Genomic DNA, 62,604 nt, shown 5'->3' with positions numbered 1-62,604 from the left:
AAAGGTAAAAATCCCCAAGTTCCCTCAACAAATTAGTATAACAGTTCAGGAGTCTATCCAATCTATTATGTGGAAACTGTAAATTCCAAATAACTCAGTTGCTTACAATGTTATAGACTTCAGCCACCATTGCCTCAGGGTTTACCACCTTCTCAAAACATTTCAGATATGAAAGCTTTAGTGCAACATCTCAAATCCACTTGTGGTGCCAAAAAGAAACCTTAGAACTCGTGCCAACACACTGCCTAATATTTCTAGAATTTGCACAGAAAAATATCCTTCCAAAAAATAAGTCATACCCACTCCAACCCATAAACCAAAACGGTCTTCACCATATTTAACACCTAGGACAAGATACCACAACTGATCCATAGACTTAAGACTCCTCCACTATCACTTACAGAGTAATGCATCATTCATGAGAGAAAGTCTTCTTATCCCCAAACCCCCTTCTTTCTTGGGTGTGCAAAGTCTATCCCACCTAAAAAGGTAGTAATTTTTTCCATCTCCAAAAGAACCTCATAAGAAATAACACATCATCTGCTCTAATTTTTCACCGCCCTCCTCAGCATTTTCAGTAGCGACATCTGAGATACGTAAGTTCGCCAAACACGATCTATGTAATGTCGCTCTCCCTTCCCTAGATAAATATTTCGGGTCCAACTTTGTTTGCACCCTTTGAATTACCTTGTCCCAAGTAGAGATAAGTAACCGTGACCGAAAAAGGAAGTCCTAGATAATTGATAGGGGAAACATCTACTTTACAACGTAATAGTTATGCCAACTCCACCACCACCACTATCAAGGAGGTTTTCTCAAAATTCATTTTCAAGCCCAAAGATACCTCGCAACATCTTAAAAATCTTCCAATGCTATTAACTTGATCTGCTTCCGCTCCATAAAAAATAAGAGTGTTGTCCACATATTGTAAATGTGAGATGCAAGGACCATCCCTCGCTACCCGAAAGCCACTAAAATGTCCACCTGTCTCAATATTTTTTATCATCATACTAAAACTCTCTACATAAATAGTGAACAAGAAAGGAGACAGAGGATCTCCTTGACACAAACCTCTGGATGCGTGAAAAAAACCTTTCAAGCTCCCTCCAATTAAAATTGGAAAATGGGCCGAAGAGATACACTCGAAAATCCAGCTCTTCCATTTATTGCCAAAACGCATTCCGTTCATGATCTCTAAAAGAATCCCCCATTCCACCCTATTATAGGCCTTCTCCATATCCAACTTTATATTAACTCCCGATTTTTTACTCTCACTTACTGAGTATATGCACTCTTGTGCAACTAAAACACTATCTGTTATCAACCTATTTTGAATAAACGCTAATTGAGAGCCCCATATGACAAAAGGTAACACCACCTTCAAGAGCTCTGTCATAACTTTTGCTACAATTTTATATAGGCTAGTTAGCAAGAAAATGGGCATAATATCTAAAAGACTTGCCATTACCGATTTCTTTGGTATCAAAGCAATATAAGTGGAATCAATCCCTTTGAAGAATTCCCCATTTATCAAGAACTCCATGATCATAAGTAACAACTCCCTACCTATTAAGGATCAGAAACTTTGAAAAAAAATGAATAGGGAAACCATCTAGACGCGGAGCTTTGTCCCCAAGAAGTGAAAACAATGCTTTTTTTAGCTCATCCATTATAACATATATCTTTAAATGATTGGTCATCTCAAGAGTTAACTTTTTAAAAGATATTCTCTCCATCCTAGGGGTAAAATGAATGTCAGAGGTGAAGGCTTTTTGAAAGTGCTCAATTATTGCTTTGTCAGTGCCTTACCAGTCATCCTCATCTATCACAGAAATAGAAATTCTAAAAATATCATTCTGTCTCTTACTGGCATTAGCAATAATATGGAAGAATTTGGTGTCAAAATCACATTCTTTAAGCCATTTCACTCGAGATTGTTGCTTCCAATAAATTTCCTCAATTCTCTGGTAGTCCCTAAGAGATTTTAATTTGTTATTCCGCTCTACCACAATTTCAGCAGTTAAGATACCTGCCATCTACACAGAATCGTCAATCAATCTTGCTATACCCCCTCCAATTTCTCATTGATCTGATATCTATTCTCCTTCTTCCACATAATGAGCTTGTGCTAAATATTGAGCAATTTTTTATGCATCTAAAAATCCATAGACTCATATGTGATTTTATTTTCCCGAGTGCTCCTAATTAAGTCAACTCCATTCTCTTCCAACCATCCAATCTCCATTCTAAAAGGCTTTGGACCCCCTTCTAAGCTACTCGTATTCAAAAGAATAGGAGTATGGTCAGAAAATAGCTCAGTAACGACTTTCATATAGGTTAAGGGAAAGGAATCTATCCAGTTCGGTGTAGCTAAAAACCGATCAATCTTCATCTGGATCAGATTCTGTAAACTATTGTTAGTCAATGTATAGTTAGTCCCCACAACAGGTAAATCAATCAAGCTTTGACTTTCAATAAATCGATTGAACAATTGCATATAAGAATTAATGGAACTCCCTGAGGAAGAGTCCTATGGCCATTGGATGAGATTAAAATCCCCCCTAATACAGCACGAAATATTACGCCTAGAAAGAAAATCAACCATCTCTTTCACAAAAGTTTCTTTTAAATTAGCAATATTAAGTCTATATACATTATGTAGAGCCCAAGAGAAGTTCCGCAAAGGACCCTTAAAGCAAACAATTAAAACCCTAAACCCCTTAAAATATCAAAACTTTGTAGGACCGTAGGGTCCCATAAAACTCAAAGACCCCTTGATGGACCGACTGCATCAATGGCAACAAAATTAACAGCCCCTTGACCCCAAATTTCCCTTATCCCAAACAGATTGGGCTCTAGAAGTTTGGTTTCCTGCAAAATAACTACATATGGTGTATGTTTCATTACAAAAAAAGAATATCCTTCCTACGTCTAGGCTCCCCCAGACCCCTAACATTCCAGCATAGAATAATCATTCAAAAGGGGCTGAGGAAGAACCTGGACCCTCTTGGAATGGTCCATTGAGCTGTTGATCCAAAATGAAGTCTATATCCGCTGGTGTAAGCTCTGAATCAAAGGATGCAATGTCACTACTGATGTCCACCACCTCGCCTTCCTTGAAGATCATAACTCTTGGTGCAACTTTATTTAGAATGCCCCGTGCCTCCAACCTAGCTAAGGATCGAGTCGACTTCACTTGGGCAACTCCTGAGGACGATCCCTTACCACTTTTGGAGGGAGTAACGTGAACCTTCTCGTTAACTGGCTTCTTATCCAATTTCACCCCCTTAGCCTCTTTCATTGGACTCTTGGCAGCTAGCTTTGCTGCTTGGCACTTTCTCGGCCCTCTTCTTAGCCTTTATGTCCTCTAACACCACCGCTATAGGCATTTCATAGTCAAGTCCCATAACATTCATCATACTACCCATTTTAGCATCTTCCCGAGCCTCCTTGTCCTTCTCAACGAATGACCAACCTTCTTCTCCAACCTTCTCCTCCACAACAGCACTACCCGTTATCACTTCTTCCATGACCAAGCTCTCCAGATGAGCACTAAGCCCAACCTCCGAACTAGTTAGAAATAATGTTTCTTGGTAGTCCTGATGCAAGATATTCAGTGGGGGTTGAAAACCCACCTCCACCATAGCTAGGCCCTTTGAATGCCTCAAAGAAGCTAGTTTTATCGTCTTGTTTCTCCATCTCCTCACTCACCATCTCTACATCCAAAACTTCCTCTTCCGAATCCACCTCAATGATGGCCATAGGATCTATCAACAGGGGATCAAATAAAAGGATGAGCACAAGGCTCAGTCCTCTTCTTTGCCGCTCTTCTACAAGGGACAAACTTCATACTTGCCCTAGAGAGAAAAACGACTAATGGAAGCAAAGACAAATTCTTTCTTAGGGGGCTAAAAACCTTTGCCTTTATCGTTCTCTATTTTCCAACATCAATAAGAAAACCAACGGTAACCATATGCCAAAGAGGGGAAATAGTAACCGAATCCTAAAAGTTTATTGGGAAGGAAACCGCCTTACCATCAACCACCTCCTTCATCATAGAAGATATACCCAAATCCAACCTACTTCCTACATGCTCAACACTTGTCCCTGTCGCAGTTGTTGATAAGACGATCTCAAAAGTGGCACACCCTTATGAGATAGATGAGCCTTTGACTGCGGCGTGGCGTTGTAGGTATTAATATTCACCTCCAGGGCCAACAGAACGTTCCTTCAAAACAACTTCATTTAAAATATACTTTAGATTAGTAGAAGGATTAGGAAACTTGTCCACCAGAATCCAAACCTTTCGAGAAAAATCTTTAGCTGTTTAGATTTACGGTTACGGCGACGTCTCCCCCTCCGAAAGTTATGCTTAGAGTGTCTCGGTAGATTATGCTTGGAAAAATTTGAATTGACTTTTCCGGCAACCTCAACCAGAAAACCAATTGGCCTTTTGTTATTAGCTTCTACCACTCTCTAGTCTCCCTCTTCAATATTCTTGTGAGCTGTCCCTCCATTAACCCTTTAGTGGGTCCCTCCACAATAACATCAACACAAAAATTTTTTGAACGCACTTGTAATCTAATCTTCCTTAGAACTTGACCACTAGAGAACCTCCAAATTTTCAAATGAACAAACCTCCTATCAGGATTTCCATCAGTTCTCGGATCCAATTCCTAGATATGTCCAAAAGATGAAATCAACTTTTGGCATGCAGGCATACACCGCACATGTAACAGCACACCCCAAAGACGTATCCAATAGGATACTTTCTGAACGAAGGAACCATGAGCCTATGGCTTTTATTCCTCCACAGTCATCAATCTACCACGTACTCTATAGAACCTTCTCCCTAGGGCAAGTCTAGCATCCTCCTCCGCATTCAGAACAAAAGCAACCCTACCAGAGCCCAAGATTATATGTTTGGGACGATACTACAAACCCCAACCTCTTCTTGCCCAATCATTCAGACCAAAAATATCATCTGATGATGGGGTAAAAGAGCCCACCGCCACCACTCTGCTTGCCTTACTTGCCCCTACAGCCTCCCACTTCTCTAACACAAATGTTAGGGACAGAGTTCCAGACTTCACTTACCTCCATCGCCCTGCCTCCTTCAAGGCGGAGAGACTTAGTCCATAATTACTCTTTTTTTTTTCTTTTTGCCTTGAGATTCCTTACCCATCATGGTAGAGATTTTCATTTTCTAGAATTTTGAATACAAAAAGGTCCAGGCTTGGGCCCAGCAAGCCCAAGAGCGCGGTCCAGAAAAATTGAGAAAAACCAAAACAAAAATTTTAAAAACCTAATAGCCAGGCCGGAGCTCTATTACCTTGGCCCAGACCGGCCCTAGGGGCCACTGACTCATTGCCGCACCCACTCACATAAACCATGTCATTTTATAATGTAGAGGCAAGGCGTACGAACAATTCCCATGGAACGTCTTTTTATCGCTCATGCAAGTGTTTCAGTGGCACCATCCAAAACCAATCCTCCGAACTTGGTTTCGCGCCATGTCTTGTCAAGTAGGCCTTTGCACTGCAAGACACATTTCGCTTGCCCACACAATCTCTCTCCTCCTCCATTAACAAGCCACAGTTTGCTTTCTCTCTCCATCCACTTGCATTAAACAAAATGATGTGCGGCGCTTATAAATTCCCTCATTTCCCCTCCTCGTCCCTTGCTTCTTGGAGAAACTCTGCAACTACCCCAAGGTTCATAGTACCCCCAAATCATAGACCTCTTAACTATGTATTACTCGTTTTCTTTCTCCCAGTTTAAACATGGTATAAATCGCCTTGTTTCAATTGCTCAGAGCTAAGATGGCTTCTTCTGGTATGAGTTCGGTTGCAACTGAAGTTTCGCCTTCTCCTCCTCTTCCAGAGAAGCGCATACTCGTATTAAATCTCCCCTATGTTTCTCTCTCATCATTTCGGAGCGATTTTTTTCTCTGATTCCCTCTCGTGGTTCATTGTTTCCCCAAGTTGTCGATCTGGTGCTTGTAAAAATCTTTGGTGTCATTTTGCAGTTGGGATGTGGTTCTATTTCCACTGATTTCCTCGCAGCTGTGAAGTCCTACCCCAAACCAGATGATAAAATTCGGACTACGAGCTTAGAGGTATTTGCATTTTTAACGCACCCCTTTCTCAGGAACGTTCTCATTCAGTTTAGCTGCATATTGTTCTTGAAATGCCATTATAATGAAATGCCCCAAAATCTTCTCTTCTTTGTTTTCTGATGATATTGGTGATGATTGGGTGTTTCTGTTGTATGATGAATATGGTATCTCTATGACAACACCTTTTATCTTCATTATATGATGGCAAATGGGTCACTTGAGCTTGGAATACTCTAGCTTTCCGAATAACTAGCTCATCAGTAATGTGCTACATAGACTTCATTTTCCAACCCTCAACTTAGTAACTGATCTGGTCATTGTTGTTAGGTGGTACATAAGCATTTGAATCATACTTCCTCTTCTTCTTCTTCTTCTTTTATTTTTATTTTTTGGGTGTGAAATGACTTCATACTCCTGCGGGAATGAACTGTGCATTTGCTCCCTGGGGCAAAACTCTAGCTAGGACTATTTTTTGGACCTCAAATTTTGGGGATGTAATATTTAGAACCCAATGACCAACCTCAAAGCAAAAAGAATTTAGCTTGTACTCTCTATGCGAGTACAAAGAATGACGTCCCTAGATTGAACAAAAAATGTCGAACGTTTAGAGGGAAAGATCTAGATGTTCAAGAACTCAAAATCCGTTCTTTTCTTCTTGAAAATAAACATCTAGTGATACTTAAATGGATCCCAAATTTTTAGATAAAAAAAAAGCCTCACAACTAGCTATCTATCCCAGGGGAGTTGATGAACAATATGCTCCCGCGGGAGTATGCTATACACGCTCTTTTTTCTTTTTTCTTTTTTTCCTTTCCTTAATTTTATAATTTACAATGAACAAAGTGAGATAATGCTGAATTGCATTTGTATTGAGACCCGTTTTTTAATTTTGGGATCATATTAATCCATCCATGTGAGAACATTTGCTAGATGAGTCTGTTCATTCAGGCTTCCTATTAATTTAGTGGGCAACGGTATATGGTATTATTTGCTAGCTGCACCATCAGTTCCTGCTGGTAGTTAGATATAGATTAACCATACCTGGGTGTGTGAAGGCAAATGTTCCTGTGGCCCACTCACAAAGTAGTATCTATCAATCCATCAGTTTGAATTGATGGTTGGTTTGGCCCTGGAATGCTGTATGCTTTAGCTTGTTGCACCATGGTTTACCATTCCTTTTGAATCGCTGCTCTGAGCTAGTGGTAAATTGCAAATTTCTTAATATCTGTGTTTGGAAAGTCACAAAGGATGAGTTTGAAAAAGTGCCATCGATTTCCAAATCCCTTCGATGAGCTCACTAATTTCACAAATTACAAGTCATTGACATAGTTCCTAAAGTGTTGGAGTAGGAAATGACTCATTCGATGAGATCCTTAAATCATTAATAGGAAGACTTGATGCACATCATTCACTACAGCCTGATCAATTCTTTATATGGAGCCCCAGAAACAAAGAATTTGACACGCATATGTGTATGACATTAGATTGCATATGTCGTTTAAAAACAAGGCTCGGACTCAAGACTTGGCAAGGTCCTGAGCCCAAGCGTCTGTACAGACCTTGCGTGTCCGTACTATCATATACTAAAATGTAGGAATGCAAAGTTTGGTCAGTTCCTACTTAGACTCAGCACCTTGCCAGGCATGTATATATCTATGTGTGTGTGTGTGTGTAATTTTTGAGTTTGTTTCTTTAGCTTCTCTTCCTCCTGAGGTTAACTTTCTGGTGGTTTTTGTAATTTAGCACTCTTAAAAACACGTTGTAGAAGGTCCAGATATATAATGTTTGCCTTGTTCTATCTTGCAATTGGCTATCTATTTTGTGTCTCAGCCAGTTTAGAAAACTGCGACAGTAAATTTATCCTATTCTCAATAATAAAGGTAAGATAAAGAAATGCCATGTCCTGCTATTAGAAATGAATGAGTCAATTAATGGCTATTTGCAGGTCCAAGGGGGCGGAAATGCCGGGAATGCTTTAACTGGAGCAGCACGCCTAGGGCTCAAGCCAAGATTGATATCAAAGGTCTTTGATATTTACTTACTTTTCATTATTTCTTATTTTTCCTGTTCCATAAGATTCATATTATTACTCCTGCCACTTTGTTGTTGAAATTTGGAACCTACTTTTGAAACTTGCATGAGATCTATTTGTTCATATTGGTATCCATGATTGGCTGATAGATTAGGTTATGAGGAGATTTCATAAATGGCTGACTGCTAGTCGAGAAATAAGCAGAAAGCCTACTAAATATTGTTCTCTGTGCATGTATTCCAATTGCCAAATACCAACTTGAGAATGTTCAATGGTAGTAAGATAATTACTAATTTCCTTAACATCCATGTTTTTGTTTTTCTTAGGAATTCATAATCATCATATTAAAGCCTTATCCCAACTATTTGGGGGCGCCTACCTACCTAAAACAGCCCTTTTCCGTTATCCGGGATTGGGACTAGCATGACCTGCAGGGGCCAGCCAAGGCGGAGCTTTTCTTAGAAATTCATCATGTATCTTTACAAATCCTTTTGGTAGGTTACTGCTATTTCTTATGGTGTTCATTTGTAGTGTGCTGGTCTTATTACTCCAAGTATCGTAGGACTAGTAAGTATTGCGATATGGGGGAAAGTTTGGAAAGTCTTTCCTTATTATTTAATGTAATGTGTTACTGTTAAGATACTGGTGTTATTTCACATAACGGTAATAAGCTGGCTTTGGTGAGAAAAATAAAGGAGAGAGGTTATAGAGAGTGAAGTAAGTAATCGAAACTTAATGAGTATAATTTTGTATGTGTGATGAAACATGAGTATGATGCATAAAATGTGAAAGTATTATTCATTAGATTTAAATTTACATCCACTTCCTTGCTTCCCCTTAAATGGATCATGTACATTTATCTTAGCTGGCCTTTTCTGTTGTATGTGCCAAACTGTATCCTATCCTTCACTTTGATATTGACATTATGGTCTTCAGTTGTCACGTAGGAATGCTAATGATTTCTACTATAACCTTTTCCCTATCGAACTTGAAAACAGTCTTGTTTTTTTTTTTGAAATTGTTAACTGTTGGATAGTTGGAAGATACGTACAAGAGGTTGAACAACCCACAATCCAGGTGTTTGTATACAAAAAACTGTTACGGGGTCCAAAAAATGCTATACAAGCTGAGATATGGCAAGTAGATAACAAAAGTGGGGTCTCGAGCTCAAAAAGGTGCTCAAATGTGTCCTGTGTGATCTTCTGTGAGGTGCCTTCTTTAGCACGAGTGGCGGCTGCGGCATTAGCTTCCCTCATGGTATGCTGCCAGACCACGTGCATGGCCTTGCAAAGGTGGAAAATCTCATCAAAGATGTCCATTGGCAGGGGGAAGATTTAGATGCCCAAGATATGATGTTTTTGGAGTCCCCCTCTATTAGCAGAGTTGCATCCCAAGATGGGTTCAAATTGTGTAGTTCCACAAGAAGGGCTAAAGGCTTCGGCCGCTGTGGAATTGGTTAGGCCAATGAAATGGGAGAAGGAGAGTAGGTTTGTGTCGCTGGAATCTCTGTAGATGCCTCCTATTCCAGCGGGGCCTGGGTTGCCAAGGGAGCAACCGTTGAAGTTAAGCTTGACTTGGCCTGTTCTGGTGGTCTCCAAAGAGAGGAGCAAGAGATTCGTGCTGTTCTGAGAGTTAGCAGGTTCTTCCAATTGAGCTGGAAGTTAGAGGGCAGTGCTGGAAAGCCTTGTTATTCTTGGGCCCAAAGATAATGGATTTGACTTTGTTGAAAAATCAAGTTCGTCTCCTCCCCTTGAAAAGTCACAGTTGTTGCATTCCCAGAGAGTGGCAGCAACTGGGGCTTGCCAAAGGGAAATGACATGCTTAGATCATTTCATTTTATAAATCAGCTATCATAATTTAAGGAGGAATGTTAGGCACCTTATCCCCTGAATCTATGACCTATATCTACTTCTCATCAAACTAGGATAAACCCAATCTTAAAAGAACCTTCTTGAACTTCCTTTATCTCTATTAAAATTGTAGGAAGTCAAAAACAAAATATTTTTGGTAAAACATATTATCAAAAATTAACTCCCACAAAATAAAGACATAATCTTTATCTAAAAGATTACCTTAACTAACTTAAAACACATGTGGTGTGGCACATGTCTGGGGCCGGATATAAGGGCCCCACATGTGCCCCTTCATGAAAATACAATTTTGCAAATTCCTTTTTATCAGTGCTGAAATTAATTTTAACAATTCTAAAAATATTTCTAAAATTCACACAAACATTCCTAACACTAAAAATAAAATATTTAGAAGTGGACTAGTACCAATGGGGTAAGATAAGTGATTACCACGACACTTCACCTAACTCAGTAGCCATGATCCTCGCCTATCTTCTCCAACCGACCCAACGAGACCCATGGCCCACAGTCTTATGTAGGAGCTTATGATTGGCTTGTCACAGTTGGTCAATAAAGAGTGGAATTACAGTCCTGGAATGTGGATTACAGGTTCCCCCCCTTAAGAATAAGTCACATGCACATATCATTATAGTGTGGGTGTCTCTCCATGTGCATGTACACATATCCTTTATAGGGTTGCTTCGCGATAATGCGACCATCATATGTATATGCAGTGCGAAAGTTTTTTGGAGATTTAGCCTTTACTCAAACAGGCCTACCTTTGTACATAGGAGACCAGAAAAATTCAGTGACCCGATCCGGAATCGGGTGATCTGGATTGGGTATCAACCAGCCCGCTCCGGATCTGCCCATAAAACGGTGTTGACATCATGATTCAACGATTTACTGTGTAGAATCATTGGATGACATCATAGATCGCATTAGATGATGTCATGGATCGTGTATGACATTGAAAAACTGATTTACAACGTCATATTTTTCTTTTTTTGGTTGATTTTTTTTTTTTCTTTTTTTTTTTAATTTTTTAACACATTTTTTTGTTTTGTGTGCAAAACACTTCCAATTGACATCCTCTGAAATGGCCCTTGCGGGCAAGCACGTGGCTCACCTACAAGTATTGACGATAGCATTCACGGGCCTTAAGCTATTTATACAACTTTCCACTCATTGAAACGAACGATGTGGGACATTGACACTAGTTTTTTAAGCAGCGTCAACACTCGTCCAGCCAATTACTCCTCTATAAATTCATGAGCACCCTCTCCTCATCTTTTGATGGGAAGATTATCGACCTTGCGACCAGCTCCCACCGCTCGCTTTATTTTCTTTATTAGTTAAGGGCCTTAGAACTCGCTTAAACATGCTACAAAGAAATAATCTCGTCTCTCTCTATATCTATATAGTTATCTCTCTCTATATATATGGTTATAATATTGGCCATTTGCTAAGAAATTTCACTTATGTGAATATCATCACATTAAAATTACATTAGTATTATTATGTTGAATGAATGTAACGTAAAAGATTGTTAACTTATTTATCATAATTACGTTAAAATTGTTATTGCTATATTGAACTTTTTATTGTTATAAATACACCAAAACATCACATAATATAATATATTAAAATATTATATTATTTAATAAATTGTTATTACTTTATAGATTATGTTATTTTTATATTTAGTCTAAATTATGATTTTAAATTAATATGACTATAACTTTTACAAATATTAACAAATAACTTATTGTTTTTTTTTTTGATAACTGTTAACATTTGTATTGAAAAGAAATGGGATACAAGGTTATACCAAGAGAATCTAAGAGAGGCTCCTGGTAAAAAAGACATGGTCAAAGGACTAAGAACAAAATGGGGTTATAGGATTATCCCCTAACATCGTATAAGAACCATGTACAAGAGACATACAAGAGCGAGAGAGACAAAGCAAAAAACTGGTGAAGGGGGAAAACCAGTTGAGGAGGCCGAAGATATGGAGATCCCAAACAGTAGGCAACCACACAAGATAGGCGATGCTAAGCATCTTCATAAGCTGAGGCTCCATCTTTAGCTAGCAGATTGGCGAACCCGTTCAATGTCCTCGAGATATGAGTCCATGATACTGTCATATCCTTGCATAGGTAGCTAATCTCATAAAAAATGAATAAAAGATGCCAGGGTGGGGGCGAAGTCCCAGAAGCCCAAGAGATAATATTTTTAGCATCGCCCTTCAACCCCAAGACCGATCAAAACATCGTAGGCCCCTAAGGAGAGCCATAGACTTTGCGAACTGGGAGTCTTGCTGCCCAAAATATTCAGAGTAGGTGAAGAGAATATTATGTTGGTGGTCCCTGAAGATCTCACTGGCCCCAGCGTGGCCTGGGTTGCCTAAGGAGCATCCATCAAAATTCATTTTGATTGAGTCTTGGGGAGGAGGCATCCAAGGGGAGGTAACCTTGTTTTTCTTCGGGTTGTGTCTGAGGATGTGCTTCCAATTGGTGAGGAAAGAGTCTCTGGCAATTCCATTGAAAAGGAGGAATTGGGACGCCCAAAAAGTTACTAAGGAGGTAACCTTGACAAATAGCACTCTGGCAGAAGTGACTATCCCCTTAAAGATACAGGCATTTCTTTCAGTCCACAGGGTCCAAATTGTAGCAGCCACGGTAGCTTTCCAGAGGATCCTGCCAGCCTTGGGCCAGTGATCAGCGAGATTAACCTCCAGAAGGTCCTTGATTGATGAGGGAATCACCCATACACCCCAAACAATTGAAGGATACAGCCCCATAACTCGTGTGCCACATTGCACAACAAAAATAGATGGTTATTTGTTTCCTCTTGGGACAAACACATAATGCACCTATTTGTAAGGAAAAAACCTTTCCTTTGTAGATGGTCCACAGTGAGGGCCTTGCCAGAGTGCTATCCAGTTGAACATTTGCACTTTAGGGGGTGCAATAGACCGCCATACCTGAGAAAGAATCGAGGTGGGATTGAGAGGGAATGTAGGAGGTTAGGTGAGAGTTTTGTAAAAGGTTATATTGAGAAGTCCCCTGAAGAAGTCAGGGACCACACAAACTTGTCCCTTCCCTGGGCAGGAATAAAGGTATTAGAGAGTAAGGATGGGAGAGAGAGGAATTGGGAGGTTTTGAGCTCAGACATGCCCCTTCTAAAGTAGTGGTTCCAACGCCATGTACCTCTATCCATGAAGAACTCGTCCTCTACAGAAGCCTCTCTATTCCTTGCCAAGAGGAACAATTCTGGATAGCAATCTTTTAACTGGGCCTGGCCTATCCAAAGATCAGTCCAGAAGTGAACTCTATTGCCTACTCTCGGGTGCAGTCTGACATGTCTCCTGAATAACTCAAAAGAGGTGGACAGGGATCTCCATACCCTGAGGCATTAGACCAAGCTCTGGCAGCAGAAATCCAATCATGAGCAGGGACGTTATACTTGTGGTGGAGGACCTGTGCCCATAGAGAATCTGGCTGTATAACGAAGCGCCACCACCATTTTCCTAAAAGTGCGAGGTTGTGTCTCCTAAGGTTCCTAATACCCAAGCCCCCCAGATTCTTGGGTAAGAGAACGGAATCCCAGGAGATGAGATGAAATCTGGTTTTCTCTGCTTGGCCAGACCAGAGAAAGTTTCGCATAAGTTGTTCCAGTCTACTTGCCACCGAAGCCGGAATTTGGAATAGCGGCATCATGTAAACTGGGGCATTAGATAAGGTAGCTTTGATGAGGGTAGTCCTGCCTGCTTGGGATAGATACCTACCATTCCAACCAGCCAGCCTTCTATCCACCTTCTCAACAACGTGGGACCAGTGACACTTCTTGGGTTTCCCAAGACCAAGGGGGAGACCTAAGTAAGAGGTAGGGAGATCCTCCACTTTACAATCCCAACGAGGGATGAGGCCTCTGATGTTCTCGGTGGTGATGGCCACACCCATCATTTTCAATTTTTCCATGTTCACCTTAAAGCCAATGGCTAATTGGAAGCATTTGAGGAAAATTCTGAGGTTATCCATCTCAGAGGGGGTGGCGTTGAGAAACACTAAAGTGTCATCTGCATATTGCAGGGGTGACACAGTAGGCCCCCTCCTAGATGTCTGGAAACCCGAGAGCAGGCCTGCTTGGTAAAGCCTATTAAGGGATCTGCAGCAATTACAAAGAGGAAAGGGGAAATAGGGTCCCCCTGCCGGAGGCCTCTCGAGGACTGGAAGTACCATTTGGGGGTGCCATTGATCAGAATAGAGAAACAGGGTTGGGAGTAACACCCCTTCATCTAATTTCTCCAACGGACAGGGAAGCCCATTCGAAGCATAGTATCATCCAAAATCGACCAGTAAACATGGTCATAATCCTTTTCCCAGTCTATTTTAAAGATGACAGCAGGTTTCTTGGCTAGGTGCTTGGAGTGGATATATTCGTGGGCTAGAAGAACCCCATCGAGAATTTGTCTATCCTTAAGGAAGGCCGACAGTGTTGGAGAGATAACCGAGGGCAAGACAAGTTGGAGTCTAGAGGCCAAGACCTTAGAGAGGATTTTATAAGAGGAGTTGAGCAAGCTAATGGGGCAGAAGTCTTTGATTTCCTCAGCGCTTTCTATTTTAGGGACCAGAGTGATAAAAGTGGAGTTGATCGACTTATTAAGGATACCTCGCTGAAAAAACTCAGCAAAAAAATCAAGAAATCGCTATAGAAAGTATCCCAAAAACTCTTAAAAGGGGCCACAGGGAAACCGTCCGGCCTAGGGGCTTTGTCCTTGGCCAGGTCGTCCAGGGCTTTAAGTATCTCCTCTTCGAGAAAAGGGCGTCCTAACCAAGGGGCCTGCTCCAAAGAAAGGGTTAAGAAGTCTAAATCATCCATGGGGGGACAGAAACCAGGAGGAGCAGAGTAACGATTCTTGAAGAAATCCAAGATAGCAGATACAATCTCTCGGCTGGTCAAAGTAACAGTTGTTTACTTTGATGGTCGAGATTGTATTATCTCTCCTTCAACAATTCGCAATCCTATGAAAAAACCAGGTATTAAGGTTCCCTGTTTTCAGCCAGTTAACTCTTGACCTCTGATACTAGTAGATTTCTTCCTTTTTCAGTGTAGAAAGGTACTCCAACTTATAACTGTTTCGGAGGTCAGCTTCAGAAGAGGACAGGGGGTGGGCTTCTTCAAATTTATCAAATACTTGTAGCTTTGAGAGAAGGTCTGACTTGATAAGGGGAAAATTTCTGGACACTACAGATCTCCAAGCCTTAAGGGATGCTTTGAGAAGCTGAATTTTCGCTTGCAGTTTGAAACCAGCTCTCCTATTAACCTGGTTATTGAAAGAGTTCCACCACAAGGGGATTAGGGTGGAAGGGGATAAGGGTGGAAGGGTCTTCTCTTCCATCCAGGACAATTCGAACCTAAAAGGTTTGGGTCCCCTATTACAAGCCAAAGTGGACAGCAGAATAGGACAGTGGTCAGAGACAGGTTTAGGTAAGGTCATAGCATGGGAACCTGGGAATTGTTCTTCCTAGTCTATCGAGAAGAGGAACCTATCTAGTTTAGACAAAGAAGGTTGGGTTGAGTGTCTGTACCAGGTGAATTTATTCCTTAGTAAAGGTACATCAATGAGATTGTTCCTGGTAATGAAGTCTGAAAAATGGGTCATACCCAGGGAAATGGTGGTAGAAGAGTTCCTTTCGTGAGCCCAACGGGTGATGTTGAAATCCCCGCCCAGGCACCAGATGGAATGAGGGATGGCGGCAACAAAGTCCAGTTCTGACCAAAGTCGCAGCCTATCCGACGAGGTGCAGGGGTCGTAAATGGTAGAAAATTTCCACTACAGCCCGTCGGTAACTCTGGATAGGAGTAGGGTGACAGAGAATTGCCCCACATGTGAGGAAGAAAGAGTATGATCAGTCGGGTCCCACAAGACTCAGCCCTGAGGCCTCTTCTGAAGGAAGAGCTACCCATTGACGAGGACGCCTTCCCCAGACCTGGTGCACTTGACACAAGGACTGGTCGGGAAGTTTGGTTTCTAAGATGGCTAAAATGGAGGGATGGTGTTTGAGGGACAAATCTTTGATGGCACTCCTCTTGGATGGGAGGCCAAGGCCTCTAATATTCCATGAAATAATTTTCATGAGATGGAGGTAGAAGAGAGGAGGGAGGCAATTCTGGGTGAGCGCATCACCGCAACATCAGGACCTCCAGAGAAGAGAAAAGATTCAAGAATTCTCTTTTGCCTTTGAAACCCACCTCGGAAGTGGTCTGTGTACCGTGAATCTTGGGGCACCTCCTTGATCTCAAAACTTTTGTAGAGTGGAATCCCATCACCCTAAGCATGTTGTTGACTCTGTCCAATTCTCTGACCTTCTCTTCCTCGTCGACCCCCACGAGAGTCGAGGCTGTCAGGGGTGAAGAGAAAGAGTCCAATGAAGCCCTTGCCGGCTCCTCAAGTCTGTCACCGACGACCATCCTGTTGGAATCACCTGTCAATCCTAGAGGTCTGGGCTCGTCTTGGTGCGCAACGAAAAGTTTCGGCTCATGCCTCACTGGAGACTGAAGGGGAGAGAAGGACGGATAGAGGTCAAGAGGAAGAGGGAGAACATTTAAGGGAGATGGAGGGGGCACACTGGAGTAGGCGGGGGTAAAAGAGAGGGGTAAAGGGGTGGACGAGGGAAAGGGGTAGGTGGTGTCCAGGGGTAAAGGAGGAGGCGAGGGAGAGGACAGAGGGGACAACAAAGTTGGGGAGAAAAAAGAAGGGGAGGGGGGAAAAGAGGGGACAAGAACCGAGGAGGGGGGGAGCAAGCCCAGGGAAAGGGAGTTCGAGACCAGGTGGTGGGTGAACCAAAAGGGGCCCAGACAATGGTGGCAGGTGTGGACCCTATGGACTCTAACGAAATGGGGAATGAACCCATGTGGGACGAGGCAATGAAGGGAGGCAGAGCAGACTCCAGTTCTTAAAGGGGTATAAAGGGTCCATCAGAGGTTAGAGAGAGTTAAGGGGGGTGCCCAGAGCAAAGGGAAGGGTGAAAAAAAGGACAAGGTAGGGATGTGAACAGGCGAAGAGAGGGGTTAGGAAGACAAGGAGGAGGTAGGGAGAAAAGATGAGTGGAGGGGAAGGGGAGGTGCACCCACTTCCAGAGAGAAGCTCGAGGCCAGTTGAGGGAAGCGAGGGTCGCGGCTGAGGAAACCAGATCCTTTCTTTGCTGCTCCCACCTCCCATAGGGGAAGAAAGTCAGAGGGCTGAAGACGAAGCAACGTGAAGGGCGGCGGGAAAGGACAAGCGGTAGAGGGTGATGGGACACTTGGCAAGGGGAACCACAAGGCCAAAGTCGAGGTCGCAGCGCAGGAAGGAAGGGTAAGGTTGTCGGGACCTTCCAGGTTAGGCTGAACGAAACCCAGCTTTCAGGAGGAAGGATGCGAGGGGGACCGAGCTTCCACACAAGAGACATGAACTCGGGCCGAAGACAATGAGAAAGAGAGCGAGGTAGACGAGGAGGTATAGGAAGAGGGGAGGGGAAGGCCGAGACAGCGGGTGGCCGGCTGGGGAAGCACTTGGCAAGAGGGAACTGGAGGAAAGGGCGGCGTAGGAGCCGTAGAGACCATCGGCGAGCCTCCAAGGGATATGGAAGGAGCTGACAAGGGTGCCAAAGAGGTACAGGGGAGAGGGCATGCGTCGAGCGACATGTGGTCAGGATGGTACACAGACGTGCCTACTACAGAGGTACACCCAGCCGACGAGGAGGCTGCCGAAGGAAAGCACGCCACAGCAGATCGAGAGAGTGGGGGTGGGCACGTGTCCATAGAATCAGCCATCGAAGAGAGGCACACGTCTAAGGAAGGGGGCCCTGATGGGAGGTACATGGCACGCGAAGGAGACGCTGCAGGAGGGCACCCGTCGGAAGCAAGGAGATGAGCCACTGAGAAGAGGCACGTGTCAGGAGAAGAGGAAACAACAAGCTGAGGGGTGGCTGGTGGTGGAAGGGGTTTAGAGAAAGAAGGAGTCGGGTCGGGACAAAAGCTCAAATCCTGTTGGACCTCCTTGCCAGTGCAGCGGTCACGGTGGAGGGAGGCTACCAAGGGTTGAATCAGGGTGATTGGAGAGGCCAACAGCGGGTCAAGATTAGAAGGCGGGGACGAGGGGTAAGGGGGAACTTGGTACAGAGGCCCGTCTCCCCTTCCGGCTAGATCAAGGGGTCGACGACGTCTCTTGTGCCGGCAGTCTTTCTTAGCGACCCTAGTCCATAAGGCCTGCTGAGCTAAGGGGGTTTTAGGAGGGGAGGAGTTGTGCAGAAAGAAAGGGGAAGGGGGAGAAGCCAAAGAACAGGAAAGCGGGATAGGGTAGACGAGGTCACAAACCTTCAGTCAGATGGACTTGGGGAGGGTCCAATAGTTCCACCAGAACCGTAATAGCACCTTTGGGTAGGGTTTCAACAAAGATCCAATGAATAGATTCCAGGGAGCCGCATCCAGACGCTAAGCTTCAAAAGGTTTCGGGAAACCAGGCTTGAAGAGGAATATGCTGAAAGGTAATCCAAACCCTTTGTTTCTTAAAAGATCCTTCGAGCTGTGACCAAGGTCTAAGGGAACAGCAAGCACCAAGGAAGCTGAAGGGACAAGGATCCTGAAGGGCTAGATGAGCACAATGCGGAGAGGGAAAAGAAAAGAGGGTGTCTCCGCTAGAAAGCAGGTTGCAAGCAAGTTCAGGCGTTCCTCAGAGTTTCTGGGGAGCCGTTTTGATCCCCCTGATGTCGGAGCAAGCAGGATGGAAGTTGCCAACCAGTGACACAAGGAGCTTGGTTTTGGCCTTCTTAACCTCATCAGTCGGGATAGAAATACAGAAGGGAGAGGAGGGAGAGAAGGGAGAAGGCAAAAGAGGGCACAACGGGGAGAGCGGAGGGGGAGACGGTACATGGGGAGAGGAGGGATACAACTTCAGGGAAGGAGGGGGGGATGAAGAGGCCAGGTTACAGGGGCCTGCTACACGAGCATAAGAGACCCTACAGTGTGAAGGGGGGGGGGGGGGGGGGGCGTCACGGTGTTGGATCCACAAGCCGGGACCTAGGAGTTTTTGAACACTGCTTGCAGGAGACCATATAGTCTCATGGCCTACACTATCCTTGAGCATCTCCGACCTCAACAGGGGATTTTCGGCAATGCCATATAGGTCCCACGTCCCACACCCATGTGGGATTGGGCTTTAGGCCCCCATGTGGGTCTTGGAAGTTTTTGAATTTAAAAAATGCTCTTTTAAGGGTTGTTTTGAATTTTTGAAAATGATTTTAAAAACTGCTAAAAAATATCTAAAAATCATAGAATCATTTCTTATTCTGAAATTAAAATTTCCGAAAGTGGATTGGTACCAATGGTCAGGAAATGACGGTCAAGGCACTCTAATTGACCCAATAATTGCGATCCTCGATTATTTTTTCAAACCAACCCAATGAGACTCATGACCAGCAATCTTGTGTAGGGTTTCATGATTGGCTCGGCAAAGCTGACCAATATAGTGAAATGACATTCTCATAATGTAGATTATAGCCCACCCCCCCCCCCCCCCCAAGAGCAAGTCATATGCACATCACTATAGTGCAATGGGGACTCTCTCTGTGCACATGTACACATATCCCTTTGCAGGGTTGCAGCTGTCATATGTAATTGCCTTACGGAAGTTTATTGAGGATTTTGCCCTCACTCTCATAGGTCTACATTTACGCAGATGAGATCGAGAAGCTCTCTTGGCCTACAAACCATCCCTGGGCATCCCTACGACCTTGACAAAGGATGACCCTCTGGAAACCATTAACTATAGTGCCACATGCTTAAGGGAAAAGGTTTGGGAATGACTAGGGCCATAAAGTGCCTAATCTTAGTTCAATCAACTAACACACACCCCCACTGAAGTGTATCATCCATTATAATTCATTATTTACATGCTCTCATGGGCTTGAAAGGCCACAACACCCCAACAACAATAATAACAAGTGTCTCGTTGTTGTCTACATGATATTCTTGCAGCCAAAAGTCCAGTCTTATACTAGGTAATAGTGCCCATTAGATAGGGTTTTAAGCATAGTTATTGGAAACGCTTGAGATTTTGAATCTTTTAGTAATTGGAATTGCGGAATCACTGCTGGCTAGAAGATTATGATTTTCGAAATCGACATCCGTACAAGGGGAATCATTGGAAACGAGATTCCTACTTTATAGATATTGAGATTCGACCCAAATGGAATTAAGACCCCTACATATATCGAATTGAGATTCCGACCTCTTTGGAATTGAGTTTCTAACGTACCTAGAATCGACCCATATAACGTAGAACCTACAACAATGATATCTTGCACCTTAATAACGTAGAACCTCGTCAAGTAATCAGATCTGAGGTCTCTACGACTTAAAGAAGTGTTATGTAGATATGAGTATTGATTATTGAGCCTCAAACACAACATTAGAAGCAAGGTCAATTAATAGATACTCGTGCACCACTAGGGAACTTGTCTACAAAAGATGCAAATATTATCTCATGTATTTTTAACATGTGATTTTTATTTCATTATTATAGTTTAAAAAAGGATTTTGTCTATGTCATGGTGTTGTCTGTATTGTAGTCCTATTTGAATGTACTCTTTACCAGTTATATTTTTAAAAAAGGCAGATAATCCTAGCATTATTAGAAACATGATTTGAGCCAGTGATAACACTATTAGAAATATAATCCGAATCAAAACTAAATCTCTATTCTAATTATTGTTAAGAAATAGCAAGCCTTCATGATCTTGGACATGATGCTCTTTGAATTGTTATTTTCTTATTTTGCTTACATTCGCATTGTAGAATCATTGCAAATCTAAACATCAAGCATAGACATAGATAGCGAGTGATAAAGATTTTGAACTATGGGAGCACATTTGAACTATGGGAGACAACTGTCTCCATCCCAGTTTCCAAATAACACAAATCAAAATCGATGAATATTTGAATTAGTCCATAAGGTATAGATTTGTGCACCTAGAACATTAGTACTTGATTTTCTGGTATTACGATTCCAAAAAAATCAAATTGATATTCTATAATGGTAGAAGAAAGATTCGATGTTTGATTAATCCGTTATTTCTTGCATCTACAAACCGCTTTATGTGATGGTTAGGAATCTGGATTCGAAAATAATCGAATTGAGTATCATTATATGTGGAATCCTAATTTAACAAATGTAGAATCGAGATTCAACAATTGTGTGATGGAGAATCAATAAATATTGGAAACGTGGTTTTATAAGTGTTGGACTCGAGATTCCTAAAATAATGAATCAACATTCCTGACTTCATGAAAATGGATTTCGTGAAGATTCCTTGTTGGAATTGCAGAATCGGGATTCCGAGTTGGAATGACAACCTTGGGTGAGCGATTTTGGTAACTATAGTTTTAACCTTGTAGATCCATTTGCACCAAATGGGAACCGGTCCTGCAGGAAGTGCAACCATTTCCCAGATGCCATTTTGTTCAAGGGAGATGTATCTCTTCATGCATAACAGATACCCAACAGGCATGATTGACTGTTTCCTTGTAGCTGCATGACTTAGCGACATAGGAGAGACGGGTGACTAAAGTAGAGTGATTGGAAAATACAATAGTAAAACCATATTGGACAGGTGTCGCATAAACTCTATCAGACATGGGAAAAGTAGGATTAGAATTAGGCACCAAGTACGTCGTATTCCTGGTCAATAGGGCTGCCAGGAGCTTGTCACTTGTAGTGTTTGAAGAGACAACTGAGGCTTTGTTCCGCCAAACATGAGATTTATATGAAAGACTAGATTCTGGAGATGTGGCTATCATTGGAAACTGAGGTAAATAGATAAAGGATTCAAGTTTGGTGATTTTTGACTCATCAATACAGGATGTCCCTTCAAAGAAAGAAATATGCCTTGATATAAATATATATATATATATATATATATATATATATATATATATATATATATATATATATATATATGGTTTATGCTTTGATATATATAGTTTATCAGCTTTTGGATCATAGTGATGATAACCTTTTTGAGTAGTGCCATACTCCAGAAGAACACATTAAATAGAGCAAGCTTTGAATTTTTTTTTTTTTTTCTGTGAATTATTCAACAGCAAAAAATAAACACATACAAAGACATGAATTATAGAATAATCTGATGTTGATTTATTGGACATTCAAAAGGAGACTTATCAGCAAGAACTTCAGGAGTAATTCTGTTAATCAGATACAAGCATAGCAACTTCTGCCCACAAGTTTGCTGGGACATCAGACTGCAGAAGTAATGCATGAGTGGTTTCCTTAATGAGTAGGAATCTACACTCTGCAACCCCATTTTGCATGTGTAGTCTCCTCTGGAATTGCCATGGTCCTAGTGCAGGTTGGATCAGGTGATTCTCAAGTCGACCTGGCGAATTTGTTATCACTTCTTTGAATTGAAACTAAACCATAAAGAGGAAGAGCTCCTAGCTTTAGTGTGTTACTGATGCTCGTATGTCTAAATTTTTGGAATTACCTAGCCCTGATAATTTTCTCAATTTATACTTTTGGAAAGGCCTAATGGATTTATACTCGTTTCGTTAATCATGAAATATATTTTTGATCACCATTCTTGGATTCTACTTGTTATTTTTCAATGCTAGATATTCTACTTGTTGAATTCCTTGTTTCTTGTGAAGTTTTGACCATAGAGTTATGGAATTTTACTCATTTTTTATTTATTATCATCAGGTTGCAAATGATGCTCAAGGGCAACGAATTTTGGCTGAACTAGAAGCTGATGGTATTGACACCTCATATATTGTGGTACTCCTCATATTGATGTGCTTTCCTCTTCAGTTGCATTCTGTGTTAATGTAGTGATTTATGTACTTAATAAATTTTTTGATGCCATGAAAAGCAATGTTTAAAATGTTGAACGGGACATAGTTGTCTGCCTTGCGCTAGACTACATTGGCGATCATTTTGGGAAGTCAACTAGTTGAATTTTCCAATTTACTTTTGCTTTCTCCTTAAGAGGTTTAAAAAATATTAAAGAGTTGCACAAAGTTATATTTCTAGCTTATTGGTATATTACATGATACATATGTATTTAATGAATTGCACAACGTTATATGTCTAGCTTATTGGTATATTACATGATATATATGTATGTATATGTCCTTGATTTTGTACATAGTAAGCAGTATAGAGAGCTTATGATACTTGCTGGCATTCTTTTTAGATGCACACGAAGTCATAACATGTTTAAGCGCATACATTGCAATTTTCAATGGCTGTAGAAAGAAAAACAAGTTCCTTTTTTGATGTAGATGTATTTCTTTGTCATGTCCATAGGGATGGTGATGCAAACAAAAAAATAATTTTTAATTTTTATATTTATCTAGGACTTAGAAAATATGTTATTTGGATTTTTAGTTTCTTTAGGGTCTTTTTTAGTTGTAGAGATTTAAGGGGTAGAATTGGAAGTTTAGTTTAGTTATTTATTTGAAAAGATGGGTATGTATAAGGATTAGCATGGTTGGGTTGGTTAGGATATGTTAGACTTGTTTTTAATAGATAAGGTAGAGAGAGAGTCTTTAGTTTTCTATTTTTATTTATTATTCTTTTTAATTTATATTTAAAAAGAAGATGTCCCTCCTTTGTAGATATAGTTATTGGAGAATAAAAAAAGTGTTTTGATCTTGTGAAAAGATCTTGGGATGGACTGCTTTGCAGCCCTAGAAGGCGGGTATAATATCTAAATCTTTTTAACTTTATTTTTTTATTCTGTTTGTTATTTTCTCCCCGCATTAGTTGGTGTCAGAGACTTGATATCAAAGATCCATATATCATATGGAGCGTTTGGATTGATTTGATCAAATACTTGAGCGATTGAATCAACAATTTCAGTGACCAGGGAAAACCTTTGCAGAGTAATACCACAATATCTACAAGGTTGATGTTGTATATTACAAGAAGTAGAACAAGAACATGAAGACGTAGATCTCAATGCAAACAATGATGTCAATAACCCAAAAGCGCAAGAAATTTTGAAAATCAATTATGAAGTAGAAGACATGCGTGATGTAGTATTTGAAATCCAACCCTATGAGTTTGAAGCAGAAATCAAGATTAAGCTCCATATCCCAATGTTCTACTTCAAGTTGCACGTAAAGTATTTGATGATTGATTTATTTAAGACAAAGTACCGAGAAGAATGGTGGGATTACATCACCAATTATTCGATTGGCCTCTGAAGGATATAAATTTTTTAGTTTTTATTTTTTTCTAGGGCTTAGAAAAGGAAAAAGTTTATATAATGATGCTACCTTATACTGTAGAACTACGGATGCCCCTAAAAAATCTATTGGAAAAGGTGGTTTTAATGTTGAAAAACCCTTTGATTGATCACCTCGACATCGAGATGTATGACTATGAAAAATAAAGAGATTTTAAGTCTCAGAAATAGTGCATTTTACAGCAAATTATCTACACCGTCCATTTTTCAGATTTTCATATGTTTATAGATCTACTTGATGTTGACCATTTTTTGAAATTTAAAATTTTATAATTAGAGATAAAAATAGATTTTGAGATAATCCTAATAACATTTTACATCAAAATTATATACCATGATAAATTTTGAAGGGCACCGTACCTCTACACCCTTCGGAGGCGTCCGTATGCCAACTGCACCCCTTAGAAAATATATTTCTTGGATTTTTAGATTTCTTTAGGGTTATTCTTGTCTTTTTTAGTTGTAGAGATTTAAGGGGTAGAATTGGAAGTTTAGTTTTTTGTTTTTTAAACAAAAGATGGATACGGGGGATTAGCATGGTGGTTAGGATATGCTAAACTTGTTTTTAAGAGATAAGAGAGAGAGAGAGAGTTTGATTTTCTGTTTTACTTATTTATTTATTGGTTATTCCTTTTAGTTTGTATGTAAAAGGAAGATGTCCCTTCTTGGTAGAGATGGTTATTGAATAATAAAAAACGTGTTTTAATCTTGTGAAAAGATCTTGGGATGGACTTCGTTGTAGATCCAAAGAGGGTATAATCTTCCAGCCTTTTTAATTTTATTTTTTTATTCTGTTTATTATTTTCTCCCTACATTAGATGCTAATGCTATAGTAGATAGATTAGCTAATAGTGGCATGCTCCAGGATATGGTGCTTGTATACGTGGTTGGGACTATCACAGGGAGTCCACCTTCTTGTCTTCATGACCTATGCCTTTTTGGTGCACTTTGTTCCACTTTTAATAATACCATAGCTTAGGAAAAAACAATGGAAAATCTAATGCACATTGGGCGAAGGGTATCCCAGATGGCATCTCTTCCTATAGATGGGAATTAGGCGATCGTCGCTGAATCTTATTCACAGTGTTTGGTTGAAACTCTAAAGTCCTGCGTATTGATTCCTTGATTGCTTATTTGATTCTCGGTAATCCTATCTGTCTTGAATTCAATAGGTTGGTCTGTCTTCTCATATCATTGGAGAGGAAAACCATGTAGCAGCTGCATACTTGAGCGTTAGCTGTCATAATGGTGTTTATCTTTCCATAGGTGATGAGCCCATTTTGTCATTTCTCATTATTCTAATAGTTGCCAAATGTTTACTTTAGTACTTAATGGCCTTGGTTGGGTTTAACTTTAAAGTTGTCTTCTATAAATCTCTCTACTCTTTCTCTACAAGATAAGTGTTGTCACCAACCTTATATATATATATATATATATATATATATATATATATATATATATATATATAAATGTACTATTGAGAGATCAAGCTTATGAGCCGTGCTATGAAGCTTTGGGAGAGAGTGATTGAGCAACAACTAAGGCATGAAACGAGTGCATCTGAAAACCAATTTGGTTTTATGCCAGGAAGGTTAACAACCGAGGCTATTTTCCTACTTAGGTAACTGATTGAGAAGTTTAGAGCGAAGGGAAAAGACCTCCACGTGGTGTTTATTGACCAAGAGAAAGCTTATGATAGAGGATGTTGAGATTTGATTTGGAGGGTATTGAAAAAGAAACGAATTTCCAGACAATACATCAACTTGGTGAGAGATATGTACGATAGAGCGCTAACTAGTGTGCAAACAATTAGTGGAGAGTCGAGTGAGTTTTCAGTGACAACAGGTCTACATGAAGGGTCAGCATTGAGCCTGTGCTTCTTTATCTTAGTTATGGACGACTTAACTAGGCACTTGCAGGATGAGGTACCATGGTGCATGCTGTTCGCAGATGACATAGTTTTGATCGAGGAGGTCGGAAACGATGTCAACACAAAGCTAGAACTTTGGAGCGATGCTCTAGAATCCAAAGGTTTTAAAGTTAGCCGAACTAAGACAGAGTATATGGAATGCATGTTTAGTACTAATAGGAGCAGAGACGAGGAAGTAATTAAGATTGACAGTCAAGAAGTACAAAAAGGACCCCACTTTCGATACCTTGGGTCAATAATTTAGAAAAATGGAGAGATTGAGGAAGATATCACACATAGAATTAGAGTTGGGTGGGCGAAGCGGAGATTTGCAGTATACCAATGAAGCTGAATGGTAAGTTCTATAGGACAACTGTGAGACTAGCTGTGCTTTATGGGGCAGAATGTTGGGCGGATATAAAACAATATACCCATAAAATTAGTGTAGCGGAGATGAAGATGTTGAGATGGATGAGTGGTAAGACAAAAAGGGATAGAATTCGAATGAATCTATTCGAAAAAGTTTAGATGTGGCACTAATAGGCGATAAGATGAGAGAGAGTGGACTTAGGTAGGTTGGCCATGTGTGGCATCGACTCAATACAATACTTGTTAGAAGGTGCGAATTAGTTCCAGTGGAAGGATTGAAAAGAGCAAGAGATAGGCCCAAAAGGACATAGTTGGAAGTAGTCCGTAAAGATATGGGGACTTATGGCTTTACTGAGTGTATGGCCTTAAATAGAGCAGAATGGCGAACTAGGATTCGTGTAGCCGACCCCAATTAATTGGGAAATGGCTATGATATATATATATATATATATATATATATATATATATATATATATATATATATATATATATATATATATATATATATATATATATGGAGAATCTGAAGTTAGCCCACTAGCTGACTGCTACAGTGTAAACCCAATGGCCTAGATTGAATCTGGGCTGATCCAATGGTCACGATTGCATTTCGTATTTGAATTTTTTTTTTTTTTTTCTACAAATCCAAATCACTTAAAAATTTGAACGTCTATTCTTTAAAAATAGGAAAATCTAATAAAAATATCAAAAAATAATTCGTAAAAAATAAATTAACCAAAATACCCCTGAAATCAATTTATTGTTTTGCGAAATAATTTTTTAATAACAAAAGCGAGCGAAGTGGGCAAGCTAGAGTAGAGCTTACGTTCACTGCTCTTTGTTTGTATGGCTAACACATAGAAACCAGATTCTCTTAGCATAACAAGTGAAGCGACGCACACACTAGAACTGTTTCCCCGAAGCTAGAGCTAAAGCAAGGGCAAGCGATTTATTAGGTGTGCCTTGATTGGAAGAATGAACGCCTCAAATTTCATGTGATTTGGATTTGTAGAAAAAATATTAAAATTATATTACGAAATGAGGTTGTGACCATCACATCAGCCCATAAACAATTTGGAACTATTCCATCAGCCCATGGGCTAGCATGATCTTTTCCTATATATATATATATATATATATATATATCTATATAGATATATATCTATATATATATAATATTCCAAAATATATTAAAAAATATGTAAGTTTATTAAGTGAGAAAGTAATATTTTATTAACTTTCTTATTTGGTCTTTTGTATTTTTTTTATAAACTTTCTTATTTAGTGTTTTGTATTTTTTTAACAAAAAAGAAGTAAATTGCTAAATACTGAAATCGTGCAAAAGGAAGGCGAGAAATTAAATCCGCCCTCTTTCCAATCCTTGAACAAACAAAAAGCAACAACCGAAGGAGAAGAATTTGTAAATCATGCCAAATGGAATTTATGGTTGTGGGAAGATATTTCATCACGTAGAATATAGACCCAAGTCCTTTTGAGATGAAAATATTTTTTAGTATGGATCTCAAAGATTTTCTGTAGAGTTCATGGGGTTTTGTGTACTGTGTGACATGAGCCATTTTGAGCACGAGCCGTGTGTATCACATGAGCCTGGTAGGCATGAGTCATATGGGTGATTAATCCATAACGTAGATGTAGTCCCCTATCACTTTAACTTCCTTCAATATCTGGGTATCAGAAACATTTGCTTAGTACAACATGAGTCATAAATATCTACATGATACGAAGCTACCCAAACATAAAGTAGTCATATTAGTTACAAGTGAGGTGACTTTTGAAGATGTTGAGCACAAAATATATAGATATGGGTATGAATCTTTGGCCAACTCCTTACTAATAAGGTGGTGATGGATATCCACAATATCCCTATAATACTTATAAAATAAAAATTAAAACCTAATAAATCCTAAAAATGCATTCTTGAATAAATGAAGAAATAAAAAGTATGAATTACCATGTCCTGCATCATTCCATAGCTGCGGACATACATTAGCATAATGGAAAGGTGTTTGGAACAATAACTTCTTCTTTCTCCAAAATTGTGAGATGCATGCTAGGAACTCTCTTTAGCTTCTTGTAGTTTTGTAGTAATCTACTTGTTTTGGGTAGGTCAGCAATATGATTCAAACATTAGATGCTATGATGCAATCATCAACGTATTTACTGTTGGGGTTTTGTGGTCTTTGAAGCCTATGAGAGCATGTAAAAATCATTTATTGTGGATTATACACTTCAGTGGGAGTGTATGTGATGGTTGACTGAACTAGGGTTTGGTAGTCTAGGACCATGGTCATGTTTAAAACCGTTACCCTTGGGCATATAGCACTATCCTTGAGGGTTTACAGAGAGTCATCTCTTATTGTGGCCGGAGAGATGCACATGAATAGAACATAGGCTTGGAGAGCTATGTAGTCTCCTGTGTGTGGATGTAGTCCTGTGTGAGAGAGGGCTGAATCCTCAATAAATTTTCACACATGACAACTGCATTATCAGGAAGCAACCTTGAAATAGGATATGTGTACATGTTGTGCAGAGAGAACCCCCTTGCACTATAATGATATTTGCACGTGACTTGCTCTTAAGAGGGAGGATGGGGGTGGAGGGCGGAATATATTCCACATTCGAGGATTGTGGTTCCATTATTTATTAGCCAAAATTGACATGTCATTCATGAGCCCTTGCATGAGACTGTGGGTGATGAGTCTTCTTGGGTTGGTTTGGAAAGATAGTTGAGAATCACGGTTACTAGGTTAGGTGGAGTGTGTTGACAGTCGCTTATCTTGACCCATTGGTTCCAATCCACTTTTAGATATTTCATTTTCAGTGCAAAAAATATTTTTGCGAATTTTAGAATTTTTTTCAGGATTTTTAGAATTAATCTCAGCTGCAAATTCATCAAAAAAGGCATTTACGAAATTGTAACAGTGTGGAGGGGCACAAGTGGGGTCCTTGGATCCAGCCCCACATGCGTGCCACACCACATGGATGGAACCTTGGGGGGGTCCACACTTTACTCATGTGGCGGCACACCCCCCTCCTCTCTATTTTATTTACAATTTTATTAAAAGTTGTTTATTTAAGTTAGTTAAGATAATCTTTTTTTGAAAAAGATTATGTCCTTATTTTTGGGAGTTGTAAATATTTTGTTTGGACTAAATCTTTTGTCTTTATTGACTTTCTATAATTTTCTTAGAGACAAAGGAAATTCTAGAATGTTCTTGGTCTTATCTTAGTTTGAGTAGAAGTGGATATGGGTCAAAGATTCGAGGGACAAGGTTCCTAATATTCTTCTTTAAATCATGATGGCTGATTTATGGGATGGATGACTCAGATTTATTTATCTCATCTCAGAGATTTCTTGAATTTCTATTTGTTATGGTGAGTCATAATTAGTTGGCATATCTAGCATCCCTTGAGAGGAGACCTCCCCTCATTCTAGACACACCTTATTCTCTCTTTCTTTCTCTCTCTCTCTATTCTCTCTCTCCTTATTGCCCTACTCTCTCTATCCTCTCTCTAGGTGGCGCGTCAGCCCCCGATAAGGCTAAAGGGTGGCAAGCACGACCCTAGTTAGGGTTTTTAAGAGGGCAGCCCTAGAAAATAGGGAGGTGTCTTATGGCATGTCCTAAGAGTTCCCGTAGGGTTATAGTGACCACAATAGTGTTATGCTCTCATAAGAAACCCTAGTTTGTTTGGTATTACCTAAGGAAGCTTCCTAGGTCAGAAAATATAGCAAAGCCAGTAGAATCAGAGTGTGCTATCGGTTGGGACTTCGGGTGTGGGGTATACTAAGTCTAATGGGGGTCACCCTAGGCAAGTTCGAGTGAGTCTTCCCCGCGGTTTGTTACATTTTTCAGTCATTATTCGCTTATTTTTTGGAATTTTCAGGAATATTATTTGTATTAAACTGTTAATGAAAAATTGTTTTTCATTCCTGGATTGTGTTTATTCGATTTGGCAGTAAAAATTAAGGTCCTAAGTTGTATTTAGGGTTTGTCTACTTACGTAAGGCAGTGTATTGTGGCACTTGTCAAGTAGAATTCAGATATATTAATAAAAAGTTATGGAGAAAATTTTTGATTTATTGCCTTGAATTCTACATGGGCACTTCTTTCATTAACCATCGAGCGAGTTTGTCAGTTCCCTCTTGAATGTCTATGTATTTGCTCTTGATGTTACATAATGATCTGCGTTGCACTTACTTTGCTTGAATCTTGAATTTATACTGTTGGGAAAGAAGTTTCTTAACTGACTATAATTATGCTACCTTGTTGATCAGCTCAAAACTCAATTAAAGTGAAAGGAAGTTCATCTCAAACTATGGAGTCTTTTGCTCTCATGCACGAGTGCCCTCGTAGCCATGGTTTCAAAAAATGATCAAAAAAAAAAATACACTGTCGACATGGATAAAATTGTAGATTCACATCCTTTGATCCTATTGTATATCATTTAGCAGCTTCTCACTTCTCAGCCTTTTCTTGTTCTCTCTTACTCTTGACATGTTCACTGTATTTGCAGGTTTCTGAGAGTGGGAATTCCTCATTTACCTATGTTATCGTTGATGAGCAAACGTATGACCTTACCTCATTGCTTCTTTATGTTCTATAAATTATCCATGCTGCTTCTATGATTTCTTAATTTTTTATTTTTATTTTTTTGTTCTCAATTTAAGTAATTTGTGTTTAAGAACTCGTAAACCACTTTCATTGGTGTAACTAGATTTTTAAATTTGTTCTTGATTTTTTATGTTCTCGGATGTATTATCATGACTAGAAATATAAAATCTTTGTTGAAATTCAAATCCTTATTGAAGAAATCCTCCAAAAACTTATAGTATACTTTTCTAGTGATGGAGGGGGAGCGTTTTCATTCCATAGCTTTAGAACCCATCTAAAAACTAATGGAGTGAAACAACAAATATCATATGTAGACACATGAGCAAAATGGAGTAGCAGAGAGAAAACATAGGCATATCAATGAAGTTGCATTGTCCATGATGTTTATAAGTAGAATTCCTAAATTTTTATGGACAAAGTAATTTCATACAACAGTTTATCTCATGAATAGGTTACTTACAGATGTTCTGCATGGAAAATCACTTTACCAAGTTCTACTTGGGAAGGACCCTGATCATTCCACGTGGTGCTCGTTTGAATGTTATGCCTATGTTCATGTTGACAAGAGGTAGAGAAATAATTTATCCCCGAAGTTAGATGTACGTGACAAGAGGCAGGGAGGTGCCGGTGCCTCATGAAATTCATAGTCAGCCCATGAATCAAGTTGTAAATGAGATTATTTTTTGTTGGTAGAGATGTTGATAAAAGTGGTGAGCCGCATAGTCTTGAGAGGGAGATAATTCATGAAACTTCTCCAAGACCTAAGGAAGAGCGCGAGGAATATATGGACCAGGATCAAAATTGAAGGCTCTAATAAAATTGAGCCAAGGATATTATAATACATATCGAAGAAGCCATGAAGGGCAGTAAGAAGAGAGTCCAAATGAAGACTCCCATAAAATTGAAGGCCCTCATAAATCAGCCAAGGATATTATAGTGTATCAGAGAAGAAGATATGAAGGATGGCAAGAAGATGGGCCAGTTGAAATTCAAGAGACCACTAAAAACCCCCACAGGTCTACCAGAACAAAGAACCCACTTGATTGTAATTATGGCACCTTCATTCATGCTTTACAAGTTGTTGTGTGTGAAATTGTCAAAATCAAAGAGCCAAGAACTTATCTTGAGGCAAGAAAAGGTCGGCTGTGGATCGAGACTACGACAGAAAAGCTTAAGGCTCTCTACATAAATCAGGCTTGGGAGATGGTTGCTAGACATGCAGATAAAAATGTAGTGGACTGCAAGCGGGTTTTTAGAATGAAGTACAAGTCAGATGGCAGTGTGGAAAAGTTTAGCTGGTTGCAATAAGGGCAACATGGACTTCATTATGATGAAACATTTAGTGCTGTTGTTGAGACAGTGACAGTTTGTGTGGCTATTTCCCTTGCTTTAGCCTATAGTTGGTCTCGCTTCAGTTGGATGTTAAGAATTCCTTTTTGCATGGAAAGTTGGTTGAAGAGGTTCTATTAGGAAGAACCACCAGGTTTCTATGAAGCGAATCTAGAAGCTCATATTTGCCGGCTGAAAAGATCTACATGTGGGTTAGAACAAGCTACAAGTACGTGGTTTCAATTTTTTCAAAATGAGTTAAAAGAAAAGGGTACTATCGAGGCAGCATTAGATCATTCATGGTTTATTTGTTACAACAAGGAAGGTGTTATTATCATCCTACTTAATGTTGATGACATTATAATTACTGAGAGTTCAATAGACCTGATTGATGGTGTCAAGAAATTTTTGCATGATAGATTTATTATGAAGGATTTTGGTTAGTTGAGATACTTCTTGGGGATTGAAGTATATCGAAATGAGAATCAAATTTGGTTGTCTCAACAAAATACGCCCTAGACCTTCTTGAAAAGGCAAATATGAGTGATTGCAGGCCATATTGTACACTAGCTACTTTGAATTAAAGACTACAGATATCTAAAGAAAAACCTTTAGGTAATCCAAAGAGATACATAAGTTTAATAGGGGCTTTACAGTGTCTTACTCTCACCAAGCGTGATATATCATATGCTGTTAACCAAGTTTGTCAATTTATGCATTCTCGTGCTAACGCTCACATGGAAGTGTTGAAGAGAGTAATCAGACATGTAAAAGGAACAATCAATCATGGGCTGCTCTATGAGAGAAGCAATGTGAATAAATTGAGTATTACTTCTATAATTGGGCACTGTGATGCAGATTGGGCTGGAGATCCAGATTCCAAAAAATCAGTTTCAGGTTATTGTGTCTTTTATGGTAGAAATCTAATTTCATTTAGGAGCAATAAACAAAAAAACTATTGTAAGGTCCGGTACTGAGGCTGAGTATCGAGCACTTGCAGGTATAGTTTCTAAGATTTCATGGATATGAAATATTCTTTTGTTGGAACAAAATTATGCAAGTCGGCAGTTTACTGTAACAACAAGAGTGCTCTTGCAATTTCAGTAAATCCAATATTTGATTATTGTGCTAAACACAATCCGATAGATTATCATTTTAAAAATTTAAAGTTGAGGAGATACATGCTCGCTTTATTGGGACCAAAAATCAAATAACTGATATCTTCATAAAAAGGCTTGCAAAAGATAGACAGGAGGTCTTAAAGAACAAGTTGTACATGTTCAAACATGCTGTATTACTTGAGGGGCAGTGTTAGAATGTTTGCTGTAATGTATCAGGGCAAATCTGTCTTACTCAAGATGTAGCGTTATGTATGTTATGATACAAGAGTTAGGGCATTGCCTTAGTGTGTGTTTTTCATGGTAGAATCATATGTGCCTCTTTTGTCTTTTCTTCTTTATGTTTTTCATTTTTAACTTTTAGATATATCATTCAATTGAATCATTGCCCCCTGCGTTTCTTCTGTAAAATATGGTCGGGAAATCTGCTCCGCTGTGGACCCAAGAAGGAATTTACCTTTTCTATGCTGTTGTACTAGATGCCTCCTTCTCTAGAGTTGAAGGATGTATATCTTCTCTAAACAGCAACTACCTGATGAAGGAAGAGAAATAGAGAGAGAGAATGAAGAGGAAGAAGAGAGATAGATGCATGAGAGGGGGAGAGAGGTCTGCGATATTGAGAGAGAGATTAAAGAGAGTTGCATGAAATAAAGTGGGAGAGAGAAATGATGTGACCTCCTCTTGTTGTCAGTCGCATGTTTTTATATTAGGGATAAAAAAGTTCAAAAATGCCCTTGAATGAGTTTATAACCCACTCTTAACCTTGCAAACTGAATTATTCAATCCATATTCCTAACTTACAACTGTACTTTCAACACTTGCCCTCAAGTTAGAGCATACGTCTCATTCATGCGTAGCTTGACAACTATATCTTTCAGTCTATCATGGGAAACAACTTTAGTAAAGATATCTGCTAACTGATCTCTTGATTCCACATGAGGAGTACAAATAATTCTAGCTGCAAGCATTTCCCTTTTGAAATGACAATCTATCTCAATATGCTTCGTTCTCTCATGGAATACATGATTCTTAGCGATGTGAATGGCTACTTCATTGTCACAGTTAAGGTTCATAGGTAGCTAAACTCTAACTCCCAGATCAGCCAGTATAGTTTTCACCCTAATAACTTCACTTGCTTCATGTGCAATGCCCTCTATCTGTTTCAACACTTGATGTGGCTCATAGATTTTGTTTTTTACTGTTCTATGAAACCAGATTCCCACCAACAAAGGTACAATAACCTGTGTTTCACCTTCAATGAATTGTCAATAATATGCATAAATATAAATTGCGACACCCATATGACCATGATTTGTAAACAACAATCCTCTTCCAGGAGATGATTTGAGATGCCTCAGGATACAATACACAACATATAAATGAGGTTTTTGAGGGGCATGCGTAAATATATTAACTACACTAAGGGCATAAAAAAATATTTAGTTATGTAATTATAAAGAATATCCTCTGATATTGGCTAGGATCCTTTAGTAACTTGCTCATCTAATCATGAAACCTACGACTGGTTTCCATTAGTGTATCCATCGGTTTTTCTCCCTATATTCAAGTTTGTTTTAATATATCCTGCACATACTTCCTCTAATTGCAATTCCCTTATGTGATCTTACTTATAGTTACCCGAATCGCCTATGAGGGTAGCACTTCCGTTTCAGAATCTCGATTCGGTGTTTTCCCGAGAGAAAGTCGATTCTAAAAGAAAGAAATCACGTTTCCATTTTTTGCAGAATGCGATTCCACCTAGTTTAGAAATCTCGATTCCTGGATTACTAGAATCAAGAAGCCATATCGAGGACTTTGTGATTCTTAGCTACACAAGAATGCGATTCTGCTTGTGAGAAACGTTGATTCCAATTTTTTTGGAATTGTGAATCCATGATGCGATTCTACTTATGCTAAACGTTGATTCAAAGTATTAAGGAATTGCGAATCCATGTTGTCAGGAAGCAATGTCAGCATAGGGAGAGCATAAACCCTTCGATGTATGCTCAATCATGAGTTAGCGCGACATGTATGAGAGCGTGAGAGAATTTGAAGTTGTTGCACACGACAATAAAATCAAAATTTAAAATATGAGTAATAGGTGCGGTTTACATAAAGCCTAGGCTCTAAATAATCAAATTAGAGCCTACCTTCAAATAGTGCCTAGAAATGTGGTTTCAATACTGAAAATATTTGTGATAGTCTTAAATTATATTTTCATCTTTATTTATAAAGTTTAAAGCTTAAAAAATAGTGTAGATCGATAGATATATGAAAACTTGATAATTTCCATCTTTCATTCCATGTTACTATTTAAGAACTCTAACCAAGAATAAATAATGCTAAAAAAATATGTTACTTCAAATTTAATAAAGTTTGGTAAATGGTGTGGGTACTAAACTACTTATGTAATAATGTTTAATATATGATCGGCACCGTCATTTCTTCAAGTTGAATAAGAGGATAAATATGCTTTTCTTTCAGTAAAATAAGAAGACAATAAGGATATGAGCGAAGTTCCCTGTGTGGTGTTTTAGGTTAAATTAATCATTAAATATCAGAAAAATTGACTAAAAATTGAATAACTCAATTTTCAAAAGTCAAAAGACTCAAAACTACATTTAACAAATAAGAATTACTATGTCATATAGTTATTTTATAATTCAAGGAAAGGAGATAAAGGGAGCTTGCCCTTGTTTTCACTCCTTCTATATCGTAGATTAGTTCCAGACCTTGTAGGCATAATAGGGTTATCAGTAGACTGAGTCCATTGTGTGGGATTGTCCACAAAGATATAAAGGTTGGCATTAGTAATTGGGGTCTTGGACTAAGTATATACAGACCAAAATTCAATCTTGTAGTAATGGGTAAATTTATATATTTTTTGGATACTTCTCTCATATATCGGAGGGAATTCGTTCGAAATTTTAGTAAGGGGAGAATCTTGATTCCAATATGAGAAGAATCATGATTCCGGAATGGTGAGAATGTTGATTCCAAGTTGACGGGTTCAACGATTCTAGAATTTTAGGAGTCACGATTCCTTATTTTTAGGAATCAAGATTTCATATTTTTAGGAATTACGATTCCAGCAACCACCTAAACAAGTGGGGTTATGTATGATTCCATATAGGTATAAAACACAATTCGAATATGAAGGGACATTGATTCTTGCAAACGGGAAACGCAATTCGTAATTTTTTGAATGGCGATTCTAAAATAGTGAGAATCAATTTTCTTAAATCCGAATCGTACGGACAACGATTCCTAGATTCTGAAACTTTTGATACACGCGATTCCGATTCCAGAAATGATTCAGAATCACAAACGTTTCCAACAACTATAATCTTACCACTTCAATACCTAGGAAGTATTTTAGAGGATGTAAATCCTTAATATCAAACACTTTTCTGAGATAAAATTTAACATCTTCAATATCTGCTATGCTATCTCTTGTTACTACAATATCATCAAGACACACTATGGGTATTATAATCCCTGAAAGAAGTAGCAGTGTAGAATTCCATGCTGTAAATTCAAAAATTTCTTTCTTTTCTTTTATTAATTGCTGGAAATTCTACTTACAAGGGCCACAATTACAATAAAATAGGTCTACTACAGTTTAGAATTTTTTTTTATCTTACTACAAAAAATAAACTTTACTCAAACTAAATAAAACTTAACAAGTTTAGGAAATAAATTAACAAAAACAACTGTAAATAAGAATTAAATTTGGGAAAACATACTGACTTTTGCCGAGGGTTACCCCCCTTAGGGTTTAGCACACTCCACACCTGATCACTAAACCTGCCGAATCCACCAATCTGAATATGAGAAGCACATCTGGAACTCCCTTTCTGAAATTTATGGGGCAAGAGAGCTAAGGTCACAATTTGGGTTTCACTAAGAATAATCTTTTATCCTTGGGGCATACCATAATTGGTATCTCCCCTAAAGCTAAACCAAGAGGGCTAGGCGTGCTCCCTTCCTTATCTCTTGTTTGAGGTGTGTGCCACCCCAACACTTATGGGGGTGACATGCCACATTGTATAGAGAGACGAGAGGGAAGCTAGAGAGATAAGATAGAGAGAGTATGGTATGGAGAGTGAGAGAGGGGATAGAGATCTGATGTATTAGAAGAGGGGGAGATCCTGTCTATTTATAGGCCCCTAGGGCTAGGAGTCCCATGCATATTAGGAGTTCAACATTTTCTAAGATATATTAGGTGATATGTGAGGTGAGAGATAAGATGTAATCTAAGCTGTCCATCTCTAAGATCAGCTATCTTAAGTGAATTTGTAGGAACCTTTTCCCCCGAGATTTGACCCATATCCACTTCTATTCTATCTAGAATTTTGATCAGTCAAATTTATCTGCTAGAATTATCTAAAATAATCTAGGAATACTATTTTCCCACCAAGAAATAATTAAGAATTCAAATAATTTAAAATATGATTAAAGATAACCTAGATCCCCCCCAAAAAAATCTTAAATAATTTTCACAAAGATAATATTTTACGATAATTTTCACCTAAAAGAAACATTTTATAAAATATTACCCCACAAATAAATCCCATATAAATGGGAAATATTTGGGTGTCCCACAAAGAGGGGGCTGCAGCCCAAGTAGGCCCCACATAATACCCTCTAGTGGCTCCACATGTGTGGCGCTGGGCCCATAGCCCCCCACATGGGTCCCACCACATAAAACAAATTTTCCAAAATGCCCTTATTATTTAACAATTATAGAAATACCCTTTTAGGGTTTTTACACATTTAAAACTCGTTTTTAAAATTCTGAAAATCCACAATAAGACATTTTTAGTTGAAAATAATATTTTTGGAGTTCCACAAAAGGTAAAAAACACATAGAAATACAACTTAGAAGGGGATAGGTACCTAATGGGTAAAAAACAAATGAATATCAAGGCACCCCACCCTTGTTAGGATCCATGATGCACAACTGTCTTCTCAAACTAACTTGACGTGGCCCATGACCTATAGTTAAGTGCTGGGGCTCACGGTTGGCCCATCAAAGTTTGCTAATAAACAATGGAACCATAGTCCCAATATATGGATTACAGGTTCCCCCCAAAGAGCAAGTCAATTTACACATAGTGCAAGGGGGAGCTCTCTCTATGCATATGTCATGTGTTCTTTTATATAATGTTTCTTCCTGAATGCGGTTGTGATTTTTTGAACCTTCGAAATATATTTTCCAAATTTATTTATGGCCATGTGATTTTTAAAGATATTTTAGAAATTTAAAATTGAATTTATTTGATTAAAACCCCCACAAGGGCATATTTGATATTTAATTCCCTGCTTGGGCTTGTTTTTAGTGTGGGAGGAGGGGGGGGAGGGGGCAGGGCCCCATCCCCCACACGTGAGTGGACCACATGGTGTGGGACATGGGGCCACAAGGTCCACACCCCCACATAGGAGGGATGCCTCACTCCTCTCTCTCCTATTCAATTATATTTGATGAGTTAGGGAGAATATTTTGGAAAGATTTGTTTTGTTATAATTTTGAAATCGTAGTTTGTATTATGTCTTCTGAGTATTTTGGCTCTTATGAGAGTAGACTCTAAGTTAAAATTGGATTTCGGGAGATTTAATCCTAGTTGGACTAGAAGTGAATGTGTCAAGGATCTGAGGGATAAGGGTTCAGAATTCCTCCTTAATCATGATGGCTGATTTAGAGAATGGATGACTCAGATTTAATTCTCTCTTAACCTCACAGATTAGGAGATTCTTAAGGTCAAATTTTAGTCCTAATAGAAGTTTTCACACCTCAGGCCACGAGGTCCTATCTAAACGCAGCCTCCCACGTCATTCACCTGAGTTGAGTTGCTAGCCACTATCTCTCTCTCTCTCTCTCTCTCTCTCTCTCTTCCATGCCCTCTCTCTCTTTCTCTCTAGTGTCTCTCTCTAGGGTAGCACGCCCCCCTAGACTTGACCATAAGGAGGTGGCCTGTCCCACTTAGGCTGCTTAAGAGAGGGCACACCTACTCCAGTTTGTTTAGGTATGCCACATTGTGCATTCCCCCCCAAGATTTAAAAGGTTGAAAATAAACCTTGGGTTCTTAGCACATGCTATTAGCCTGGGTTAGAGTTAGTTAGAGGGTATTGCCGAGGTGCTTCCCATATTGAAGGACTCAAATAGGATCTAAGGATAAGTGCACCATCAATTCGGTGATCGCGTGCGGCGTATGCTAAGTTCTACGAGGGTAATCCTAGGCACAATTCAGTAAGTTGCTTCCCAATAGTTCTTTTATTGTTCTTGAGTTCTATTTGAGTTAGATTACTATTTGCATTAGCATTACTATTTGGATTAAGATTTCTATTTGAATTAGGATTCCTATTTCATTTAGAATTGAAATTGTAATTCTGTTTTTATCAATAAAGTCCTATGTTTTAAGGCAGGACGAGTGAGATCCTAGATTATAGTTGGTATTTATTTATTTATTTTTCAGTTTTACATCACTCATTTGGCAATTCTAAGTAGAATCACAATCACCCGGTTGTTAATAAAAGAAAACATGTTTTTTTTTTTTAATTTATACTTTGAGAATCCTACATAGCTACATCTTTCAGACATGTCGTCTAAAACCTTATACCCTAATCTCTCAAATAATTTTTGAGATCCTTGGAGACATATTTACTACCATTGTTAGAATGGAGAACTTCAATACTTGCATCATAGTGTTCTGATCATTTTATGAAAAACTTGAGAAAGAGTTGCAACTTTATCGTTGTCTCATTATGTAAAGTGTGGTTTGTCCGGTGCAATCATCCACAAGAGCAATAAAAAAAAACGAAAACCAAAAAGAGATACAACTGAAGAAGGTCCCATACATCAAAATGTATAATAGAGAAGCGAGAATAATTGTTTTATTATTGATAGGAAGAGATGTTTTACAATGGTTTGGTAGTTTGGTAACTGACAAACCTCACATTGTAATTGAACTTGACTCAACAAGGAAAAATGTTTAAGAGACAAGGAATGCAAAATGGATAGAGGAGCATGACCAGGATGGATGTGCCACAAGTACACCTATACTTTATTAGTAATACTTGACAAGACAGTGATGTCTCTAGAACGTACAATCCTCTATCCTCACGACCATGCCCGATAATCTTCCCCGTCACCAAGTCCCTAAAGACAAAATAAGATGGGAAAATGATTGCACAATAGTTCAAATTTTTTGTAAGATTACTAACAAATAGGAAATTATCAGATTATTTGGGAACACCCAAATTGGATGCCAAATTTATGGAGGAAGTTATTGGTACAATCCCTTTCCCATTAATGGGTACAAGGGATCCATCAACAATCTTTTCATATGGTTTGAATAGGTGAAATGTATAGAAAAGAGATTAGACATACATGTCATATGTTCAATAGCTCCTAAATCAATAATCTTAGGAGCCTGAGCAGTCATAGAAACATGGTGTGCAGATGTAGATATATCTGATTGAGCAAGATGGGTCTTGGAGGAAAAGAAGAGGGCTCCAGATCATGAGTGGAGGCATGCTACTTAAGATCAAGAAGTTCTTGTTTGAAGATGGTCACAAAATCATCCTCAAGTAAGGAAGGAAAGTAGTCATGGCTACGATGACCAGTAAAATCTTATTGTCGAGGCATGGTAGTCTTCTCATTAGTCACACCAACCCTATATGTAATCCGTTTAGTGTCCATTAAGATCCCAATATGTTTCCTTGGTGTGCCGAAATTTCCTATAGTGAGTACATTTTAACTTATCTTTCTCATCAGTTGTGAAGCCTCTGTGGTTACACTATGACCTCCACCTCGACCACCACTAAGGCCACCATCATGATTATTAAAAGAGTAGGAACTTAGTGCTGATCTCTTAGGTTCTTCAACTGATAAAGCCATAATCTTTCGACGAGGTCCTTCATGTTGAAGAGGAGAAAAAAATCGTTCCAAGTGATGGTTAGGGTCTGCCTCCCCCTCCCAAAATATTGAATTTGCTCTAGAATCCAAAGGTTTTAAAATAAGACGGACTAAGACAAAGCATATTGAATACAAATTTAGTAATAATAGGAGTAGAGGCAAGAAGGTAGTTAAGATTGACGGTCAGGAAGTACAAAAAAGACTGCACTATTATGCTGCATTAAGAGGTATTGGGGATGAGCGGAATCACACATAAACTGCTCCCATTGTGCAAAAGAGCATAGAGACAAGGTGGAACAAAAGAAGATATTTGATCTTTTAGGACCTTAATCCCGAGTATCATCATCATCGTTATAGCCTTTTCCTCAATGAATTGGGGTCGGCTACACGAATCCTTGTCTGCCATTCTGCTCTATTAAAGGCCATATCCTCAGTGAGGCCAAGGTCCCCATATCTTTTCAGACTACTTCCAATCACGTCCTTTTGGTCATACCCCTTGCTTTTTGGCCCATTTTTTGAAATGGCGACGCTTACCCTTCCAAGTCTTCATCAGGAGATCTGAAGGATATGGTCCAAAGGCCTAACAGGTTTAGAGAAATGAGCCAAAGGCCTCTGGCAGGAGCCTAACATCATTTGTAGCCGCCTCTCCATTGGCGAGGTTCTGTTCTCCTTCCCTTCCTCTTCTGGTGCCCAACTTGCCTTACAAAAATCAGTAGCGCTTTTCTTCAAAGGGGTTCCTTCTCTCTACGGCCTTGGTCCCTAGAAATTGGATCCTTCAAGAAAAAGTGGTATGGCTCACCCTCTCCCATATCCCCCTCCATGCTTGGTCACCCGAAACCTTCAAGAGATTAGCGGCTGCTTGTGGGTCCCTCATCTGCATTTATTGGATCTCCATTGAATCACTTCCCTTGAGATCCATTCGCCTGCTTTTGGAAGTCCTTGACCCCCAATGGATCCCCCAATTGATGTGGCTTGAAGCTAATGGTTTGTTCTTCCCGGTCTCTACCTCTTGGTCACTGCCTTGCCCCCCTTCCCCAGGCTCTTGCGGCATGAACATATTATTTTGAGGTTGAAAAACCCTTCGTCCTGGACAGTGGTAGCAAGAAGAAAGCGTAACAGTCGTAGGCCCTTGAGACATCCCCCTAACCCGGGCCAGCAAAGGCTCAAACCCTATTCTAGGTGGTTAGATCTGTCTCAGAACCCTATCCCGACGGTTCAGATTCAGGGAGCTACACTCAGGCCTGATTACGTAGACTTCCACTCTGATATGCATCGACCTGGGAAAGAAGTGCTTGTGGACACTAACCCTCCCCCCCCCCCCCCCCCCCCCCTATTTCCCACTTCAAGGACATGCCCGACCCTTCAGACATACCCAGCCCTTCTGACTTCCCAATAGGGGTCCCCCCGGTACCCGACCCGCTAGCTGTGGCCCGCAGAACCATCCAGCCTGTCTCTCTCTCTACTCTGCCTCTCGCCTCTCTCTCTCCTTCACTGTCCACCACGTGGCCCACCTTTTCACCTACCCCCGCCTACCCGGCAGTTGATAAGATAGCCCCCACCTCCTCTTCTCTGTCGCAGCCGCTCTTTGCTGCACAGTCGTCCTCTCTCTCTCCTTCGCTGCCCTCCATGTGGCCCACCTCTTCGCCTACCCTCGACCACCTGGCGACTGATCAGGTAACCCCCTCCTCCTCTTCTCTGACGCAGGCGCCCACTGCTGCCCAGTCGTCCTCTCCTGTGCACCTTTCGCTGCCCTCGCTGTCCTCCCCTTTGCAGGCTTACGCCTCGTGCCGGAGGATTCTTCACCCCCTGGACACACGTCCATGAATCCGTCGGGCAGCGCTTCCCATTTGCCGCCTTCCTCTTCCTCCCATCTCCTCTCACTCTCACCTCCTTCCTCCCTCCCTCTTGCTCGAGCTCCTGGAGTCCCTAATGAACAGAGCCCTCCTCCCCATTAGCCTTCGCTCTCTTTGAGTGGACCCCTCCTCCCCTTCTTTCCCCCCCTTAGCCCTCCTCCCCCTCATCTCTTCTTTTTCTCTTTTTGGCCTCTCTCTCCTGAAGATCTGTTTTCCCTCGGCCTGAAGCCCATCAACCCTTTTCTTCCCAAAGATTTGGTCCCTCTGGGTATTGTTGCAGCTCTCTCCATGGACCCTTCCCCCCCTGACCCAGCTTTCCTTTCGGACCTGCTCACCCCCCATATCACTTTTATCCCTCACTTAGTCCATGTTCGTCGCTTACAAACCCTCCAGGTTGTCTGGCCCCCGTCCTTTCCCTTTGCCATGTCCACTTACTCCTCTTTCCAGTCTCACCTCTGTCTAACCTACGTCCCTTACGACTCTTATTCAATCCCTCTCTGGTTCCGTTTCTACCCTCTGCCCTCTCGCTTTCATCCTTACCTTTTGCCTCTACCCCTGGTCCCCCTCTCCCCCCTCCCCTTCCCCCTCCCTGCTCTCCTTATTCTTTCCAGCACTCCATCCAGCAGGAGTCACCTCATCTCCTTCTTCCATTTTAGACTACCCTGAACTCAGTGATCCCCTTTTGAATCTAGATAGTTACGAAGGGTCCTTGGAGAAGGCTTTGGATTCTCTTTCATCGAAGGCCTCATCTCAGTCTACTGTCCTCTGTTTGGCCTCTGAGGCTCCCATGGCCTCAACCCCTTTGGCCTCAACTTGTTCCCTCAAGGATCTAGCCGTCTCTGGCACCTCCTCTTCCGAAGAATCGCATGACGAAGAACCTTTGAAAGAAGGTAGTGAAGACCCTCTTAGGAAGTCCAACAGTGAAGGTTCGAATACAGTCGATGAAAGGATGTGTTCCATGTATAGACTTATGGGCTTCGAGTATGACGGTCCGGAAGGCCCTGCTCACAGGTTCTTGACAACTGACGACCTGAGTAGGATGCAGGTGAGAATCAGGGGATAGAGGGAACTCTGGAACCTCTTCACTTTTGTTACTTTCGCTGCTAAACCGTTAGATCTCTCTTTGCCCTTGACAAGGAGGTCTCTTAGACTAGCCTCCTCCCAACCCCTTTCTCCTACCTCATGAAGTTCTTGATTTGGAATGTGAGAGGCGTAGGTCAAGCCTCTAGAAAGTCTGTAGTACGTGCTTACACCACCAATCATTCCCCCTTTATCCTAGCCCTGATTGAATCCAAACTTCTTGATCCTAACCTCCAACTTGTCCATAGTGTGTAGGGAAGAAGGCCATGCCAATGGTTTTCACTGCCAGCTATAGGGGCATTAGGTGGGATTTGGGTGGTTTGCGACCCCTCTGATCTGACCCTTAACCACTACCACATTGGGATTTTCTCGATCACTCTCCTCCTCACCAATATTTCGGATGACCTTTAGTGGAAGTTCACAGCGGTCTACGGGCCGAATTCTAGTTCACTCAGGCTTAGCTTCTGGACTGAGTTGGATCACATCTCCTCTCTACTCCATCCTGTCTGGTGTTTGGGAGGCGACTTTAATGTCACCCGATGGTCTTTCGAGAGGAATACCTCCTCCTCGTTTACTCAGGAGATGAGGGATTTCTCTGACTTCATCAGCCGCAATGAAATGTTAGACATCCCTCTTCATGGATGTCAATTCACGTTGTCCAACCACTCTTCCAACCCAACCCTCTCCAAACTTGACAGGTTTCTTACTTCTGTTGATTGGGATGAGAAATTCCTGAAAACCACTTCACTGGCCCTACCTAAACTTGCGTCTGATCACTGCCCTATCCTCCTGGATACCAATGCAATCCTTAGGGGCCCCTATCCCTTTCGCTTTGAACACCATTGGCTGCAAGATTCCAATCTCTTCCCTCTGGTCCAATCCTGGTGGACTACTTTCGCCTCTCAGGTGTCTGGTAGAGCAGGTTTATACTTCAGACCAAGCTTCAACTCCTAAAGTCGGCTCTGAAATCTTGGAGCAAATCCTCCCCTGCCAACTTTTCCCTCATCAAAGCCAACCTTCTAGAAACTATAAAAAACCTAGATGACGTCGAGGAAACCCGATCCCTGGACCCTTCTGAGCAGTCACTTAGACCCAAAACCAAACTGGACTATCTCTCCACCATAAAAAAAGAGACCTACTGGTCTCAAAGGTCTCGAGTCTCTTGGTTGAAAGAAGGGGACCATAATACAGCCTATTTCCATAAGATCGCTAATTGCCGAAGAAGAGTTAATTCAATCTCTTTGGTTAAACACAACAACTCCTACCTTGCCCAACCTGGAGAAATCTAGTAGGCCCTACTTTCTTTCTACCAATCCCTTTACTCTGCCTCTCAAGGGCCGAGACCTAGAATGACCTTCCTAAACTTCTTAACCCTCCTTGCTGACCTAGCCTCATGGTTAAAACTTCCTTTTTTAGAGGATGAAATAACTCAAGCCCTGAATGCTTTACCAAAAGGCAAGGCTCCGGGTCTTGATGGATTTCAGATTGCCCCCCTTAAGGCCTTCTGGGAGATCATTTGTCCGGATTTCTTTCTCTTCTTTGAAGAGTTCTTCCAAAGAGGAATCCTCCACAAAGCCTTGGACGCCACCTTCTTAGCTTTGGTCCCTAAGATAGAAGGAGTTGAGGAAATTAAAGATTATAGACCTATTAGCCTTCTCAATTCCTCCTACAAGCTCTTGGCCAAAACCTTAGCCTCTAGGCTCCAATCTGTCTTGCCCAGGGTTATCTCCTCCTCCCAAACAGCTTTCGTCAGAGACAGACAAATTCTGGATGGGGCATTAGTTGCCCACGAGTGCATCCATTCCAGACCCCTCTCCAAGATATTTGTTCTCATCTTCAAGATCGATTGGGAGAAGGCCTATGATCACGTTGACTGGGCGATTCTAGACAAGACCATGGCCAGAATGGGCTTTGGGAATAGATGGAGAAAGTGGATGAGAGGCTGCTACTCCCATCCACATTATTCTATCCTCATTAAGGAACACCTAAAGGTTTCTTCCCCTCCTCAAGGGGACTTCGTCAAGGGGACCCCCTCTCCCTTTCCTCTTTGCAATTGCGGCTGAAGTCTTCAGTCGATCCATCTCCAGAATCTATCAGGCGGGTTCGCTCATTGGATTCAAGACCAGTAGACATGGCCCAACTATTTCTCATCTGCAGTATTATGATGACACCCTTGTCTTCTTGGATGCCTTTGCCAGAGAGGTTGACACATTGAAATTGTTCCTCCATTGCTTCCAGAAGGCAATGGGGTTCAAAGTTAACATGCACAAATCCAGATTGTTGAGGGTCGGTTTGACCTCTACTCAAGTCCGTGCCTTTGTGCCTAGCTGGGAATGCCAGGTGGAGGACCTCCCTACCACCTACCTAGGTCTACCCCTAGGCCTAGGCAAACCAAAGAAAAGACATTGATCGACTGTAATAGACGAGGTAGATAGACGTTTGGCAGTGGTAGGGTCGTTTCCGCTCTTTGGCAGGTCGATTCACTTTGATTAAAGCCACTCTAGCGAACTCGCCAATCTACCTCATGTCCATCTTTCACATGCCTGCCTCTGTGGCCAATCGCCTCAACCAACTCATGAGGAATTTCCTATGGTCGGGTCAAGGGGAAAAGAAGAAATACAACTTAATATCCTAGGACTTGGTCTGCCGTCCCAAAATGCGGGATGGTATTGGCATAAAAAACCTCCGTTTGCACAATGTTGCCCTTCTAGGGAAATGGTGGTGGCGTCTTGCCAACCATTCGAGAGTCGGGTCCTCAAGCACAAATACCATGTCGTTGAAGAAGATTGGCTACCTCATAGGACCCAGCAACATAATGCCTTAGGTGCTTGGACTTCTTTCTCTAAGGCTTTTACCCTCTTCAACAGGTCAATCAGGTTCATCCCTAGAGATGGATCAAGAATCAAGTTCTGGACTGATCTATGGTTGGGATCCACCCCCCTCAATCAGACTTTCCCTTCTCTTTCTCCCTTACTCGCAATGCAAACTCTACTATTGAGGAAGAGGTTGTCTTGTCCGGAGACCGAAGAGTATGGAGCCCCTCCTTTCGAAGGAGTTTAACCGATGAAGAGACCAGGGAGTTCCAGGTCCTAGCTTCTACTCTTCACTCTCGGTTCTTCTTGCCCCATGGTAGGGATGTTGTTGCTTGGACACTCCTACTTCTAGGAATCATTTCGGCTGCCTCTTTCTATAAGAGTTTAACAGCTCAACCAATGACCTCGGATCATCATGCCTCGGCACTTTCTAAAGTGTGGAATTTCAATTCTCCACCTAAGGTTCAAACGTTTAATTGGTTGGCCTTTTCTCACAAAGCTCTCACGGTAGACAAACTCCAGCATAGAGGAGTCCAACTCCCCAATAGATGCGCTCTTTGTGAAGGAGGAAACCAACCTCCATCTCTTCATCCTCTGTGATTTTTCCTTGGAGCTTTAGGGAAAAGTACTGAATTTATTTGGTATCAGCTAGGCTATCCCACCTTCAGTCAATGACCTTTTTTCACTTGATCTGGATTCAGGATGGCCAAAAGCTGGGAGAATCCTGTGGAGGGCAGTGGTAGCAGCAATCATCTGGTCCATTTGGCTTGAAAGAAACTCTAGAATCTTTCGTGGAATCAAACTCCAACTTCCAGCTATCTTCCATCGAGCTTTATCCTCGATCACCTTTTAGGCTTCCAACCACAAGACTTTCGCGGGCATTCCAGGGAGTATCTTCCTCCCCCAATGGCTCAACGTCCTTCACCTTCGACCGCAATCAGTCACAAGGCCCAATAACTAGCAGCCTCCTCCTCAAGGAACTATCAAGTTGAACTTTGATGGGTGTTCCTTAGGCAATCCGGGCCGAGCGGGGGACAGGAGGTATCTATCGAGACCATTCAAGTTTTGCCCTACTCAAATGTTCAGAATACATAGGATTCCACTCAAGCCGCAAGTCTGGCCTTGTTAATAGTGCTGAATTTTTTTAACCCGTCGTGGGGTTCAATCCCCCCATCTTGGCACCTTATTCCTATCTTTGACGAGATACAATTCATTTGCAGGGGTATGGATGTCTTTTGGACGCATACTTTGAGGACATCCAATGCGTACGCAGATCGACTAGCGAAAAAAGGAGCTAGAAGACTAGGGGCAGCCTGACAGTTAGCCTAGCCTTTTGTCCTTTCTTTGCACAGGAGCTTATTTTTGAAAGCTTATTGTCAATCACTGTAAAAGGGTGCCTCTATAAGCCCTTATTTTTTGCTCTACTTGACTTCTCAGCTTTTCTAAGCTACCTTATATTGTTGTATCATCTTTGTACATATCTGACCTCTCGAATTTTTACCAAGTCCCCGCCTGTGGGTGACTGCGGAACTGTGCTTTTGTAATTTCTTTCTCTTTTAATAAACCTTCTCTCAAAAAAAAACTGGTAAATGGTTTTGTTTAAAATTGGTGATTTGTTGTTCTAACTCATATTTGTGTTATATTCTTCTTTTTTGGATAGGCCTCAGCAACTGCATCCCATAACTCAAGTATTAAAATTCATAAATGTGTGACTCAAATTTGGTTGCATAGTGTATAAAATGCAGTAGATAATAATCATTTTATCAGTGTCCCATTCAGCATAAGAAGGCTCCTTTACATCTGGTTTCACTATATCCTCATCAATATAGACCAACTTTTCTTGCCTTTAAGAAATAATTTACCATATCTGGCCCATTCTAGATAATTTATACCATCAAATTTAACTGTAGTAATTTGGAGTCCGGAATACTCCATACTTGATGTTTGTTGTGACAATATTCCTTTTTAGGGCCCAAGAAAAACAAATGAATAGTGTTGTTGAAATTTGGATACACCCACAGCTTTCTCTTTGAACACTCTTCAAAAATACCAAAAGTACCATGCAATGCATTGGCAATTGATTATACAACTGTTGCTACCAATTTCAAATGTATTGTATCTATAAGGCTATTTGATCCACATCAAGTAGCTGTTGCTCATTCCCAAGAATTAAAATCTAGACAAAGGTTCTCATAAGAAGGAAAAAAAGCCAATGTATCATGAAACCCTAATTCCCCCCTTTAGGTTTTTTTTTTTTTTTTTTTTTCTCGTGTGGGGATAAAGCAATCTAATCAGTGAATCATGAAATCCTATTTTTCCTTTCTTTTTGTGTGGGGATAAACCCTAAAAATTTTTATCAAACAGAAAATGACAGATCCAAGAACAAAACCTAGAAAATAGCACTTGTTTAAAAAAGAAAAGAAAAACTGTATATAACTCTCCATGATCTTAAAAATAATAGCCATTTTAGAGTTTCTTCTTTGCTGAACTTTCTTCCATTGTCTGGTCATACAGCTAGAACCAGCAGTTACATTGCCAATTTTCACCACCCAACTCTCACTTCTTTGAATCTATACATTGCTGAGACCAAGATGAAAAATAAATGGTTATATCTTCTCTAAACAGCAACTACTTGATGAATGAAGAGAAATAAAGAGACCGATTGAAGAGAATGAAGAGAGAGGTGTTTAAGAGGGGGAGAGAGAGAGAGGAGAGGTGTGTGATAGTGAGAGAGATATAAAGAGAGTTGTGTGAAATAAGGAGGGAGAAAGAAATGACATGACCACCTCTTGGCATCAGTCATGTGTTATTATATTATATTGGGATAAAAATTACAAAACTGCCCTTGAGTTTATAACCTACTCTTAACCTTTAGTCTCAATTATTGCATCTATATCCCTAACTTACTGCTGTACTTGCAACATCCAGGTGGTTCCGGGTTACCCAGCGATGACCAATAATAAGCTTAAATGACCTCAGAGGGTTCTCTGGCATTGTGAAGCGAAATGGCTGCTATTGACCATGTAGCAATCCAGGTGCAACGAAAATGACTCAAACGCCTAACTTAATGCTGTACCTTCAAGATCCAGTTGGTTATGGGTTACCCAACAATGACCAATAATAAGCTTAAATGACCTCAGAGGGGACAGGTTTCACCTCATTTCTCTGGCATGGAGAAGCGAAATGGCTGCTATTAACCATGTAGCAATCCAGGTGCAATGAAAATGACTCAAAAGCGTGGTCTTCGTCTTCCTAGATCACTGTCTCTCTCTCTCAGAACAATGATTCCCCTCACTCTGATCCGTGTGCTAGATTTTCTCATGACATTGTTTCCTATGAGTTGCACACAGATTGCCACAATAACGATTTCTAGGTGAAGTAGCACAAGAGGATGGATGATTCGGAAGATCTATAAATGTTTACCATCGTGATATTTTTCCTTTGCATTTGGTTTTGAAATCTGGGCAACTTTTTGCTCTTCCAGGAGGCAATGGTGGTTTTGAGTTTTTTTCAGTTGTACAGATGAAATTGCATTCAAAGAAAGCAGAGTTTACAAACAAATGAGAGGTTGGAGCAGGAGATAAAGGAGGGAATAGTAGGGTAGGAAGAAAGAGAGAAAGGAAGGGCACAAGCAAGATGTAAGAGAAATATTAGTTTTTTACATCATCTCTGACCAAGGAGCTGGTGCTGGCGCTTTCCTTTGCAAGTATGTCTGCGCTCTCAATTATGATATACATAATTTCATAATGAAATCTTAGATGTTAAATCCCTCCACTTGGCTGCAGAAAGCTTTGTTGCTTACCAGCCAACTCCGAGGTTTACCAATACAACCTTTGAAGGAGTAGGTCATTGGGCAGAACAATGTGGACTGGTAATGTGGCTTTGCGGTGAGTGCTTCCTTATTTTAAGCCTATCTGCTGGTTGAGAGGACATTTAATGAAATTGGACGACACTATAAATGGAAGTTTTTAGTAGTGAGATGAAAGGAGAAGTTCGTTTCATAGGTTATGTAGGCTATTTATGCAAGGAGAAGTTCGTTTCATTGGAGTCTAGGCATGTGGAGTTTGTGATAGCGTGCTATTTTCATGTGTTATGTAGTCTATTTACCAAAAAGGAATAGATTATCTTGTTTAGACTATCAACTTTGGCAGGGTTGAATATTGGTCTTATTGGTTTCTTCTAGGTTTTGAGTAGTAATATGGCTTCTCCTCATTATGTATTTGTTGCCTTTTCCTTTATGTAAGATGTATTTTTCAACTTATTTTATTGTTTTTCTGATAGAATATTTGGTCTTTGACACAATTTAATGGGTTTTACTTAGGCATGCGGAGTTGAACTTGCATAGCTCTCAAATTTCATTTTGTATTCTTTAGAACTTTTCAACTTGGGGAGAAGGTGGGTTGTATTGATCATGAATAAAATTTTTGCTGCTTGGCTTATTGGTGGTTGCTGCTTATATGTAGTTGGTGGATTGTGCAGTAAAACGCGGACTTGTATACACACTCCTGGAAATCCTCCAATGGTGCCTGAAGACCTTGCGCCTTCAAGTTTGTCTGCTGCTTTAGATGGAGCAAGTCTTCTATATTTAGATGGACGGCTACATGAGACTGCTTTAGTTGTTTCAGAATCAGTATGGTCCTCAATACTACTTTTGCTTTGTTATTCATTATTGTATTGATTATGCCTATGACCTCTTTATTGTACATAAAATTTGCATCTCACGACTGTTACTTACCAAAAGACAACAAGACTTATTAACCCTAAGATAGTGTGCTGAGATGAAGAATAGTGGAGTTTTTTTTTTTTTGGCTTTTGTTTGGGTGAGTCAATGGGGAGAGGGCCCCTACCTTTGGTAGGAATTGAGCCTCGAACATTGTGTTGCAAATCGACAGGCGCTAACCAATTAAGCCCGGCTCTTTTCCTAAGAATAATGAAGTTAATCACATAAGAATATTCATTTTGTGGATACTAAACTTAATACTTTTGGATTTAGCATGATATATATGGAATGAAGGTAGAAGTGGAAAAAGGTTGGGTCAGGCCTGTCCAATTGAACTCCGACCTAGACCTAGACTCTAATGGATTGGGTCCAGAGTCCCAGACCACGACGTAGACCCGAATTGTTTGATAAGGGACTCGAATGCGACCTAAAAATCAAGAAACAAAGAGAGGAGAGAGGGAGAGAGATATCGAAACCGTAAAAAGAGAGAGTAAAGTTAGTTATGAGAGGATCAATCGCCACCGTTCATCTTATAAAAGAATAACGGTGGGGATTAAACATATATTTCATAAATATGTTAATAAATATTCTAGTTATCCACAAGGAAAGAAAGGTTGCAAGTAGGATGTGATATATTCACCAATCCCACACTTCTTCCAATACCGAGGATTTTGTAGATATTTCAGTGATTGGCGAGATGCCGAATTTTATCATCCTAACATATATATATATATATATATATTTAAACTAAGTTAATAAAATTCCGGTCAGGTCCAGGTCAGGCCCAAATGGACCTAAACCTGGACCCGGACCCGGACCCGAATACTATTTCGGGTCCAAGAATCGGACCTGGACCCGACCTGCTGGGTCCAAATCTTGGATCCATACCTGGACTCGGGTTGGGTTTGCCCATCAAGTATCGGATCCATGGGTCCCAATTGCCACACCTAAATGAAGAGTGGGGATAGTGTCTATAGATTGAACTCTTGACCTTGAAAATCACATTAAATGTGGTACACATGCTTGTCACGTGGCGAAATGACATGCATAGTGTTGGGTTATAACAAACTTTATGCTTGATATACATTAATTGCTTGTAATATATAACTCCACTGGTAAAGTGGAGATTCTTTGGGAGTTACATCTTTTGTTTGCCTAGTCATATTTCCAACTTCACACTGTAGTCAGTGTGAGATTGACATTACCAAATTGTTTGTTAAACAATGTAACCATTCTGTTAACAAGATTGTAGGCCCTCGAAAGCTAGTATTTGGATTTGGCTTAAACCTCTCATTTCTGTTACAAAATTACTATGGAAGTTTCTAAATGAAGAAATATAATTCCATTATGAGAGCACTCTCAAAGAATTGTAAGCTCTCATTGATCTTACCTATCAGGACTTTGCATTCAGAATCTTTTCATTTTCTAGATAGTACATAAAACTACCCTATAGAATCTAATATGTCTGTGTCCTGCACTCAATACTAGCAAACATGCATGTCTCATAAGAAAAAAAGGGCAATTATATCCCTACAGCAAGTATATATGTTTGTGCTTACCTAAACTACATACGCATATATTCACATATTTGCAATTGCAAATTGCTTTTGTACATTCTTCCCTAGCTCATAAGTATTGTTTCTCCTTTCTCATTCCCTTTTGTAAAGATATCTGCTATTTGATCCTTTCTAGGCATGTAGCTGTCTTGATTTCTACATTCTGTGAGATACAGTGGTCCTCAGTATCCTCCTCTGTTGCTCCATGGGTGATACAATCCTTTGTGATATGTATGGCACTTATTTATCACAGTTCATGGCCATGGCATTAGGACAGGAATTCCAATGCCCTTAGGGGATTCATGGTCCACACAATTTTTCTTACTGTAGATGACACACAATACTCCGGCTATGCACTTGAGATTGATTCATCTGGCTATCTTCTACCCTAGGAAAATCCGATTTCTGTTCTCAAAATGATACATAAGCCAGATGGGAGATCTATTGTTATGAATAGATTGACATTGCATCCCTATGCCTGATTTAATTGTTTATAATCTGTGAGGCTCACCAGATTGTTCGTTAAACGGGAAGTAAGAATATTGACATGTTAGCCAAAATAATCCCACTAGGTCTCTCCTCTCTTTTTGTACATCAAAAACACAAATAGGCACTTTACAACATCATATTACTCAGCAAAATATACAGAGACATGTCTAGTTCATGGATTTCAGAAGAATGTAATAGGAAAATTCTATTCATTACATCAGCAGACAATATGTGGAGTCTGAAGTCCATGCACATATTTTTTCAGGGTTCCCATTTGTGAACATAACCAACATTCTGTAATTATTTCTCTATATTCTTCTCAAACTTCATTGCCCAACTACCTGCAAACTGGTGGAAGTATTAAAAAGTTCAAATTTTTTGATTCTTATGATGATTATATTCATGTTTTGTTATTTTATCATCATCACTAGTGATGTTGCAAAGGACGTTACCTACAATTAATTAGTTTTGTTAATGCAGGCTGTAAAAATGAGCATTCCAATTCTAATTGATGCAGAAAGAAAGAGAGAAGGGTTAGATGATCTTCTGAATTTATCCGATTATGTTGTGTGCTCGGCAAACTTTCCTGTTGTAAGTCATACTGGACGCCTTCATCTGAACTTGATGTTGACCCATGTTTCTAGTGCAATTTATATTACTCTGCAAGAGATATAACCAAGATGTATCTTACTGGACATTGATGGGCTTTGCTTATGTATTTGATAACTGAAGTAAGACATTTTTTAGATACTGCATATGGATTTCTTTCCTTTTTTTTCTTTTTATTAATGTCTGTGGCTTTTTAAGGATGCCATTGAAGATCAGCATTTCCTGTTCTTCATTGCATTCTACTGTACTGTTGTAAACAAGAACATATGAATAGGGCCTTATGGATACTCGTATTATGTCATATGTTACCATGTGGACCTGGAAAAAATTAAACAAATTAAATTCATGGGTTGGTTTTTGGCATGGCTCATTTATGCATAGCTGAAAATCCGATTAGTATTCATATACATTGCCATTATATTAAAGAATTGAAGGCCTCATCTAAATGTCTTTTATCCAAAATTGAGATGAAATAACAAATTGCTAAGGAAACTGGAAAAAGACATTATATATAATAGACTGATTCTCCATTTCCCTAATGTGGGTATGTTTACATGTGCATTTGTTAGTTGCTGCTTTCATGGATTGTGGCAATGCATTGCTTTCTCTTGCATCAGGGACAACATTGTAAATTACTTACGTCAATCCTTGTATGTTGCCTTTAAAGGGTCATTCAGCAGTTTTGTAGTCCCTTGTTTTCATTAGTGAGAAAAAGTTCATCTAAATTTGACATGTTACTAGAGCCAAGTTTGAGATCCTCAAACTTTATATTTAGAAAATTTCAGCTTATTTGTCAGGTTTCTAAGAAATACCAAATTAAAAATATGCAATGACATTGTCATCATCTGTTCTCGATTTTAATTTAATTTAATATGGTCCAAAGAAGAAGCGTACATTGTTTCGAATTTGTAGAAAGTTGAAATTTTTTCATAGCCATGAAAAGTGGTCAGCTGGTTACCATTCGATGTTCAATCATTGATAGATCATTAAAATTGACATTTATTGGGAGAAAACATTTTATGATTCATTGAATTGGATGTAGGCGTGGACTTCAGCTCGGTCGATTGGCAGTGCACTAGTGGATATGCTTATGAAATTGCCTAAACTGAAGTTTGTGATCGTAACCCTTGGGGAGTCTGGTTGCATTATGCTTGAGAGAAGCTTAGGAGGTTAGTTGAGTGTGTATAAGGTATCCAATTTGTGAAAAGAGCCAATTGCAACTAGATGTTTTTGATTTGTTACTGATGTATCTGACGGCTGAACATGGGCTCTAAACAGAGAACCACGCAAAGGAAGAAACAGATGTAGACCAATTAGTAGTGTCCATGAAACAAAAACTTCATGGAAGTGGTACTGCTCCAACTTGTATATCGTCCGAAGTAAGCTCATTGTTTGTGGTCCTCGGAAACCTTAATTGCTTATGCCATGATTAAGTTCATTAAGAGCCACGAAGTTCAGAGTCCTATATATATCATTGTGCAGCTTCTAAAGCTAAGAGCAGGTGGAATCGGCACCATCAATGGTAGGTTGCTTGTAGGGACTGCAGAAAAGATACCACCTTCAGAGCTTATTGACACCACAGGAGCAGGAGATGCATTCATTTGTGCTATTCTCTATGGTAGTTGCACAACATTACATGATTTCATCATCCTCTGGGCATAACTATACTGGACCATAATATGCACCGATACAGTCTATTAATAACGAACACGAGTTTAGTATGTGTTTCTTTGAATTTTTTAGTGGTATTAATCTGGAGGTTTGATCAGTATGAGTTGGCTTGCATTGATTATATCCTTTTACATATATAAATATCTCACAATTATGATGGCAGCTATCTGTGCTGGCATGCCCTCAGAGAGAATGTTGCCCTTTGCGGCCCAAGTGGTGAGCTATTTGATCTCCTTTTCTTCCACTCGAGTTGAGCTAGTAATCAGCACACTATGCATCCACTTCATTGTTTGATTCTTTTGTAAGGCTATTATTTAAATTGAGAGGACAGTCTTATATTTAAGGAAGCATGAGTTGCAACTACAAATCCTTCGTGTTCTCCTTTGTTTTCAGGCTGCTATTGGTTGTAGAGCTTTGGGTGCCCGAGCTGGTCTACCTAGACATGGGGATCCACGCTTGACCCCATATTTGTAGTAGTGCTTGCCATGCCAATTACATCCAAAGCATACAATGGAGATTATGAAGGTTTTTGGTCTTAAACTGCGATTCATTTTACAATTTTTTACCATCAATATGATCTCAACAAATTTAACTGTGCATAATTGAGACAGAGGAGCTGATCACGTTCAATAATATGTATTCAGCGCTAAGTTTTTGTCAGTGATTGTTAAGTTGTGATTAACCTTCTCATAAATTGAAGGTAACATAAAATAAAGTTGAAATCTATATGCTTGCGTGGTTGTTCCCTATGGTGCTAGACACCTGTATTATTATTCTGACTATATTCAAATGTTAAAGTATTAAACTGTATTATTATGTTACCAAATCTGGGTTGTTTTTTTTTTTTTTTTGGCACAAAGTGGTAAAATTCGTTTACTCGAAGTGAAAAGAGAGTTCACAAAAAGCCAACCCAAGTGAAAGCCTGGAAAGATGCTTTTGAGACAGAACATAATAGTGGAAGATGCTTATGGAAAACAATAAAGATGGCCTAACTGACTAGTTGATCTAAATAAAACATCAAATATCATCAGATGCTGCTATAGCTAAAACATCATTAGGTTCTTGATTCAACAACCAGCAACATCAGCTAGCCAATTGTTTTCCCTAGGATTGGCAGGCATTCCTTGGAATGGCGGAAAGGATGTGTAGGATGGAATAGACCAGCGTTTTAAAAAACGCCGAGTCGAACCGGACTCGCCCGGTTCGACTCGGAAATCGTGAAAAAGGAACCGGATCGCCCAAATATCGGAAATCGTCCGGTTCTAGAGAGAACCGGACGATTTTGTACAGTGAATCGCCGATTCACTGTACAGAATCGGCGAGTCCGAACAGTGAATCGGCGATTCCGTACGGATTTTTATTTTTATTTTTATTTATTTATTTATTTTTTATTTATTTTTTATTTATTTTTTTTATTTTTTGTAATCCATGATAGATTTTTTAGTAATCCATGATAGATTTTTTTGTAATACTTGATCGATTTTTTTGTAATCTATGATCGAATTGTTTTTGTTTTTTTGTAATCCATGATCGAATTTTTTGGTTTTTTGTAACCCATAATAGAATTTTTTGTAATCCATGATCGAAATGTTTGTTTTCTTTTCTTGTAATCCATGATCGATTTTTTTGTTTTTTTTTTTTTTTTTGTAACCCATGATAGAATTTTTTTTAATCCATGATCGAATGTTTTGTAATACATGATCGAAATGTTTGTTTTTTTTTTGTAATCCATGATCGAAATGTTTGTTTGTTTTTTTTTAATCCATGATTGAATTTTTTGTTTTTTGCTTTTTTTGTAACCCATGATAGAGTTTTTTGTAATCCATGATTGAATTTTTTGTAATCCATGATTGAACTATTTTTTTCTTTTTTTGTAATCCACGATTGAATTTTTTGTTTTTTTTGTTTGTTTTTTTTTGTAATCCATGATCGAATTTTATGTAATCCATGATTGAATTTTATGTAATCCATGATCGAATTTTATGTAATCCATGATTGAATTTTTTGAAAATTTGTGATTTTTTTTGTTTAATCCATGATCGAATTTTTTTTTGTAATCCATGATAGAATTTTTTGAAAATTTGTGATTTTTTTTTTAATCCATGATCGATTTTTTTGAAAATTTGTTTTTTTTTTTTTTTAATCCATATTATTCAAAGAGAAAACGAGAGAGATGATGATTCTGAGGCCACACTATCCCAGCCATATTATTCACATATCGAGTCCCAACAGCAACAGTGTAGGGATGAACACGAAATACTGTAAATTAAATGCTGAATGGCGGTTCATGCAGGGAAAGAACATATCAATATTCGCATATTCATTCAAAAACATGAAAATTCTTAATGGAGTACCCTTATTTTTTATTGAATTCCTAAAAACCAATATTTATAATGAATTTTAATAATTTTTTCGAATTTTTTTTAAGCGTTATTCTGACCGATTCACCCGATTTCCGATCCGGATCGTCGATTAGCCGATCCGGATCGGTTTTTTGGAAGCCCGATCCGGGTCACCGATCCGTTTTTTAAACCATTGGAATAGACAATACCCCAGCAACAATGCCATATTAGAGAACATGTGTCAATGGGGCAATTGTTGAGAGTGAGCTTTAAAAAACCAGATCTGGTGGTCTAACTGGTGACCCACCGGTTCAAGTTTTTTTGGGCATTTTTGGGCAATTTTGTGGATGGTAGGCCCCTACGTGCTTTTTAAAATAGTTTAGGAGTTAGTTTTTTTGAAGGTGTTAGTGGGTAGGCTTGGCCACATTGGGCAAAAAAAAAAAAAATGGAAAATATTATTAAAATATTTTGATATAAAATTATCAAAGACGTGAATATAAGGTGTTTATTTTCCATCTAAGTGTGACATAGTGATTTCACGATATAATTACATATTTTGATAAAATTATCAAAGACGCTTGAATATGAGGAGTTTGGTTCCCATTTCAGTGTCACGCAATAATTTCACAGCTTAAAATGTATTAAATCTCAATAGTGACATCCACAGGATTCGTGAACTATCAAATTTTTATTCAAATGAGTCAAATTTAAAACTAAAGAGAATGGCGTGGTGGCATATCATGATCTTGACGGTCGTGGCCTTGAACATCTTGGTTGATGAACAAGTCTGGGGTTGTGACTCAACATGATGAACCTAGAGTATGATCCGCCTCATTGTTTAATAATAATACCCTTGATTTTTCACGTTCACGAAACAACCAAAGCTATTATCATAATTTGGCTCTAGCCACATAAATTAAAGATGTCGTGAAATAATTAATTTACCAAAATGCCCCTATTTTACATGGTCCCAGCCCTAAGCAGGGAAACATTGAATTTTGTGCCCTTTTTTTTTTCGTTGTTGCAATGTTATGCATATTTATAAAATTGTTATTTTTGGGAATGCACTTTATTTATTATTTAGTGCAAAATACATATTCCTACCGAGTAATTTAAAATTCAATTAGAAACTTAAGTTAAATTTTATCAACTCAAAAAAATGAAACTTTCCATAGAAAAGCATTAAATGAATTTGTAGAAAACTATTTTTTTTCAAAAAATAGAAAACCAAGCAAAAGGCATAAAATTAAATATAATATTTAAAAGAATTCAAATTTCTTATAAAAATGGGATGAATATTTTTAGAAAACTAGAGAACCAACCAAAAAAATTCAATTTCATTAGAAATTACAGAAAATAGCAACAAAACATTTTCGAAATCCATCTTAAAACAATTTAGAGCAAAACACCTATTAGAAAATTATGGATTTTCTTGAAATTTTTTTAGGAAAGTCCTAAACCGAGCCAAAAATAAAAATAAAAACAAATATTGTTTAAAATTAATTTCCCCTTTTATATTGATCCATAACCCTTTTGGATAAAAATCTTCAAGGAAATCATTGATTGAAACTCCAAGGTTTTTTGGATCAAATAGCTTGTTTGGATAAAACCTAAACGTTTATGAATCAAAATCAGATAAACTGGGCAGTCCTTCGACCAGCCAAGAAAGTTCCTATGAGCCTTTGACCCAATCAAATCCATCATTTGATGACCCCTTCATGATAATTCACATTTCAAGTTTACATGATGACCCCTTCATGATAATTCACATTTCAAGTTTACATGGAGATCCAAGATGAGAAGGCTGCCTTTTTTAAGGAATCTATTTTTAAGGAATCTATTTTTAGTTAATTAATATTTTTAAATTTTTTTATTTATTTCTAGTGTTTTAATCAAAGTTAGAAGCAGTTTAGCGATTTTTTATGTTTTAAGTTAAGTGAAGGGACTTGTGGTGTATTTTCATAATGTTTTAACTTGAGTGGGGGCAGTTTTGGTCTTTTTTTTTATCATTATGTAATAAAAGACTTGGGATGTTAGGATTTTGAACACTTTTAGAACATGAATAATAAAAATAGACTTGAATAATATTAGCAAACAATATCTAGTTACTTTTTTGTATAAGAAAAGCCAGTTGCATTCAAATCTAGCCTTTTTTACGGGTATTGAATTGTTTTTTTGCATCTTTTCTCTATTTTCTTGCATCAAATAGTATCATAGCCTAGGTTTTCTTTCAATAACAAAGCTGTGAATCTATAGCCAAGTCTAAGGTTTGTTGATTGTAGGCTAAGTTTTTCTAAATCAGCCTAGAATTTGATTTTTTTTCAGCTACGTTTTGATGGTTCTTTGTCTAAGATTTGTGATTTCGGTGAACCTATGGTAGCAACAAGAGGTTGAGGTAGGGGTGCTCATATGGATCCACTTAGTGATGAGTGGGACAAGATATAGAGTATATGCGAACAAGTTCAACAACTTTACAAGGCGGCTTGTAGGCATCGATAGTGGGCGAGATGAAGTTTTGTCTGTTTATGATGATGTTGAGTTCAACCGTTTTCACTATCATGCTTCACGTAATGAGTCGAGTGAAAAGGAATATGATCAAGTATGGGCGGCACTCATAATCCATAGGTCTAAAAGTAGATATTCCTGATTTTGAAGAAAAGTCACAGCCCAACGACTTTATAGATTAGTTAAATACAATCGATCGGGTATTTGGTTGCATGGATGTGTCAGAGAATAAAAATGTGAACATTATTGCCATTAAATTGAAGAAAGGTGCTTCAGTATGGTGGGACCAGCTGAGAGCAAGGCAAGAGAAAGAATAAGGAAGTCGGAAATTAAGACTTGAAAGAAGATGAAAAATAAGTTAAATAAAAAGTACCTTCTTGAAAATTATTTACAATCTTTTTATCAAAAGATACATGCATTGCACCATGGAGATAGGTCGTGGATGAATGCACATATGAGTTTTGTGAGTGTATAGAAACCAATGCTCTTGACTTGAATTGAAAGATAGGCAAAATGCAAGCCAATATACTTGAAAATCTTATAATTCACGTGCAATTACAACTCGAAATTTCAAAGTACAGCTAGGTCAGTCTCTTTACAACGAGATAATGATATCTAAGTACACTCAAGAGATATGATACAACTCAATTAGGTTCCCTTATACATGGACAAAATAAACCACGAGTAGAGATCATCAAGCTACTTGTGAAACTTCAACACCACTCATATTCACAAAACAAAATTATACATCAAGAGACCTTAAAAATAACATCATAACATGATCTCCATTAAAACAACATATATATGTTTATGGGAAGCCAATAAGAGCACTTAGGTGCCCGGCTTACGACCTAGGGTCTTAGTTATGTGCCATTGGGTGACAAGCGATGACATAGCACAATATCAGCCAATTCATCATCTAATCAAGCGGGATGCCAAACATCTAATGATACACTATTAATGATCGAAGGATTTGTAGAAATTCAAAACTCAAATCAAGTCGAGAAATCATGGGAGAAAGCCAGAGTCTCAAAACATAAAACCAGTTCAAATGGGTTCACAATCCGGCACATAAAAGTTTAGCATACTCTCTTTTTATAAAATAATAAAATAAAGAGATCAAGAAGAAGGTTCAAGTCGCTGATATGATAAAAAAACCATCAGAGAAATATCAACAAAAATATTTCATAATCCAAGTAAGAAAGCACATGGAAAATGTGCATGGATGAATCTTTTTACTCTATGGGTCAAGAGGGATCAATAATTAATGGGCAAGCTTTTTATGCTTCTCCTACAATATAAAACTTATATACTTCCTTTTATCCAGCCATCCATTATGAATGGAAGGCTAAGATTGCTCCAATCACAATGTCACGT

At 39.4% G+C, this 62,604-nt stretch overlaps 1 protein-coding gene across 27 annotated transcripts; it reads left to right on the top strand.

The window, feature by feature from the left end:
• The first annotated feature begins 4,992 nt into the window (after positions 1-4,992).
• Positions 4,993-57,127, top strand: LOC18425999 (pfkB-like carbohydrate kinase family protein). 27 transcript variants are annotated; one of them, XM_088872508.1, is made up of 15 exons: positions 5,528-5,714; positions 5,816-5,897; positions 6,029-6,118; positions 8,064-8,141; positions 8,477-8,644; positions 22,764-22,838; positions 30,888-31,022; positions 31,127-31,179; positions 51,799-51,965; positions 54,581-54,691; positions 55,752-55,878; positions 55,988-56,088; positions 56,168-56,327; positions 56,544-56,596; positions 56,774-57,127. In XM_088872508.1, the coding sequence occupies exons 7-15, from the start codon at positions 30,982-30,984 to the stop codon at positions 56,852-56,854; spliced, it is 894 nt and encodes a 297-aa protein (XP_088728634.1). In that variant the 5' UTR covers positions 5,528-5,714; positions 5,816-5,897; positions 6,029-6,118; positions 8,064-8,141; positions 8,477-8,644; positions 22,764-22,838; positions 30,888-30,981; the 3' UTR covers positions 56,855-57,127. The 27 variants fall into 27 exon arrangements, with proteins under 27 accessions (XP_011620354.2, XP_088728632.1, XP_088728633.1 ...); XM_088872517.1 differs by lacking the exon at positions 30,888-31,022 and having other exon boundaries at positions 5,438-5,714; XM_088872509.1 differs by lacking the exon at positions 8,477-8,644 and having other exon boundaries at positions 5,548-5,714; positions 22,764-22,815.
• The last annotated feature ends 5,477 nt before the right edge of the window (positions 57,128-62,604 follow it).

This window comes from Amborella trichopoda, chromosome 7 (genome assembly GCF_054954075.1).
Source record: "Amborella trichopoda isolate Santa Cruz 75 chromosome 7, AtrichopodaSantaCruz75HAP2 v2.0, whole genome shotgun sequence".
In the NCBI taxonomy this organism is placed as follows: Eukaryota; Viridiplantae; Streptophyta; class Magnoliopsida; order Amborellales; family Amborellaceae; genus Amborella; species Amborella trichopoda.
Note: the sequence above shows the minus strand (reverse complement) of the source record. Positions and strands in the feature narration are given on the sequence as shown.

What these genes read in the sequence shown, in the direction of transcription:
- LOC18425999 (XM_088872506.1), top strand. Translation starts at nt 5,635, where the DNA reads ATGATGTGCGGCGCTTATAAATTCCCTCATTTCCCCTCCTCGTCCCTT. An exon ending in CTTTAGTTGTTTCAGAATCA is followed by an intron (nt 51,966 to 54,580) that starts GTATGGTCCTCA and finishes TTGTTAATGCAG; the next exon opens with GCTGTAAAAATGAGCATTCC. An exon ending in CAACTTGTATATCGTCCGAA is followed by an intron (nt 56,089 to 56,167) that starts GTAAGCTCATTG and finishes CACGAAGTTCAG; the next exon opens with AGTCCTATATATATCATTGT.